We start from the raw sequence: 72,089 nt of genomic DNA on the forward strand, positions 1-72,089 counted from the left end.
TCCTATCCTTACATTCAATCTTCTGCATTCCTCGCCGTAACCATATTTTGAAACTTTTCATTACTTTTCTTCTCACTTTTTCAGTGTCCACGTTTTGCATCAACACAACAAGATTATCTATACGAAGCATTTTGCAAATTTCTTCCTAATATCCATCTCCATGTTCCTTGCAGTAAATCTTGCTAAATTCTGTTATTTCTTGCCCAAATATGCTTTTAATTTTTTCTGTACAACTGCCATTATAGGCAATTATACTTCCAATGTACAATGCATTATGTTCGTCATAATTAAAGGGCCTGGGCTAATATGTATCGCCGTTTGTAATTGAAGAGTGAGAAGTTAGTAAGAAAATGGAAATATAGTGGTTTCAATTTTGCAATCATCAAAAATTGAGACGTGTTTATTAATCCGTTTTTAGTTTCCATATTTAGGGATTGTGGGAGAAGAAAGTGGTTAATAACTCCTCTTAAAGTCGCTTCTAGCGAATTTGATTTCGCATGTTAATATAGACCGGACAGAGACCATGAGGGATGATATTTTGTTTAAAAAGTATTTCCGGCTTCATCTTCTTTTAAGCTAAGGAATATTTCATTCTAGGCATTGGTGGTTCATTGATTACATAAGGGCTCAAGATGACGATTTGTTGCCTTTGAAAATACTTAAACCACATTCATAAAAAGAATATTCCTACCTGAATGTTATCCACTCCGCTATAAATGCCTTAAATCCTCACTTAAAGTACTCATTTATACATATCTGGCTGCGTTACTTAAGATTTATTACAGTCAATGATTATGCTTACGTCATTAATGTTAATTTACCTATTTATAAATTTAAGAATTCATACTGCGTTGATTTTCATGTTTTGAACACCCACATATTTTATACTGGCCACGAGTTTTTACTAGGTAAATGTCCGAGAATAAATGAAGAATTCATATTAAAAAGACCATTAAAACCCAAGCATATAAATAGCAATGCACTTCCAAATTCTTCCTGAAATAGCATGGAAACACTCAAATATGCGAAATTAACAATTGTTATTTTTAATTTCTAACCAGTGGACACCCTTTATTTTCGGAAAAGTGTTATGCTAGAAAAAAAACAATACTTTTTGGTAGATATGCAAACCATATTAAGTAGCGATGGTGACAAATGAGTTAACCCGAATTTTGCTTAACCTTTCTTTATGGTAGACCGATATGACGTGTCGCAGATTGTGTTCGGTTAGGCAAACCACGTGATGTTCAGAAAACACTATGTTTAGCCGAATTTCACCTAGCCTTTATTTATCGTAAGTAGAGATGATGAGCTTATTCTTCGTTTCAGAGGAGAAAATTTGCTGAAGACCGCAGTTGTCTCTCCCTGCCCAGGGCGCCCTGATCCGTGTCGCCACCTAGCGTAGCCATATGAAAATAGGATCGTCGTCAGCGAGCACGGGACAACACGTTCGTTCCCATCTTTTCGCCACCTCCCTTAAAGCAGTGTTGCTCATGAATGCATCGTTTGAAATGAATGACTCAATCAAGTGAACTAAATGAAATAAATCATAATTATCTGGTGAAGCTGTTCAATATCCGTTAGATATTCATACTGAACGATGAATCCATACCCAGTTGCGTTGGCTTTGATTGACTGCGAGTAAAGGAGCTGCTAGCTGAGTTTGCTAAGGTATATTCAATGGATTCAAATTGCAACTGATTTGTTTGTCATAAAAATTGTAAACAAAAATTACCTGGGGAAGTAAAAGTTTTTCATCTTTGAAAGGAAAGGTGAATTATGGTATAGTAGGTTGTTTGCCAAAGGGAACCAATTTTCATCGCCGTGAACTGATTCTGACTAAGTGCGGTGTATATTTGACTTTGACTGAAGCACAATATAGTGCTTTCCTTGAACTCTAATCTAATGCGAAATTAAAAAAAAATCATTAGGGTGCACTGCGCATGAGTCATGCATTTGGTTCGATCTAAAGAATAATAATATACTTCCATGATTTCGTTAATTGAGTAGAATATAATCAAAGTCATGAATCGAATCACCTGAACCGAATCCTTAAAATGAACCGAAACACCAACCTCCAGACTTCTTTCGCCTTGACTAACCCTTCCTTCTCTCTCCTTCGTGTTCCGTCTCCCTCCCTGTCCAACTCATTACCCCTACCTCCTCAATCTCCCGCCTACTCTTTACGGGGGAACGTCCTTAAAACTTTGAGGCCGACATGCCGGAGGTGCAGCCTTGCATCCAGCGCCCAATTCTAATCTTCCATTCATATGCAAATTCGTTTTATTGGCAGCTGACTTTATTATTTCCCTCCTTCCGAGCGGCGCGTCTTGCGTGTTCTCTTCGTTCCATTGTCCGCCTTCCCTCGTTACGCTCATCCTCGCCATCTTTCGAGCGCCCCCCTTTATCCCCTGCTCATCCGCCCGCACCAAAAAGCGTTCACTCTCCCGGCTCTGCTCGTTCTTTAGCTTGAAATGCACCATAATTTTTTTTTACTTGCAAGTTCAAGGATGGCGAAAATGACATTCCGAATAATGACTGTCGGACGTCATCATTTTCAAGGATGGCATGTATAATAAAGTCTGAATCACACGTTCGCTTTTTAATGATACCCTCCATGATTACAGTGAAATAAAATTGTGTACTATCTTATAGCATTACTATAAAAGTTTGAAAATATTATTTAAAATAATTAAAATTTAAACAACGATCGCTCAATACTTTCCAATGGCAGAGAAAAAGATTGCCTAAGCCTTCATTTTCTGAATTACAAGACATTTTAGGCGTGATTTTTACGGTTTGTTACCGTAAAACTCATTGGCGTCCCCGTATTGTGTCGTAACTTCTGTCTCATTATTGGCTGATTAATGCTGGTGTTTTTCATGCACGTATTCGGAGACGGAAAATACGATGGTGAAAAATGATGGAAATAAGAAAGGTGATCCCTATCATTGCTGCCATCTCTGAAAATGATGATGTCTGAGAGTTATCATTTGAGCCGTAATCGCAAAATATCCCTAAAGTTATGCGTGAAAAATGATGTGAGTCAGGCTTAAGGATCACAATGTTTTCGTTTCCGAGTTTTCCATCGCTGAACACGTGCGTAAAATACAGTAGCAGCCAATCAACGTACGAGACCAAACGCAAAATGTAGAGATCCCATTGAACCCCATGGTAAGAAACACAGTACATATCAAGGATGCCTCAGTTGACCGTGTGGCAATAGAAAATGACGGCTTAAGGTTTGATTTTCCTTCCCGTTGAAAAATATAGCTAAAATGATCGCTGGATCTGAGCGTGAAATATGATTGTGTGATTCAGACTGTAAGCTTTGCCTCACTTCTCTTTCTTCTTTAGCCTTCCGTTGTACCCCTTTTCCCCCACAACATCTCTCGTTGCCAGCCCTGCGTCTCAGGGCCTCGGTAATTGAAAACGTTACCCCGTGAAAATGCGGAAAACTCTTCTTATGCAACCCCGGCATAAACACCAACTCGCGTGGCTATAATTTTATTTTTCATACAACGCTGCTCCGAACGGAATTTAAATATTCTTCCTCTTTTATAACGTCGGGGAGGAGCAAAAATGTTGCGAGATGGAGGGCGTGGATAAAATGATGTCGGGTTTTTTTCTCGATGCTCAAGTTTTTTTTTCTTTTTTCCATCGAGTAAAATTTGCCCCGTGGTCTTTGACATCCTCAAGGCCCGCTTAAAAAACACTTAATCCTTAAGCGTGGTGGAAAGCAGCAATATTTTGTGTAATGTATGTACATTAACTCTCGTAAGTAGATATTTTAGAATGTGCATTTACGGCAAGAAGTTGCTCCCGTTTTTGAGCATGAAATATTAGATTATATTTTTGCTAAGCGCTTCAGCTTCATTCAACTAGGCCTCAGATGCACTTTTCAGTTTAAGATTATTTGCGTCTTGATGAGGGGTTCGAAATGAGAGTAAGAGCCCGTTAAAGGCAATTACCAAATTTGTTTTAAGATATACCGACTGAAGTATTTACGTTTGTGTGAGGTAAACTGACACTAAGACCTAAATGATATGCCTGATAAACTGGAGATAATATACCATTGGACTTTAATTTATCAGCATGGCGAACTCCATTGACTATTCCCAACTTGCCAGTCATTTATTCATTTACTTTCATCTATTCTTATTCTTCCATTGCAAAAGACTATCCTTCACTTGATCTATGCAGTTCAGGATTAGATTTTTGCATCATTGAAATGCCACATCAATTGGTCAAATAATACTCAAATTGTATTTGCGGGGCTTATAGATATTCTTGTTCTTCCGAGTCTATTCTCAGTTAGTGTTAGTTATTCATATGATGAAATGTACTTAATGGACCTCGTTTTATTTTGATACTCTCTTGCTGAAATAAAAATAAAAATACTTTGTTTGAAGTATAATAATCAAAGTTTTTTAAATCAATGAAAATTTTAATTCAAAATAATTAAATCTTATATTTCGCTAGAGATTTTGGGATTCTTTTTATTTCGTTATTTCCCATCGTAATTACTTCTAATCACACTTAAACGTAAGATCCTAAAATTTCCTTTTTTACGAAAACATAATTTTTAAACGAGAGTTACGTGAATCGAAAATAATGGGAGTAATATGAAAGCCACGCAATTTGAATATTCCACCAGCAGGTTTTAAAACGTTCATTTCTTCAGCTTTTTATCGTATCCATCATGAAACGCGAACGCCGGAAGACTCCAAAACCTTATCAAGTCTGTTAACTTATTGGTAGATCTAGGTCAGCAGTTTAATGATGGAGGAGCCTGAAGAGGTAGGCTGTTTTTACTCAAAGTTAATTTAAATGCATATAATTTTATACTAACCCGTGCTAAAACCTTTTTCTGGGGATTTTTTACCATTAGCAATATAATCCACCGTATTTTAAGCAGTGGAAATTATCTATTGCATTTCAATTTAATGAAAAATATCCTCGTAGTAAATAGTAGCAAAAAATTGTTTCAGATACTTCATCCCTATTACTAAGACAATCACTGTTGGTATTGCAATTCCTAGTACCCTTGAGTATCTAAAATGAAGTGTTCTTCTGCAAAGCTTAAATTGCCATCACCGGTCTCTATTTCCTATATTTTTCACCGTATATTCCAAGCGGGAATAGAGTTAATATCTTCAATACCTATTGCCAGCCAATTTATAGAGTGCATTATTGACTGTAGATCAGTAAATGTATAAAATAAACTAAATTAGCATAATGTTAATTCGTAGGTGATGTGGTTGGGTTGTTGTGGTGGCCTGGCTCTGGTTCAAATACCGGCAGTGGCCGAGAATTTTCAGAGGCTACTCGATTTCTGCTTGAATGTTGTACGTAGGACATTCCAAGGGCAACATTCCGTCCGTCAGATTGGACGTTTAGGGTTGGTTGCCTTGGAGCTTTTCATTTAGAGCAGGCTAATGCCGACGCCGGGTTTTTCTCTACCCTTCCTTCTATACCCTACCTCAGCTGTCGGTCGCTTCCTTAAAATACCATACTGTAACGTAGCTAATAGGTTCGCGCCGTGATTAGCCAACCTAAATGTGCAATCATATTGAAACCTAAGATTCTTTCACTGGCACGTGGGCATGCCCTTCCCCATAATCATTTTATAATTCACCCTTCCATTATACATCATATACTTACTTCCATTCTGGTAACATGGGCTTATTACTTCCTTCTTTGAATTGCAGTCTTTTTTTCCCTGAAGTCTCACGCATGGAAATTCGCTTCGAATCCATCAGTACGCCTAAGTGCACATACATGGGATGTATAAAAAGGTTTTTTTTTCTACCAAGCTCATCCCTACGGCTAAATCTTTTCCCTGAAATTCATAGCATGCCTTTTCCCTTTCACCTTCAAATCTTTTCCCCCAACCAAAGAAATGAACTCGAACGCTGTCCATGTTCCCTCTTCCTGCATTCTGATACTCCCGTATTTTACTGTATTTACGAATGATTTCTTCTCTCTATTTAAGTGTTGGTCAGCGACTATTAGCAGCAACTTGAATTGTACAACTTTTAGTATATTTTTTACGAATTTCGGAAATAATTTGATCAAATTTATAAATTATAATAACAATGTCTAAAATTTTGGATTTTTTAACTTGCTATGTACCCATATAATTTCCCGAATTGCATTGTTGATGTATCCAAAACATATCCATATTTACCATTATTTAAAAATATTTATCGCTTGATTGGTAAAATTTTCCTTTTCGAAATCCATGTGTAGGATTGAAAAATTAAAATTAACGCTGAAACGCCGTATGAATTGGGCTGTTGGCTAAATTTTCTTCTTTAATTATGAAATTTTCATCTTTTCAAGATTTTTCCATAAATTTATATTTTCAGAATTCCGGCTCCGGAATTATTCCAAGAGTATTTCAGATTAATTTGAAATTCAACATTTGAGGTACCGTGAAAGCATTACTTTGGTGATTTTGAATACAAAATTATTACTCTTTTGCTGTTCTTCACTAAGAAATAAATCGCAACATTTTAATATTGAATTTATTTCGTACGACGAAAACATTGGTGTTTGAAATACTAACCTGGATTTGAAGGAAAATCTGCTTTTCTTCTATTAGCCTCTCCAAATACTTTTCCGTATGTCCCCTATTTTCATTTTGAGAGCATTAAATGACTGTGACAATAGGGTCTTGAGCGTCACGCGGCGATTGGCGTTAAGATGAAGTTAAAAATCCTTTGTAATTCACAATATGCTGAATAATGGAAAAAATAATAATGCTTAGCGCGCACAGTCTCCGCCTCTTTCCTTCACATCGGGTCCTCGGGGCGTTTCTCGTCTCGTTAGCCACACGATGGTCTTTGAAATATTAAACCATGCGGCATCACACTATCCTTTTAACCGTCTCATGCCACCCCGTCACACTTTTTTCACGTCACTTCCCTTCTTCTTTTACAACCCTTTCCTACATACCTTTATTTCGAAAGTATATTTTCAAACGCTACCGGTCGCACGTTCCGGGAAAATTTGAGAAATAGGATATTCTACAGAATTGGAGAGAAATAATTTAGAAAAATCCGTGGAGAGGAACTTCAGCTACCTCTATTTTGATTCATTGCAACTTATGCCAGAAACTATCATTATTATTGGTTTTTTAATGTAACAAAGTGCTTTTCATTGCTAATATTATGACTGTTGCCAAAGATTACATATTTTATGGATGGAACTGTAAACCCATACCCCAGGTTAAAAAATACCTACTCCTAATGCAGAAATCTCCATCGTGACTGTGGGTAGAAAAATCGTCTGGGAGTGCCAACCCTGGAACGTTATATTGCCTGGTGCGTTGGTGAAGCTCTAGTTATAGCAGTAAAACAATTGTAGTTTTATAAAAGTTATTAAAACTTTCGCGGTCCATGCTTGTCATATTGATGGATTTTGGGGATACACCGCGTCAAGACTTAAACCCTTTCCAACCCAGAGCTGCTTCTGGGGAAAAAATTTAATATTTCTCATTTTGAAAAATCTAAAATATTGCACTCAATCATAAATATTGTGGCAGCAAAATATTTCATCATTAAATTTGACACCACAAAATAATACGTTGTTTAGATATTTCTTATGAAGAGCTGAAAATATATACTTTTTTTAATGGTGCGTGGAAGCAATATTGGTTTATAATGGATATTTATAACAAAAATGGCTATTTTAAAGTCTTCACACGGGTTAGTCGTATAATCCATTTCATTTGACTGTAGTTTTGTTGAACATAATTTTTTTTAGCTGTCCCGATTTTTAATGTTTTCATCATCATCATCATCGTGACTTAACAATCCTTAGATTGGTTTGGCGCAGCTATCCATTTCTCCCTATCCGATAACCGTTTTACAGCGACGTATTTCTTCTCTTTTAGATCCTTTATACCTTGTCCTGTCTATAACCTGTTATTCAAATGTTTTACCATTCTAAATAAACTGTTTCTATTCTAATCATGAAAGTAGTCGGTTCAATCATTTCCCAAAATTTCTCATGAGATAGCATTACACCAAACCCGTGCCACTCCCAGCATTCATTTTTTGCCTATACTCTTTTCATCGCTTTGCCACGCCTTGTTTGCCACCTTCAAAGCGTTCCGTTTTTGCCTCAATGAGACACGTTTCATCCGCCCTCTCGAAATATATTTTCGTAACCCGAACCGCCTAACTCCCGCACTCCAATCTTAACCCTCATCTCCTATAAAGCTCTCCTAACTTCCACGCTGCCTCGAAAAATAAAAACCTTTTCCTCATTCCTCGACTTTGCCCTCCCGTTTGCAGAGCCGCGTGGGTGACTACCGCGCCTTTCACCTGCTCTTGCCTCCCCTCCGCCGATTTCCAGAGTCACCCTCGCCACAGGAACCCTTAACTAACTCTTCATGCTCTTTTTTTTTCGCAGAAAAAGCCTCCCTCTCAACCTCCCCAGTCTCCGACTGCCGGAGGATTATTCAGCGCATTAAATTTCTGTCCTTTGTCCCTTTTTCACCACTTCCGTATTTATTTCAGCGAAAATTTTCCCCGACGACACTTCAGTCCTTCTCTCTCGTTCTCTCTCGCAAGTGGAGAATTAAAAAATAAGAAAAGAGTGGATTGAAACGTTGTCCTTTTTTTTCTCTCCTCGCATCTCGACTTTCCTCGGCTCGAAACTGTTTCTCTTTTTGCCGCTCCAACCCTTTCCTTCCCCTCTCACCCTCACCTCCCAAACTCTCTGACTTTTCTCCACCGTGGTATATTCAAGCTGCTTTCTTCATCCGCAGTTTTCTCGCCCTGGTGATTTGCTAATCACGGTAGGGAAGGGTGATGTAGGTCTGATGGAGAGATAGAATTCAATATCAGAATTTGATAATTGTTAAATATGAACATTGTGGGCCACAATCGGATCCGATGGAGTGTATCACGATAAAATGTCATATCGGGGTGTATCCCCCGATTAAAAATCACATTTCTATAAAATATTGCAATATTACTGAGTGAAATGATGAATCTCTGTGTTTGAAGATCACTTTTATGGATTGAGCATTATATCCATATTATAACTCTGTTTTTACATACTCACCTTAACGTACTTTCGCATTACTCCCACTTTCATTCTAACTATCATATTCGCGCATAATTTTTAACCTCAAAATCTTATTTGCTCCGCGAAAAACGCAGTTTCAATTTCTATAAACTCTTCTCGGGATTCCACACGGGTAAGATTTTGTAAGAGCGCCGACGTTAGAGTAGCCGTGGTAAGGGGTAACGAGTCGGTCCCCGAAACGTCGCGATGTTTCGGGTACCGACTCGTTACCCATCGCCATTACGTCAGCACTCTTACAAAATCTTACCCGCGTGGAATCCCCGGAAGAGTTTATACATATTGTTCGCCGGGAAAGTGTAAAATCTTGTAGTGTCAATTCTTAGGACTCTTTTTTTGGAAGTCAAGTTTCTTAGTAAATGCATGCCTTTTATCTCTCAACGTGTGGTTACTTAGTTACAACATCGTCTGTAAGGTGCATTTGGTTAACATCTATTGGTTTTTAGCAGTTGCTGTTTTGCCTTCGGGTGTCCATGATGAGTATCAAGTTGACTGCTCCATTCCGCTTTTCGGAAAGTTGAAATTTCTATAGTCGGTCAAAAAAGATTTTTATTCTCTACTTTTGGAGTTCTGCTGGGAGATGTTGACGAAAGCCATATCCAAATCTCTACAAGTGCTATAAAAACTCGCCTTAGAATAAATTTATAAAAATGATGCCCACTAGTAGAGGATTGAAAATCTATGAAATGAATTGGAATTGAAAACTCTGAAAAAGGAATTTCATCTATGAATATAAACGTTCCAGGTGAGCACCATAGGGATGAGAGTGAGAGACGGGTGTTTGAAATCGCATGGAGCATGAGTAAGAAGGGAAGGGACGAGAAAGACCGCGGTGTTCTCGGCAGATATTCTACAGCGTTGTTGGGTCTTCGGACCACTAGAAGAGCAGCGAGTGAGGAGCAAGAAGGAAGGAATCAGCAGGGAACATACTATCCTAATTTCTGAGAACTTCTTTGCATAAATGACCACTACGTGGAATCAGTAACACTAGGATGCTTATGGGTTCGCAGAATATTTAGGGATTTTTTTGGTTAGCATGTAAATGATATTGCATTATTTCTTGAAATTTTCTTATTGGTCGCCATAGTTTGGATATTTGTAATTTTGGTATACTGTTGAAGAAGAAAACGCTAGTGATGGGATAATTGTTGAAACCACTCTTGTGGCTATATGATGAAAGGGGAAGTGAGACAGAAGCACTCTCTCGCTGATATTTTGAGAGAATTTTTGAGATTTTGATAAGTACAATGCTCAGCTCGTGATAGGAGATGGAAGTGGGTATAGAAATTTTATTTCTTGGACTTGCAAATGACTCACCAATGGTTTGGCTACTGAAAATCTCAGTGTAGGAGAGGTTGTGGGGTTGAAAGATAAATTGATGCTGGGAACTGACAAAACCCTTCTTTTGTTGGGCTGAAAATAGAGGGACTGATATGGAAACACGTCCACTTTCGCCATGAGAAAAACATTTTTTAGACGTACCGGTGTTAAACTAAAATCAATTTCCTAACGTTTGAATGTGGAATTAAGTTTTTTGAAGTGTATGGAATCGAATCGTTTGCTTGAATATAATGTTTTTATATTTTAATAGAATCGCATTTACTTTGCAAGAGCGGGCTTTGAGTTGTCGCTTATCATTGGAAAGCCTCACTCGGTTGGCTACCTGAGGACAATTTGCCCTGAGAAACACGTTTATAAAAGATGTTTGGGAGCAAAAGATGGTTCAAAAGAGTTGAATTTTAATGTTTTTAATACTGGCGAGGAGCATACCAATTTTATGTTGCTCTTAAAAGAATAGGAGTCCAAATTTTTTAAATAATCGTGTTATTTAAGGACTCATGAATTGTTAATAGTTGAAGAGGAAAGAGAAATATTAATTTTTCTTATCAGCAACTTATAAATTTATGACAGTAAAAAGTAAAAAATGTGCTCGCTCTAATCATTTTTAGTATAGTTAATATGTAAAATTGTGTTCCAAAAATGGTCGCGAACCGTCCATCATACGCCAAGAATGAAAAAATGATTTTTTTTAAACTCGCTGTAGTTTCAAGATATAAAAACGCGTCAGCAAATATATCAATATCATAATATAATAAGATATACGGAATTTCAACTGTCCAAGTATAAAAACTTGAAGTGGAGAAAAAAAAGAAAACTTCCTGTTGTCAAAAAGACGTCATGCGACTAACGTAGGATTAACACGTAGCGTGGTAACTGAAGGCTGTTTGGTCTTGGAGCCGTGTCAAAGAAAGAGTACAGCTAGTCGCTTCTTTGATCAATCATATGCGAGGAGCTTTTAACAAAATTGTTAAAGCTAAGTATTTATTTATTGGACAGAGAGTTCTGTACTTGATGCTTGCTCGCGTCCTTTTCGGGACGGACATATATAAAAATTATTATCTAGAAATCTTTCTTCTTCTGCTGAGGAGGACATTTATGGCATAAAGGGGTAAAATCTACTTGGAGACGACTATTGAATCGACAAATCTGTAGGAGTTAGCGGTGGGAGTGGTTGTAATCAGGAGAGATTGAGACTCCGGCTGCCCAATCCCTTAGCTCTTCACTCTCAATTCGAAGGAGACTGAAGCGAAGAAGGGTTACCTCAAGAGGAGAAGGGACTTGGAGCACGGGCAGAGGGATATGGACGGTTAAAAAGGACAACGAGGAGCTGGATTCTCCTCGGGGATACGTGTCTCGAATATTTGTAAGGTATTCCATCTTCGATGAAAGACCTCGGATATTCCTTGGGTTAAGGGATCTGCACTGGTTCAACTTGTAGGAAATGGAATTAGATGCCCTTTGTATTCCGATCCTTAGGAGGTCATCACACAACTTTGCGGGCAAAAAAATGACGTATTCTTTCCCGCTCACCGGCCATTTAAGCGACTCCCAGAATCTTCGTCGCGCCTCCAGTACTTTTTCCCGCCGTTTCGCTCGCTGACACGGGAGACATCTATACTCGGAGGGCATAAACTTTGCGCCCTTGTGGTATAGGTCATGAGGCGGGCGATCACGACGCGGGAAGTCGTCTGTTTCTGCGAGATTACCGTCTATCAGATTTGCATAGGCGAGGGTTTTGGGAGAGGAGCGGCTGTAGCGGACGAGGAAGTGAAGGAATACGGTGGCTGAATTCCAAATTAACCGCGGAGCTCGCTCGCTGTGTACCGAGTTTGAATCTAGAGTGGTTTTCCGGATTGCGGGCAAGACGGAAAAGAACTGCCGAAGAGTCGAGATAACAGACGGGGAATCAACAATCGATTGTTTTGACCATATTGTCTTCCCTTATTTCCTGGATATTGTCTTCGTCGATTATTGCATTCGGAAAAAAATCGATTTTTGCCTTAAGATTTGGGAATCGAGACACATGAATGGCCTTTGCGGTGGATTCTGCTATATCATTACCTACTTCATTTGATTTTTCCATCATATCGGCAAAATATTGAATTAAAGCCATGCTATAAACGGACTAAATTGATTTTTAAGCGTAGTTAAAATGTAGCCGAATTGATCTCGGTAATATTGTAATGATACCGAGCGAAACTGATGAATTTAGATTATATTAGTTTACTGACACTATTGATAGATGTTATGCAAAGAAAAAGGTAACATTATAAAAACATTTAAGGTATTTTTCATTTCCTTGAATTAGTACAAATATTTAAATTAAGTGAGTGACAGAATGTTGCTTTAGAAAGTATTTACATGAATGAAAAAAATGCCTCTACCCTGTGTCACCCAATTTGATTGAGCATAGGAAAAATATTTTCCTGCGCGAACAAGGAAATAGGAAGCAATCTGCGCACGACTCTAGGTAGGAAATTGCTGCAAGGAGAATTTGTCGCTGTAATATGTTGAATAGGGGAAATGTATTCTATGCCGAAGTTATTCAATCATATTTCAGAATTGATGTGGCAATCCCTAAAACTATTCAAATGAAGGGACGGAGGCGACGTCGTTCCTGACCATACTTAACATCTTTACACACATGTTAGCCTGTAAGCCGCTTTAATTAGAGTGTGGTTGGTGGATTTAGGACAACAACCGTTGATCTGTGCGAGAATACAATGTAAGGTTCTTGATGAGGGAAACTTGATTGCCTGAGTTCCACCAGGCATTTATTGAAGTCCTTTCTTGCTCGGGGGAAAACAGATTCCCATACATATTCGTTTGGAAAAATATCTCTTCTATTATAATTTTTATTTTATTTGGTCTGTAAATATATTCCAGATCTGACACGATGTTCACTGATTCACTATGAAATAAATCTGTTCTTCATTGTTAAAAACAAACTAATCCTTACACACAGCCTCCGAGCGTCTAACGATTCCCTGCCTAACTCCGTCAAAAACCTAACATGGTATTCTACGATTCACTATGAAAGAAACCTATTTTTCAGTGTTAATTAATTCTTATCTTAGCACGAAGCCTCCGAGCCTCAAGAGGCTCCCAGCTTAAGAAAAAAACGTATTTGAAAAGGGGGTTTGTTAAACCCGCCATTTATTTTTTGATCATCTCTGTAATCTTAGTAATTTTAGTTTAGTCAATACCGTATTTCACTAACTAATATCCATCCTGGTAGAAAAAGATAATTTGCATTATGAAGAGTACCCTCTCAATGGTAAAATTTTGCAGTTGATTGAATCCTGATAGCGGAGCTCAGAAGAAGTCTCTTGAAACGTTGTGGTCGTTAAGGATTCCGTGGAAATGATTTTGCAGACGCCATCGGAACAAATCCAGACGGAGTTATGCGGGTTAGGAGAGCGGATTATGGGCTGGTCGAGAGGTTCAGGGTTGAGAGATTACAAGTATGGGAGGGTGGGGAGAACGAATGTGATTGACTCTTGTTAAGCGATAAGAATGAGACCCAGGGTTTCTCGAGTTTAATGAATTTGTATTTAGATTCCTTTAAAAGAATGATGCGGATGAATTGTTGAACAGAATGTGTTCAGGTACTTAGTTTCATGTGGTGGAGGCTTTCCAAGAGAATGTATGCTATGCTCCACTTTCTTTCATCGGAAAAAGCGTACTCACCCCCTAAATTAAGGGAAACCTAATTTTTCTCTGTGCAATAGAGCTGCGACAAATATTTTTGGAATAATATTCTATCATAGTGCATTTGGACGCATTTCTATTTATTTGTCAATCCACGAAAGAACTGTTGCTTGTAAATATTTTACTTGATAAACTCATTTTTTGAATTTATTATTGAATAAAATGTTATTATCCGATGTTTTAAAGTATTATATTGGTTATTAAAATGTAATTATGCACTTTTATTTAGCTATTTTTGAGACTTCTATTTTAAATACACGTCGATGCAGAAAGCCAAATATGATAAAGTGTGCTTATAGATTCTATGGTACAAAATCGGTCATCTATTTAGAATTGTATATGGGAAATTACATTTTATTTTACAGTAAATTTACAAAAAAAATTATCGAATATAATATTTCTTAGCGGTTGTTCCCATATGGCTTAACAGATTTACAAAATATCTGCAACTAAATACAACACTGAGGAGCAACTTGAAATGCGCTACAGGGGAAAAATCATCCCAAAAATATTTGTGCCTCAACTATCGAGAAGAGGAAAAATGGGTTTCCCTTGCCGAAGGTTTTTATTCTTTTTACGATGAGGGAAATTGAAGCTCGGGGGAAAATTTTCTATTTTTTGTGTGGTACAAATACGATACGGATTACTGTGAGTCCTTTCGTCCTGAGTACGCTTTACGATGGCTCACATTTCACATAATGCAGGCGCATGAGATGGCATCATGTACTCACCGGAAGACTCTTTCAATTTTCCTTCATCTATCTTAGCTAAAAAGCAATACCCAATGAAACTTCTCTTCATAATACCTTACGAAGTTATTAAGAAGTCTTCGGAGAGAAATATGACAGTCAACGAGAAGATGAGGATGGTTATGTACTTAAATGTGCGAAGTAAATTTAAAGGCACTTTTATCTACTATGAGGACTGGCAAGCTTATTGACAGGACACTTTTTCCAAGTAATGAGTAGGATATCCGTCTTTTCCTTGATTTACCGGAATCCAGAAAAGAGAGAAGTAGTTAGCTAAGTAAAATGAAAAATGTAAATGGTAGCTGCAATATCGCGGAAAATAAATTTAAATATAAACATCGTGTACCACTGCCTGAAGAGCTACGATGGAAAGTTATGAAGATGAAGGGTGATGGTTAAAACAAGGTAACAAATCGATGTATCGAATAGCAGACAGAGAAATTTCTTTGGCTAAAGCTTGATGCGTTACATTCAAAAGTAAATTTGACTTTAATAGCTCTAAATATAGAAAAGTTTTTGTTAATGACACGAGCTTCAATGTAAATAAATCTCTCTTCAAAATCGCTCTCCAAAGCGCTAGCTACGGATGAAGATTTATCATGTTGAATACCCAAATAGAGCTTGGTCCTGCAATAAGTCGGAAATATTTCAGAATTTATTTGCTTGTTATGATGCATTTGCATATTGCTCAGGCAACATATCAAAACTGCAACTCTTTAGCAAAAGGATTTCTACGATTAATACTAAACTGAAAAAAGTACGATTCCTAATCATTAATACTTGGTTTTTTTGTTTTGGCGGGTTTCCTTCTTTTTCCGGAAATGATGGAAAAGTTTCCTAATAATATTCAATTTACGATATATTTTGAGAATTCTACACTTTTATTGGGAAACAATTACTGACACCCTGTACAAATATATTTTAATGGGATACATATACTTTCAAGTAGAAAAGTTACCTAAAAACTTGTTAAGGCTGCATGCAAGAAAAATATTATATGCTTAATGTTTTTAGCTTTTTACTTAACTGTCGTAGCCTGGTTATTTTAAAATTCGTGGCTTAATAAATAAACTCTACTTTGGTGATACTTTTTTTCCATACTTAGAGTAATTCCTGATCCAATTTAGTGTTTGAAATCAGAGGTAGTCTGACCAGGTCGGCTGGCTGGCAATTGCTGAGAACCCCAAGGTTAGGAAGGTCACACAACGGTCACGTCTATCGTGAAACGTGTATGAAATTTGTCATGAAAAGTACGCAGATTACTTGAACCAAATGATTTTTGCGCCTTAAAATTCTACGTTTTCATTAGAGACTTTATTTACAACAACTCAGTGTAAAAAGATTATATAAAAACTATATTGATTAAAGATGTTGGAAGATAAAAGAGAGCCTGATGATTCCCGAAAGGGATATTCTAGAAGGTTACATATTTAGATGTTTTTATATTTCATTTTAGTTTCCAGGAAAAAATTCACTGAAATTATAATGGCACCAAAATGAATTAATAAATTTTATTAGCTGTCACTTTCATGGATTTTTTTCTCATAATATTGCTATTTTTTAACTTTTATATAGTTTATAAGAGCCAGGGTAGCGTCAAAAAACCATTTCCGGGCGTGCAGTTTCCTAAAATTTTCTGGGTGAAAATCCCCACATTCCCTGATAAGGGGAGGGGGGTCGAGTAGAGCGCTTCCAATCACCTCAGACCGCCTCTGTTTGAAGCAGCTCTTCGCCATCGCTGCTTCCCAGATTGCGTCTAAGGAATGGAACTGTATTCGAATTTTCATAAATAGGAGAGTTTGGCAGTGAGGATTGGCTTTGAGTGATTTCCAGGACTTGAATGAATAAGGCAAGAGATGAGGGAAACAAGGAGGGTGAAGGGAATATAGCGGGAAAAAGAAAGGCTCCAGATTTAAATTGGAAGTTTGTTTTGAAAGATATCAAATACATACTCATTCTGGTGAGTAGTAAGAGTAACGGTTGGGGCAAGCAAGCAGATTATAATCCGTTACAGCCTTGGTCGTTGGAAAAAAAACATATTGTAATCTCCCACGCCTCTTTCCTGAAAGTTATACGCAGTCAGAAAGGAAACCATATTTCTGTTCCAGCGATTTTGGCGATATAAACTTTGTTGGAATGCTTTTTCCCCCCATAGTCCATACCGAATGCTAATAGCTACACTCAATGCAACCAACTTACCGTTTTAAGTTCTTTTGGAAGGGTGCATGAATTATTTAAGTAACTGATCGAGCTGGAGTAAATTGAGGGACTTTGAAACGACATGATTTTGATTGCTACCCCCAATAATTTTTTTCTCATACAATTCATGACTTATGAATTATAGGTAATGGCCATTAGCTACTAGGTTAGCGCGACATTAAATAAATATTTTTCTCAAATCTGTTTCTTTTCCCTTTAATTTTGCCTCTCGTCCTTTCAGCGAGGTTGTTCATTCGACACAGCCGCTTCTAAACCGAGTTCTACCGATCGGAAAATTATCGTAACCATTAAATTTTTGGTGGAAAATCGATTTGATACATCGGCATCCATCGAAGCGCGAATTCACGTCGCTCAACGGTTGTTAATGAAAATATTAGGCCAGTTGAAAAAAAAGGCGGCTCCAGTCGTAATATCTAGGTAATTTTTGTGTTGCTAATCACTCACGATTTTCACGACTTTTTAAAAATACCTTTCATGGTGCGTTGAAATTTTCTATTTTGGAAGGTAGAGCAGTCATGCTTATTGATAACTTTCTATCATCTCATGCGTAATGCGCAAGCCTTTCAATAGCAAGGGAAAACATTCTTTCACATTAATAAACGGGATTCTCTTAAAATTTTAGCCGCCATTATGTAAAATAATGAATTTAACATATCATTCACTTATCATTACGCCCTCCTATCACTTATGATTGCGTATTTTAATTTGAAACTGTGGGAAAGGATTAACTCTTTTATAATTTATGCCATATTTCAATTCAGCCATAAGTGAGCCTTGCGTCCTGAAATTATTCAATATAATAAAAGAAAATATTGTGTTACGTAAACGCTACTTATATTCAGGGCAATTTATTTCCTGAATTTAATCATAAAACTCATTGGTTTATTCAAGGAAATGCAAATAGTGTTTAGAGCAAAACGTGCATATGAGTAACCTCTTGCTAACAATATAAAATTAGTCAATCGATCTTTTGAAAACTTTTCTGTTTTTTATAATGTAAATATTGAAGAAATTAAGACACTTAACTTTTGAAAAATATATAAAATCTTTGCACAAATGCGCAGCGTTTCTCCATCGGTGACCATGAGTGAAGCACAATTATTTAACTATTTAACTAACTCTAAATAAAAAACATTATTGAAAACTCATTATTGTAAACAATAGGGTAGTATGGTTCAGAAAAGTAATGACCGTCAAGATTGAATAATTAGAGGGAAGAACAAAAATTCCAAAAAAAAATGAACTTTTGAGAGGTATTTCCGTAAAAGGCACATTTTGCGCTTTGTTATGTTAGTTCCCCCTATTTTTATATACATACATTTTTTTAATCTGCTGCCACTCAGTCTGCGCAATTACGCGGAGGGAGCGCGTGAGACGTATGTTCAAAAACTCCCGAGAAATTGAAATAAAACAAAACACGACACGGCCGCGCGCTCTCGTACAAACACCGACACAACCCGTTCTTTTCTCTCCGCCATCCATATTCGCACGCGTACACGGGAATAAAGGAGAACATAGCACTCACACAAACGGGCACGGCGAGGGTACAGAGAGAAAGGGAACGAAAAAAAACGGAAAAACAACGGCGAAACGAGTAGCGAATGGTGGCAATTAGTCATTCACGTGAGCGCCCGATGTGGACTGGTGGCGCCATTCGGTGGTAAACTGTAGCACCCACTCCTATCCCCTCCATTCACAGTATATATCCCTCCTCTCTCCCGGTTTTACCCACCCAATATACATATATCCTCTCCGTCTCCTATCTTTTTCTCTTTGCCTCCGCTCCTCTCCCGGTGAAATTTGTTTTTCTCCCTCTCACTCGAAACCCATGGTTACTCACACAACGACTGATAAATCTCGCTGCTGAAGGCTATAAATCCACGTCTGCTCCTTCTGTTCTTCGAGGCTTGGCGGGTCGGAGAAGCCCTGCCTTTGCTGTGTCCTCCCCGCTAAAACCCACCCCCTCTTTCCGCGTGGTTCCGGTCTATTCGACGGATGACGGCGGCGGCGACGGTTGTCCCCCTGGGTGTCGGGCGGGGAAGCTAGCGGAGCGGGAAAAAGGCGATAAGGAGCCCTCGGCGGCGCAGTGCATAACTTAAAACTGGTCGCCCGAACTGCTAACTAACCACTCTGGCTGAGATCGGAAAAAAATCGCCTTATGGTGTTGATGGGCGTCGTGTCCAACTCTTTTGTCAGCCTTTGAAAGAGGGGAAGTGGCTCCATTTCTTAAATAAAATGCGAGTCGTGTGCTACCTCAAAATCGTATTATTTTAATATTTCGCGTACCTACGTACCTATCATCTCTTAGGTCTTGGGAATGAATGTAGACGTTCTTGCGCAGGTTTTTACTGCGATGTAAATAGCTTTTTTACGGTCACGGCGAATGATTTATTCTCTGTGGCTTTTTCTTACATTTTCCTATTAATATGTTACGATTATGGGGGATTAATTTACTCCGGTGTATAAGTTGTAAGTTTTGGCTTCGTACTCCTTGGGCCCGTGTTCAAATCCCGGCAGTGGCAGAGATTATCGATAGACTATCCAATCCAAGATTTGGTTTTGTCCGGGAGATTCCTCAAATGAAGAACTCCAATGGGATGTTAATTCTTTTTCCATTGGCGCCTTTCGTTTTTTTAATGCCGAACCCGATTTCAAATTGCGTTCCGCGTGCTGTCCGAGAAAGGGTGGCTTTTTTGGATATAGGGAATGAGGGTTGATGGACGGAAGCAGCGTTGGCAAACCTTCCTCCCATACGAATGCAATCACTCTCTCCTTTGCCGTGTCTTCTGCACCCCTTCCTCTCTCTGCTCCCCTTACGAAAGTGCAAATACGTCGCATTCCTGAATTGATTGGTCAATTTTTCATCTCACCCGAGAGACAGCCGTTGCACGAGCGTTCAAATATTTTTTTGCTCAGCCGGAGAAACCTGCGACGGGTAGAGCTAATCTTTTGACCGACTCATTTGACGAAGGAATAAACCTCAAACCTCTGTCTTAACTGAGGGTAAACAAATTACGGTAGAATCGTTAACTGGCTGAATTGAAGATTAGAAGCGCATACCCTTTAACCCAGTGAAGTAGGTGTCTAAGTCACCGAAATTGTTTTTCAGGTTGCCTTAGCAGCCATAATCGAGGAGATGAATTTGTCATAATACATTCAAAGACGGAATAAAAGTCCACAGACTCTTACCACGTCGTAAGACAAGTTAATACTCCATATCTTCCATGATGATTTCTAATAATTTCTAAACGATTTAATAAAATGAAAGTTACTTTCTTTTGAGGCTGCAACTTGAGGTAGAAATATTAGAGCCATCTTCATTAATTTAAAACGGGGGTGCTACGGGGTACACAGGGCAACAAGCTGATCTGTCTAAGGAGAGTGATGACGTCAGAAAGCTGTTAAGGGTCATTGCGTGGCCTTGTGATCTGCGCTTGACACTGCCGTTAGCTTCGTTAGTTTTTTCAGCACACTGTGGTGAAAATGAAAACTGGTCTTGAATCAATGAAGGACGTGAAAGAAAATTGTCTGCTAGCTCTAGCCACTGCCTATTAACATCAGATGATACGAACACTAGCACAGAATATCTGCTGTGTGCACCTATATTGCTTCTTAAAATTAGAAGAAATTGTACTACTTGATCTAGTGTAGGTACTTTTTTAAGTTAAGATTAAAATATTATTATTATATGATAAGCTATAACTTTAATAAATAAGAACAGGATTGGGAGTCATATTTTTACGGGAGTTATCCAGGTAAAAGAAATCAAGAGTAGTTGACGAAATTATTTGCATGAGTATTTAGCTGTTTGTCATGAGGAAGAATAGAGGGAAATCATAAAACTAATAGTTTGGAGTATTGAATGGAGACCTGCACGTCGAATTGGCGATATGGGCAGAAAAATTAAAAAGGGTACGATTAAATTCAGGCGGGAATATATTCAAAGGCTAGACGAGAGAGACGTAACAGAAGACTCCGTCGGTTATAGGATACTCCCAAAAGACAATATCACTTGTAGGAAGAAGTAGATGGGTGATTACGGAGTAGTCTGGCCCAGTGGCTCACCTGTGATATCGTCAGCACAATTGTATCGTGCGAGTTGTGAGACTTAAATGATTATGTATCTTTTTTGTATGCATCGCGGCACGGAATTAAGTGGAAGTCTGTTTTTGTTTCTATGCCTGAGGTTGAAGAACCGAGTGAATTCTTATTTAGAAATCATGTTGAGTGGTCATTGGAAACATATTTTCCGTGAATTTCAATGAATATAAAACTTTATAGACTGTTTATCTCTGATTTGATATCCTACGACTTTCATAAATATTTTTCTGTCTACTCGATTTGGGTCTCCTCATTTAAAAATATCGAAGAAGGCTTAAATTTACGGAATGTCGTAAGTAAGGAATATCTGGCTATTACGGAAGTTCAAATAAACATTGGCTGGAAAAATAGGCGTTACTCCTGAAATTAGACTTAATTATGTAAATAATTTATTACCATTGTCTAATGTGGTTGTCTTACGTAGATAATTTATGTATGTATGATAAAATATACAAGTATTCACACACTTGAAAGCAAATGTGGTCCACAATTTCAGCTTCATACCTAGTCGCTGAATGTAAATATAAACTCATTATTCCTACCTTGGTATAACTTATCATCTACGCATCACCATCAAGTTAAATATAGTCCAAACGTTATGCCTCACTTATCTGTAACCCATTTTTGTTTTCTTTGCAAAATTGATTCAATGAAAACCTTTTACCAACATTGTCATTGACTAATTTGCTTCGTTTTAATGGAACAAAATGCAGATTGATTATAATAAATTTCAACAGTTTGCTGCATTGATTCGCATTTTTCTAGTCGACTAATTTTTATTTATATTTAACTTTTTAATTCCTTATGTAAGAGCTATATGAAGATATGAATGGAAAAATTTCCAGTTCTGCACCTACAAACTACTGCTAAACACTACGTACCTACTAATCTCAACCCAATTCCACGAGCCCTGATTACTGAGGGAATAGAAGCCATATTCATTAAATTAGATGAAAGAAGAAGATAATTGAGAGTTTCATTGCATCAGTTGGCCTAATTACATTAGTTTAAGACGCTCATGCGCTTTACTCCTGCGTTCAGTAACCCAGATAAGGGGATTAGGTGTAGTGCTTAGCATATGCATGCCGTCTCGAACACAGGGGTTATCTTCTCCACTTGGAGGCAAAGTAGGGATCAATGGCGACAAATGGAGGGGAGATGATCTCTTTTGTCGGGGCTGTGTCGTCAGCCATAACCTAGTTCTGTGCATGAAATCCTTATTCTGCAACGAATTAGAACTCCTTAAGATTTCCTCAGCATTTTTGATCTTGGAAAGACAGAAGCTCTTACATGCCTCCTTAATATTCACCTCTGGAATCGTTATTACAATTATTCGTGACTGCACTTATTGATTTTACCATATATTGAATGACTTTGAATCTGCCTTGTCCCCTTTGTGCATTATAATCAATGTCAGAGCTAAATTAAAGGCATTTTCAATTTTTTCAGCTGAAGTGATTTATTTATTTGTATATTCTACCTTAGTTGCGATTATAAATCTACAGTACTCCTCCTTTTAAAACAATAACACAATTAACCTTATGTTATTTTTAATTCTAAATTCCAACGTAAAAAATTCTAATATATATATTTCGTGGTTCCGTCTTTAATGATTTATTCTCCTCTATTTAATGAGGATTGTAACTTGGCAGTGTTTTCCCTTTCATTTATACTCACGTGCCTTTATTCCAAAGCTGATCGGGGTTGTGCTCAGCCATATCTGAACTACATTTAAAAATGATATTATAGCTTATGAAACCGATTACGGAATATAAATAAAATGATCTAAATTATTAAATTGCTCGTTATATCTGATGAATATATTTTAATGGTGAATTGTGATTTTGCTTTTAAAATCTTTGCGAATTTGCATAGTAAAATTTGCTTTTGGTAGGGAACGGAAGTATGTTAATGCGTCGTTTAATTGAGTTATTGTGTTAATGATGAGGTGATAAGAGCAACAATTCTCTGATTCTATCGCCAAATTATGAATTTTTATGAGATTTAAATTTTTTCACACGCAATAGCTACATCGTTGTACGATAAATAACGCCTTTTGTTTCTTGTCTTCGGCCTATCAATCATTTGCATTTTCACCTTTTTGGTCTTTCGACTCAATGGGTAATCAATTATTTTTACTGAGAGAAGATCATGGATTTTACATCAACCTTTAAGTCGGAGAGCAGTATAAATAAGTCATTTCTTCTGAAAACATTCCTTAATATCTATCTCAATATTCCAATATCTTAGTATCCCTTATCCCATATCTCGAAAAACAGTTTTCTCTGAAAACGTTTTTAATATTTACATTTTGAATATTAAAACCGTTGAAATGTCAAATTCTGGGAAGAAGGTGAAAATATCTTATCGTGTACGGCCAATTTCTTCTCTTTTTCGCCTTAACATCATGCGTCTGATTTCTCAAAAGTCTCTTTTATCGATCATATTTTAGCATCTCTGCACCTGGAACCATCACAGATAGCTTTCCCGATGTACGTAGTTATTCTGAATAAAAACCCTCATGTAAGTTTTCTTTTTGAAGTAAACTCCCGGCTTGAGATATCATTCGCTGCGATGTTAGGAAATTGCTATGAAATGAAGTCCTGTAATAGATAGGCATAGTTTAGTCACGGTAATAGGGAGACATTTTCGGAGATAATGCTAATGAGAGCTCAGATTTGAAAAATGAAACTGCAGCTTTTTGGGGCGAGGTAGAGATATGAAAGAAAATGTTATAGGCCGTTTGTATAGCGCTTGTCTTCTTATGGAAGGGTTGCAGGTTCAAAGCCCGGATGAAGCCTTCGATTCAACTAATGCGGAGTGGCCCAGAAAAAGTAACATCCCACTATGCCATGGATAACATGGTAACTGTCGTACTAGTAGTAGCGGTGAGCTCTAACCTCCATTTCACAGGCCAACAAAAAAATTTGTTTGAAAACTTTTTTATTTTAATGGGTGATCTTTATAGATTTTGATGTTCCGAATCCAAACCTGGCCTTAGTTTTTTGTATCACCCATAGTTTCTTGGCAATATGTATTTAATATTTAGTGTAGTAGGTACCCCTATACGGTATACAGGGAAATCAATGAAACACTGTGTTACATCATAAAATTGTTTGTGCTTACTGTTCACTACATCGTGATAAAATTGTTTGTATTTACTACAGCGTGATAATACAGGGTTCACTTGTCAACTGGAATTGATCTACATTTTCTTTCCCTTTTTTCCTTGAAGCATCTTGTGTAGCGTTTTCTGCGATGAATCGCTTGCTGAACTTCTCGGTGAAGTACCAACAGTAATTCCCATTATCTTCGTTCATTAGACCTACTTTTTCAATTTTATTATAGCTATAAAAAAGCTGTTAAATTCTAGAAATGTTGCTTGATTTCATAAATTTAACTGTAAAATGTGAATAAATAGTAGGTGATACAACTTTAAAACCATCATATTTGGATTAAGCAACTTTAAAAACATACGAATAAGGTATTTTCAGTAAAAAAGTTTTTTCATTGTTGGCCTGTGTTATCTATACCAACTAATAAATTCAATCTCTGAGTGCGTGAGAAAATGAATACTCGACTCTTTTTTCACGTCCATAGGAATGCATGAACTAATAAAAACATACCTCCGTGTGATGCATGGTAAATTTCACATTTTGTTGAAAAAAGACTTTATTTAATCCAAAAATAAATGTTATTCGCTTCTTAAAATAACGTTGCAATACTACGATGATTTCTGTAAACTAAACGAGCGGCTGGAAGCTGAGCGGTTACCGACCACGGTTTCAAAATTCTATGTGATTCAATGCCTGGGGTCTCCAAACTATTGCCCGTGGGACACATCCGGCCCATCACATAATTTCATCCGGCTCTCCTAGCAAATCCATGTGTGTTTAATAACAATACTTACAATTTGCTCATCAAATCTGGAATCTGATTTTTATGAAATTTTGAAGTCAATGCGACAGTATTATGCGTCTTACTAATTTTGCTGTGTGAAACTAAGGGCAGGAATCTATTTGGTTTGGCCAGATTTTTTCCAATATTTTTTTTAATTCCCCATTTTTATTGTTTTATTTATTGATGAAATCAAATTACACCTAATTGATTTTTTATTTTTTCGGCCCGCATAAATGTGAAAAATATGTAATGTGGCCCTTACATTGAAAAGTTTGAAGAACCCTCTTTTAAATATCATTTCACCATGAAAATAACTTGGAAACTCAAAACCAAGGTTAGTGTTATATTATAATATGGAAATTACCATTTGTAGTTTATATTTTATCATGGATATATATCGTATTTCCACTAGCTAAAGCCTGAAACGGTTTCATGAGTAAGGTTTGGTTTAGTTGTGGCAAAAGGAAGGTGCGCAAGAGGGCAGGGTAGGGAGGCTGGGGTCTGGGGCGTTTACATGACGGACGAGTGCAGAAGAAGGAGAAGAATTTCAGTGGAAGAAGAAAACTGGGAGAGGGAATGAGGGTTACCTTCGCAAAATATACCACTTGCTCATTCCAGGGCGCCAACTACCTTCTCTCTAACCTTTCCTTCCCAGTCCACCCTCCTCCTCCCACTCAATGGCCTCGTTTTCCCAGAGTTCCTCGCGCCCCAGTGGGCAACGGCGCCCTCCACCTATCTCTCCGCGAAGCAACGACGTGAAAAATTCCTAAAGCCGCACGCCTGCTCGCCTCTCCGTCGTCAAAGCGAATTATCTGCAGAAGCGGTGTGAGAGGGTGGGGACGGGAGGTCGACAGCCGTGACGTAGTAATCCCGATTGTGACCCCCACCCTCCCCACCACCTTCCCCGACGATCAAGAAAAAATGCAAGACTCTTGGTCCTTTAAAGTATCATCTTCTCTTGCAATCTCTTCTTCCTCTTCTTAACCTTATAATATTAAAAAAATTTATATCTCATCCTTTAAAATAATCTAGGATTTTGGTGATTTGGTCTTACTCTGTAAGAGTGTTATTTATTTTATGAGTACACACCACCTGAGCCGCAGTATTGGTCGTTACTTGTATGCATCGCTGGGTTGTCGGTAGTCAGTTTGGCATATGATAATCATGAAGAAAATGGCTCTGCTTTAGCCCACAGTAATTTATTTCACCAACCGACACGTGCTCAAGACTTATTGTCATCTCATGAAAATGCTACTACTATGATTTTGATACCCGTGTCGGTGCATGCAATATATATTTGTGGGCTAACAGAAAGTTATTCTCAAAATAAATATTGCAAAATTCTAAAAATTGAAGCCTGAATTACATACTTCTGCTGGTGCGTCATAATTTTCGAGCACCTTCGAACCGGTGAGCGTATGAATTTGTCGTATACAATGTATATTTTTCGTTAAGAGCATTTAAAGGGATTGTTATTCATTTGCAAAAAAAATAATAATTTTTAAATAATTATTATAATGAATGATTTAAATTTTATAAAGCATGTCTGTAAACACTTACGCCGCCCTGTGTTTTGCCTGATGACGAATTTGGCGTATAGACACAGAACCATTTTTCATCATACTTCCATTCTAACCTGGATATTCTGGCGACATTACCAGCGAAACCGTTTCACTAAAAGTTCAAGAACTCATAATGGTACGAAATATATTGAAACAGTTTTTAAAATAACATTTTTGAAACATTGACTGTCGGCTTCATTTATTCAATTTCTTGGCCTTATACGAACTTGAGTTTTTTTTACCGTTGCCACTTTCCATCCGATATATTCTTTCAACCCTGTCAAGATAGTCTCTCTCTCCACAAACCAGTCCCCTAAATATCTTCTCCTTACGTTTCTCATCCACCCTACTCCCATTGAAGGAATCCTTTACAGCCTCCGCTTCTTCAAACCGTTAAACCTCTAACCCGTAGCAATGGAAGTCGTTTCCATTGTCACCATCGGTTTAGTGATGAAATTTTCATACACATAACCCGACTCTCTCCCGTTTTTTTCTCTCTCTCTCGTAATATCCAGATGTTACACTCATGCAATTTTAACCCGGGAGAGAAATGAACTTTATGTGGCGTTAACATTGCAATTCATTCTTTTCTGATAATCTCCCTCGCTTCTCGGAGGTACTTTCCAGCTGAAAGAATAAAGTGGTGCTCGCGCTTGAACGAGAATAATACGATCATTTCTAGTTTTTATGTTTTTGCTTTAAAATTTTACCGCATTGCTTCCATTACAAAGCATGTCTTTATTGTGCTAGCATGCTAAAATATGTTACAGGAGCTTAAATATGATTATTATTTTATATTAGTTGTATGATTAGCTCCAATAATTTATTCGACTGTTCTTAAGACCCTATGTATCGATGTTCTTTCACTATTAACTACCTATTCATTTGAACTGCTGCCCACGGAATAAATTATATCGTGATGTGCAACTCTATGCGTTGGTTTATACAGACAAAATATCCTCGTAATTCTTTCATACTAGACACATCGCTTCCAGTGACTTATATTAATTACTTTACTCTTTGCTTGTCTTGACTTATTTACACTTAAATATATTAATGAAAGAGTAAAGAATCGGAATAATGAAACGGGTATCTACCCATCGCGGCTTTTGAATTTGGAAATATATGTGGCATCAAAGAAATTTATAGATGAAATAAACTTATTTTGCAAATAATAATAATAATAACAATAATAATAATAATAAAAACTTTCGACTGAATTCCAAAATAGAATCAAGAAACTTGTTCGCACGGAATTGAACAGCAGAAACCTCACTAATTCAATTAATACCTTTGCCATCCCTCTTCTGACATACTCCTTTGGTATAATCAAATGGTCACAAACAGATCTAGACGACCTACAAAGAAAAATTCGATCCCAAATGACGGAGAAAAATATGCTCCATAAAAGCTCAAATATAGAGAGGAGCACGTTGCCCAGAAAATTTGGTGGAAGGGGTATCGTAGACATCAAGAATCAGCACAACTCACAACTTTCTCAGTTACGGAAATATTTTTTCAGCAAGAAATCTACCTCGGATCTCCTGAGAACTATCTGTGACGCAGACAATAAATACACACCGTTAAACCTATCTGACGAAAGTATGCAAGTTAGTGAAACCACTGTTACTATAGACAGTAAAATGTCAATATGGAAAGCTAAATCCCTTCACGGAAGACACCCTCATGCCCTGGAGGCCCCTGAAATCGATAAAGATGCATCGCACGCATGGCTCAGGCATGGGCAACTCTTCCCAGAAACAGAAGGATTTATGATCGCAATACAAGACCAGGTGGTGAAAACAAAAAATTATGAAAAATATATAATTAAAAACCCAAATTTATTGGATGACAGATGCAGAAAATGTGATAATGCCTCTGAGACGATACAGCACATCACAAGTGGATGCACTAACTTATCTCAAAAAGACTACCTGCACCGTCACAATCAAATATGCAACATCATACACCAGAAATTAGCTCTGAAGTATAAACTCATAGAAAATGGAGTTCCTTATTATAAGTACACACCTAAAACCATCCTTGAAAACGACCACTGTAAGATTTATTATGACCGTTCAATTATTACCGATAAAACAGTCCATAGCAATAGACCTGATCTAGTAGTACAAGATAAAACTCACAATGAAACGTACTTGATAGACATTACCGTACCTAATTCGCATAATATCACTACAGCCTACACCAGCAAAATGGAAAAGTATGAAGAACTTAAAAATGAAATCAAGAGATTGTGGAAATCAGATAAAGTACACATAATACCCATCATTATCTCCGCCACAGGAGTAGTGCCTCATTCACTCCATCAAGGTCTTCAAACTATTGGACTGCCGAAAAACTTGTTTATTACCATACAAAAAGCAGCAATTTTAAATACTTGCCGGATTGTCAGAAAATTTTTCAAAACAGAGTAAAGAGACGAGAGTACTTGGTGATACCCGTACCTCGCCTAAAACCAGCAAAAATGCTGTGAAAACATAAAAAAATATAAAATAATAATAAATAATTTTATGACTCCACACACAAATTACATGACAATAGCAAAATTGAGTAATTTGAGGCAGCCGCGAAGGATAACCTGTTTGAGGCTACCATCCAGAATAATAATACATTCTGCTTTACATATAGTGTAGCTCATTTTGTGTCACCTTGATAATCTATACTAACAAAGCTTAAGTGCGTAAATGAAAGAAAAAAACAAGTAAAGTAGTATTTATAATTCATTTAAATCAATATTATATAACAATATTTGTTCCACACTTTCTTTAGTGAGAAGCCATGAATGTGCATTTTGCAAAAACTTTTTCAAAAACTTTGAAATAAAGCAGGACTGGGGTAATAAAATTAAAAACCTTTGGTCCTACTTACAAAAAACATCTTTTAAACAAAGTCAAATTTGGTTGTGGTAAGGGCACACTTATTTCACGCAGGGTAAAGGGAGAAGGCAGGGACTGAAATATTTTAGAGTTGCCACATCTAGCATAAAAACATCGTAGGAACTTATGAATATATAAATGCCTCAACGGAAGCAAAAAAAAGCTGAAATAAAAATAGCAACACATCTATAGTAGTTGTGACTTTTAGAAAATTTTGAGGGAGCGTGGTGGCTTAGTGGGTAGAAGACTTGGCTGCTGATTGAGGAGCTCCGGGTTCAAATCCCGAGAGAATTCTTTGGGAAAAACCCCCAAAGTGAAAAATTCCTCGAAATGTGAAGTGATCCTGGGGAAGGAACTACCCGACTAACCATAAATGTTTAAAAAGCATGCGCCGGCGACTTAGTTCGAGGTGAGATCATTTCTCACCGATATAAAACGAACTATCGCGGTGAATCGGCTAATAAGTAAGTCATTATAAAAAGTTTTAGTAGAAATTTGTGCTTAAATATTTTTTTAAATCTTAATTGTTTTTGTACCGTTTAAGAAAACAATTCTTTTTACAAAAGGATAGAGGCCTAAATGCAACACAGTGTAATTATGAATCACTTTGAGGATAATTCAAATAAAGCGAAATATTCCAAGCATGGATATATATTTCATCTACAATTAAACTTTCTATTTTAAATAAGTTGCTTCTATCTGTGAAAAATTGAAGCGATTGATGCAGCAGGTTTTATAAAAAATACCCCTATTTAATTTGGAAAAGCATAGGTACTTATATAAATCACGTTTGAACTTATTCCATACAACACCAGTAAAAAATTGCCATATAAATACAGGAAGCTTCTCTTCAAATGCTTGGGTATTAGGCAGATCCATATTGGCGTACCTGTACACGCAGCAGATCGGTAGAATTGCTCGAGTTTTTCACATCATGAAAAATTACCCCCGGAAATGAAACTCCTCCGACGATTAAACGTGGCTGACTGTAGACATTTTTCCTCCAGACGGTTGTGCAACGAGATGACGAGAGGAGGTAAGAATAAAATTGGAAACGCGAGACGGCCGTCCAGGAATATTTTTTAAAGGAAAATAAAGAAAATGTGGAGACAAGAGTAAAAAACCTGGAATGGCAACGGAAGTGGAGAGGCTCCGGAGAGATTTTGGTGATTTGGGGAAGCACCCATATTCGAGATCGGTTCTCTTCCCTTTGAAGAAACGAGGTAGGAATTGGCAGTGGGGTAGTGGGGTCGGGCGGGGGAGGTGGGTCAAGGAGCAGGCAAGGGTAGGGGGGAGAAGGGTAAGGATTCGCAGACCCAACTGATTAATGAGAAAAGGGTGAGAGCGGGGGGAGACTTGTCTGAATTGGTAGTCGGGCCTCCAGAATGCACCCAAGCATTCGGAGATGAGTTATCGGCCTGAGAGTGTAAAGCCACCCAGTCGAGACTTTCCCCTCAATCCCCCCGACTCCTCCCAACCCCCCGCCCCCCAAATATTCACTCAGACCCCCACCATCCCAGCATGCACCTCAAACCACCCCTTCCTTTTCATTCGGAGACTTATAGCTCACCCTCCAACCCCCTACCCCTCTTCTCTCTCTTAATATGCTGGCGAGCTCATACGATGGGGGAGTGGGTCCTGGTTTTAGGGTAAGGAGCCCGTAGTAGAAGCCAAGTGGGAAATGAAAGGGTGGAAAAAAAGGTTCCAATCCCATAGTTCTCCATCCATCCGCGAGAGGGTGGGGGGGGGCGGGCGTGTACGGAGGGGTCAGTTTGAGCATCCAATCACACGCAAATTGGTTCCCTTTATCCGCGGTGGTGATTTGGTGGGCGGTTTCTGAGTTAATGAGAGGAAGTCGATAGGGGAATCCGCATGGACAAATGATAAACGCAATCCGCCAGAGGCAGACGTGTTTTATTGCCGGCTGGAGGTATCTGGGCGATATGCTAAGCTCAGTGCTGCCTCTCTTTGGCTCGAAAGGGCATTCCGGGGAAGGGAAACAATTCCATGGAGGCTGGAGATGAACCCATTTGGAATGATGAATGTGTGAGATTTAGTAAAATAGACGAATGTTGTTTATATGTTAAGGTATTGAAATGTGTTAATTTATTGTGATGGATAGCAACTGTGAGATTGTTTTCTCATTATATAGGACATAATTTTGATTTTTTATAATTTTTATTCTTGTGATAAATTTAGAGAGCATAATCGAAAAAGTCACAATTTCAAATATACTGACCAAAAATGCTGCCATATGAAAAGTGTGTATTCATGTGCATTAAAAATCACGAGGGCAGTTTGCATTCCATTTAAATTACATTTAGATCGAACCTAGGAATCATTCAAAACTCGGATTATAATATCTTCGCTATCAAAACAAAACTATAAGTCATGTTATTAGTATTCTTGTACACTCTTTGGAATTTTAATGACATGTGTTTAAAATATCCTTTCTATTTTTCAGGTAAATACTGATGGTTGAATTGACCACTAAATAGCCTCATCACTTTGTGGATGGCTTAAAGTTGTAAGGTAAGACCCTCTGTATCTCAGTTGCTGTGAATATTTCTATACTTCTAAATTTTAAGCCACTGAATTTGTGGTCAATTTCTGATATAGTTCATGATCCCTTATGGAGAAGTAACTCAGTTCAACATCGTGCTTGATTGTCCAAAAATATAATGATACTGGTATGAATTGATTAAAAGGTGAACGTCTTAGCTGGAAAATGGATTAAATATGGTCAATTTTCATAAGAAGGGAGAATTCGTAATGTCATACTAAGATAAGAACACAATCAATGCATCTACTAAGAACCAAATAAATGTATATTCTGTATCTTATCCGACATTGGCTTTCAATGTCCTCGGTTTTCACATTTTTATCCGCTGAACCAAGCACGCCGTTACTTTTACATATCTGATTTGATCAGTAACTCATGGCTAGAGCTTATAATCTATCTGTAAACATAGTTAGGAGTTATTAAACATATTCTAATGCTACAGACTGATTGCTTTTCAGACCTTATACCTATTTATATCTGTCATTTGACGCTCGCTTTAGTTCGGGTGCTGAATCCTATATTTTACCACGTTTTATTACACTTTCTTGTTTGTCTTTCCGGGGAAAATCTTGCTACTCAAATTTCGACCTTTTCCTGATTAACTAGAGAGCTGAAATTTTAAGTATAGCTCATAACTGGATGACAATGCAATACTCCAGCTCTTTTACCTCGATTGGAATAGTACCTCGAGTAATATTTAGGAGTAAAAATTGCATATGGAGTTCTAAAAATGGCCACTTAATTCCCATGGAGGCGCTGCAATCACAGTAGGTGAAATAAAGTATCTGTTTGTAAAGCGTGAAGTACCCGTATATTTTTTATGTCGTTTATCTTCAACAAGAGCCTGCGATTTACCATTCATTTTATGACTTGCTCTGAAAATTGGATAATGGCACGGGGAATTTTCGACTTCGCACATATCTTCTGCCGTCTCTATGTCCCAAACAGCAATGGAATAAACAAACATGTTCCACAAAACCATTTCAAATTGAAGGATGGCTTTAATTCCCTTCAGCTTGTTCTTATTCTCCCACACTATCCAAATTGAGGCAGCTTTAATTAATTTTCTTGTAAATAATTTTCTAAATTCTATATTTATGCACTATTTTCAGTGTTCAAAGTATCTCATTGAAAAAATAAACCTTCAACTTTTCCATATCAAATTTTACTACCCAACTGGTTTCAGGACTTCTGTGCAATTCTATGAAACCCATTGAATGTCGCACAGAATTGCTGAAACCGATTGTTTTATTAAATGCTATCGCGGACAAGAAAAGTCTATTCTTTTGTGCTAAATGCTCTCACAAAGTAACGGCCAAACTTTTCTATATATTTGAAATATTCTCTTAGTCTTCAATGCATGCTCTGCTAATTTAATCCGTTTCTCACTCTCATTGGGGATCTATTTCCTCGGTGGTCACTGCACCGGTTAATTTATGAAAAAGAATGTTAACTAATTGTAAGTGAAGCAATAGGCACCTAGATTTCTATAAACCTAGAGTGGCACGTGAAAGGTCGACACTGCGGTCGCAGTGCTTTGATTTGGGGGATGATGGGATCGGGATAGGACAGATTGAATATAATAATAAAGTTATTGTCCGAAGCACTGCAGGAACAAGTGACTTTATACGCAGAAACGCGCACGGGTGCAAAGTTAAATGCACCAAAAGATGAAGTTCGCCATAAATACACCTGACCGGCAATCGGGAGATGTTGATATGTTAAGTCAAATATTTTTTCATGGCGTACTTCCTTTATTTGGTGTGTTATTGTCCTAAGATGATATCCTTTGGAATATACTATTATTCTGATTCCACAATATGACAATATAGAGTAATGTAATTAACCCATTAGTGCCCGTCGGCAACTTTAGTTGCCATGCTACATTTTGTCTCATACAACGTTTACTAAGTAGTCAATTCATATGATTCTTCGTGTGTGCTTTTACTAGACCTTACATTGTTGGCCAGCGCTGCTCGTTCCTCGTCAGTTCGATTGTGTTTCGCGTACTGGTCGGATTACTGCAGCTCCTCCAGGTGTTCAGCCGACGACTGGTGACTATCTTCTTTATCATGTTAGCTGAGGACTTTTTCCGTATTATATTCACTAATATTTATTTTTCAACTTATAGTGAAAGCTTTAATGAATTACTATCCAAATTATTACGTAGAAATATGGTTTTGTTTTTTTTCTATGCCAATGTAAAAAGTGATGGCAACTTAAGTTGCCGACGGGCACTAGCGTAGTCAAAAATTGCAAATATTCGTATTTTTTTGATTTAATTCAGTTTCAAAGTAGTATAAGTACTTAAACAGTAGCTATTAAAACTTTATTGAGTACTTTTGAACTTTTCATGCATTATTCGGTGTTTTGTTCTTCTAATCTTCCTAAAATATCGATATATTTTTGATTAAATAGCAGGTTGCCCATTTTTTTGGCATTGGGAAAAAGCACTATTATTTGCAAATTCTATCGAAATAAGGTCGGTTTCATTTGCTATGTTACACACCATTGTTTATTAATTCGCTTTTAGGGCCCATAGGAATTGTATTAAACGAGGCTTGCGCCTGAATGAAATTCTAGATGCCCTATTGGAGGACGATGTTTCCCCGGAAAGCATTGCCATTTGCCCTCCCGTTGAAGAGAAGGGAATGATAAGCGATCAGGATTCCGATCTTTCTGACGAGGAGGTGGAAGGAGACTTCAGCCATCTTCCGGCTCGTATTCTGCAGTCAGAGGTTCATGCTGACTTCTCCGAGGAGGCTGAGGAGAGATTGGTCCAGAATGGACGGGGTAATTTCAGTGAAATGTGTGAAACCTCGGCAACGCTAACCGTGAAGAAGCCCAAGAAGCGAAAGCGTTGTTACCCCGTGCGATGTTGGGAGGAAAACTGTCAGGACTTTGCTTCCAAAATTGAAAATGTATCGCCAAAATATCTCCCCAATGCGGAAGACCATTTGCGCGAAACTGTGAACTCCCCATTTGATGCCTTCAAAGCAATTTTTTCGGAATGTTTAGTGAATCGTATAGTCATAGAAAGCAACCGGTATGCCGCCCAACATCTTGTTCATGGTTTAGAGGCAACAAGTGACGAAATACATTCATTAATAGGGGTAATGCTTTTGTCAGGATACCACCGCCTCTCTCAAAAGAGAATGTATTGGAAGGTGGACCCGGATTGCCACGTGAAAATAGTTGCGGATGCAATAAGGCGAAACAAGTTTGAAAATTTACTTCGCTACCTTCACCTGGCAGATAATGATGCTAACAATGGGAGTGACCGAATGTACAAGGTACGTCCTTTGTTTGATTTCCTCAACCAGGCATTCAAACAAATAGAACCGGGGAACAGTTTGAGCATCGATGAGAGCATGATTCTCTATTACGGCCGGCATGGGAGCAAACAGTTTATTAGAGGAAAACCCATTCGCTTTGGATTCAAGCTGTGGGTTGCTGCTGATCCAACAGGCTACATACATCATGCTGAGCCTTACTGCGGTTCATCCACTCGTCTTCCTGACACTGGGTTGGGCCAAGGGGGGGGACGTTGTGTTAGGTTTAGCAGAGGATTTCGACAACCTATTTACGTCAGTTGAACTTTTAACTGAGTTGACCAAAAAGAGATTGGGAGGAACAGGGACATTGCGAGAAAACAGAGTCGGATCAAATATGAAGCTACCTGACAAGAGGGCTTGGAAAAAGACGAACAGGGGTTCTACCGGTTTTTCCGCTTCTTCTTATCTAATTGCGGTACGGTGGAATGATAACGCCGTTGTCACCGTTCTCTCAAATTGTGAACCCATGGAGCCTATGAAAAAATCAACTCGGTATTCCAGGGCAGAAAAAAAGATTCAGTTTGTTGATGTTCCAGGTACAATCGCTAGGTACAATGCAAATATGGGCGGGGTGGATATTTGCGACCAATTTGTTGCAACCTATCGCACAGCAATTAGGACAAAGAAATGGTGGTGGCCATTCTTTGCCTGGGCGGTAGACATTTCAGTGGTCCAAGGATGGCTTCTTTATAGAAGATTATTTGGTAATGAAATGCCCCAACTTGAATTCAGGCGCCAGTGTGCAATTTTTCTCCTTAAATCTTTTGCTGCTGCCCCGTTGTCACCAGGAGTGCGGTCACCATTTTCGTCTTCTCCGAGAAATAATTTTCGCCGAGATCACAAAGATCACATAATTGGGAGGGGGAATTCAAAGTATCGGCGATGTCGTGTTTGTAAAAAAAGAACACAGCATCTTTGCACAAAATGTGATGCACCACTGCATGCTAACAAATGTTTCGGAGATTTTCATTCGTAGTGTGTAAAATGTGTTTCTTTAATTTCCTATTGTTCCTTTGGGCGCATTGTTGTGAAAGAAATGAAAGTAATACATTTTGTTCAAATTTTCAATATATTCATTCTATAATCTATTGCACAAACTACATCTTAAAATTACTGTGCTTCATTTTTTTTCTGAAAATGTATATGATCTTGAGTTTTTTCTGCCAGTCCGTGTTAATAAGTTTTATTTGTTTGTAAAAATGAAACATATCAAGTGTTGTCATTTTTGTAAATGCGATTTATTTGAAAAATATATGTGCAATATTAACAATTGTTTTAAGCTAATAAAGTTCAAAAGAACATTTTAAAAGTGTCGCGATAGGTTATCGAATTCACAGAAAATCATTACCCATCTTGCCAGAATAACATCCCATTCTTGTGTGAGGAAATGGTAAGAATATTATAAAATAGCAGTGCCCGAATGCAAATATTTCATAATCTCCTCTATTGCATTGCAATAGGAGCACAGCATTTATTTTGAAGAAGTTAACCTCAAAAAACCACTGGTAAACTGAAAAATAGCGAAGATGGAATGAAGTTTGCATATTTTGACTATGCTAGTGCCCGTCGGCAACTAAAGTTGCCACTTCAGAAAACAATGAAAAAATTATTATTGAGTGCTAAATTTAATATATGTTGTTTCAAAAACTCCTAAGACCATTTTTTGAAGATATTGTTCAAATATAACAACTAGGGAATTATGGGCACTAATGGGTTAATAAAATGAGAAAAAATGCTTTATGCCTTATAAAGCAAAAGTCATCAAAACGATAAAAAACTTGTGAATTCAGTATAAACTTAAGAATATATAGAATTTTAGCCTGGCTTACACATTAGTAATGTTGCTCCATTGAAAAATGCGCATAACATAGGCATCATTGATTGAAATATCTAGGTAAATGTATATAAATAATACAGGTTATACATCGAATAACAAGAAGCCTATAGTTGGTGAGAGAATATTTCCGGAAAGGCAACATGATAAAATATATTTACGTAAACGCAATGAGCAGGTAATACACAAATCCACCACATCGAACAGTATCACATCACACGATGAAATCATGTGAAATTTTCCTTCATTTAGAAAAACTTGAATTCGTTAATATTTTGTACAGAAAGCTACAAGTCTTTTATTTTTTCACAGTATTGAAGGTGTAGTATCATAAAAGAGAGGCGTGATGAGAGTTCTGGGGAGGTGTTCTCTTCCTCTTATGCCCCCTCTATTTTCGCCACTGCTAGGTAAATTTCGTAATTCTTCGGATCACATGCTTATGCATTGCTAAAGCTTCCGCAATGAGTTGGTCAATGAAGGGAGGTCGAGACGTAGCTGAATGCGGAACGGCGACCCAAAACCTCCACCGAGTGACCTACGGTAAATACACATGAATATACAGATGCTAATCTCCATTTCCGCAAGCCGCTTTTGTCTCGGTTTTTCCCGCATCCGAATAATATTGTAACTGTAGTCAGCTTCTCAATGAGGTTTGTGGCGCCGCATTCACTTATCGCAGGTCCTAGCGTTTTCATTGCATTCCTCAATGCCTCGTAACCGTGTCTTCTCACTCTCTAACCACCTCTTGAACGTGGGAAAAATACATTGTGACTCCACTGATCTCACATTTTGAGGGCTGGGAATACACCAGCAAGCTCTTAACTTCGCTTTCCATTCATTGATCCCTAGCTAAATGAAGTGTCTTTCCTTACTGGTTACAGTATTTTTCCCTTTATTCCCATATTTTTCATTTATTCGATTGCTTTATTGTAGAATAATTTATACCTTATTTAATATGGAAAATAGGGATTATACGCCATGATGATAACTTTAGACATAAACTCTACTTCAACTGTTTTAGAAATGAATTGAAAGAGAGATAATCATCTTCCTAACGATGCCTTCTTCCTGACGATCTAGTCTTATGCAATGATGATATTGCTTATCCCATTGAAATAAACATAACCACTCATCCATCCATCCATCAGATCCATCCCTCTTGCCCACACTTTGCATGTGAAAATTATTTATGCGTCTGAACTTTATTCTATAAAAGTAAATTATAAAAGTATGGTTGAATCGTTAAAAAGTTTAAGTAGTTAAGTAAGTTAAATCTCTAGGGCTTTTCTTTCCTGTTTTTTGTCTTGGTGCTTTTTTCTAAATATTGGAAAGCAAATTAGTAGTCACATGTTCGTAATAGATACATTTTATGTTCTTGGAAAATATATGGTCTCTGATAGATGGACATGTACTGCAAAATACAACTGGAATCGAGTGCTGTGTCAATCATTCCCTGGGAACTTAATATAGTGGTGAAAGCATAGCTGTTTATGAACACTGTTAACTACCTATTTAGAATACACTCTGAAACTTAGTTTTAAACGATTTTCTTCTGAACTAATCTCATATCTAATCCCTTTCTATAAGATTTATTTTCTTTTATATGCCAATACATTTTCTACGCATACTTTGCTATTTTCATTGCTTGAAGCTTTTATATACGTATTATGACATAACTTGTACGAAAGGAGTTTTGACGCAGCTGCGTGTTTCACCAGTTTCTAAATTTATTTTATGTTCTTCAATAAAGCCCATTATTTTTAAAATTATTATTTTTCACTGTTAAGCATATCTCATCTTCATAATTTATGCATTTTTTCCTTCATTAGTTCTGGCATCCTTATGAGCCTTTTTAATATCTCTGACTAAAATCCTTAAAAGGTAAACTCGTACCATGGCCTATCCATCAAAGCAACTTATAATTCATCAGATCTTACAAAAGTCTGATGTTAGTTGGAGGCATCGCAAAAGATTTCCTTGTTTCAAATCTTAAATTCCTTTTTTAGTTTAGACGAGTCGATAGATGAGGTGTCATTAAAGTATGAATGGAAATAAGAGTCACCCTGCTTTTGCAATAGATGTTTCCCCAGTTTTTACTTATTCTTCTAAAACACACTGCGGTTGTACTTGAAGGACTTATCAGAATAATGTGGCTTTAGCCACAGTTTCCATCCTCAGTAGCAGCTCAACATAGGAGGGGGAATAACTGCCCACATCCCTGAATAGCATTTGGATATTTCTCTGCACCCCACTGCGATCTTAATAAGCCTCATACACCTGCATTAAACCGACCATTTCTGAAGCCCTGCGGCTGCTTCTCTGATGCAAGGTGGGAAGATGCTTTTTCAGTGTTCACAAGAGGAAAAGAAAAAAGTAGAAACAATGAAAATATGGCGTGGAAGTGAGATTTGTTTCAATTATATATCCTCTGCAGCGCTGCGCACAATGAGTAATGCGGGCCCTCACTCATCTTCCATTGTAGTTGCTCTTATCTGCTTTTGTTCTGTGGCTTAAACTGCTGTTCATTGTCTCCTTTACCCACCTTTTCTCCCTCGGGCAGATGGCTGGCCGTCCCTTTGAGTAAACCACTCATTCCCCATCCCAATCCACGAACATCTTTTTCTTGCAACTTCTGAGGCCGTTTTTTTTATCACTTCGTGGATTTTTATTTTCCGTCTCTCACCTGAGCAGCAAAGAAATTACTACTTCTACTTGAAAAATTTCAGATGCTCAAAAAGTAAGTCTGTTTACGTTGTGATTAAAGCGTGAATCATTAAGACGGAAACGCAGTTTTATCGCCAACGGGACAATATTTTTTTATAATGTTTCAAAACCTTTACATTTTTCTTCTCCTTTGTCGTCTCTTGAAACAATTTCTCCGGCAAATTCTTGTGAACTGAAGTGATTGAGAATTTTTTTCTCTTAGAGTTTTGGAGATTTACTTGAACTTGGATCCTCTGCATTATTATCGGTGAACTATCTCGTTTAGAATGATCACTGATTTCTTAAGGTGGGCTACAAGCAGCAACTCCAGTATTAAAATAGCGGTCAAAACCGTTCTCCCTTATTACTAAAATACGAGTATTTTACCAATAACCTTATCGTGTATCAGAAATTGGAACGCGTCTTCTGCCACAGCTATATCGATGCTCATATTTATTGAATCACAATTTGTTCATGAAGTCGGCTTTTTCCGTAGCTATACAGCGTGTGTGTAATGGCAGCTGATAATGATTGCAAGCCAACCGAAACATGTGTAGTAGAGTTTGATAAATTAATATTAAGTGGACAGTACAATATCTATGTGAGCACTTGTTTACTATTTATTGGCACTCTTACTTTCGGCCACGCATTACCAGTCTACTTGGGTGCAAATCTAATGAAATGCCTCATTCGTTTACGGAGTGGCAAGAATTTATTTTTCCCCACGTTGCCTACAAGAACAGTATGTACGCTTTGGAGATATTGCCTTAGTATCACTTAAATATGACGCAAAGGCATATTAACCGCTATAATTTTAGATAATTACATAAAAGTAGAAAATGTCCCATGCTTGTATTTCATTTTTTTCAAAGGTATTGCTTCAAAAGTAATTGAAAGGTATTTAATATGATTCAACATATGATCCGTTTGAATACTGTTGAATTTTTAAAGCACATAACAATTGATGAACTGACTTTATCCTGTGGATAGCACACGCAAAAAACGAATGTGAATGCCAGTAGTGACTCATTGCCACTCAGTCGTACGGAAATTTATTCTTATGTAATATGGGAGTGCCATGATTGAAGTTAGTTTAAAGTTTCTATAAATAATTTGTAACACGTTAAAATTTAAGACTCTCATTAGGAACGGTAACAATTATCACCGAAATTTGTTTTTGTGACAGATACCCGAAGCTTTTTCCGAGAAAGGATTCAAATTCTTTTTTACGTTCGCTACTTTTATTAAGGCTTAATAGAAGTTCACGAGTTTTATTCATTGAATTTAAATAGTAAGAGTTAAATACGGGGTTCACTTGTTGTATTGTATAAATGTACATTTTATACATTCCCTTTCCTCTCAAATGAAAATATGTTTCATCGGTGAGAGTGAGAATTCATGGATAGATAAATCAGGGTGGACCGGAGGGGATGAGTGGCTGATAGGTTTAGTAGGAAGGGGGTGTTTAGAGCTGATGGGAAAATGTATGTCAAGACGATAGGGCTGGATTAGGGGGTAAGTGCCACCGCCTCGGTAGACCGATGGCTTACTGAGGACCGGTCGGAGTATTGCGGTATATAGCATACTATCTATGTCGGATACTGAGTTTCGGTTTTGGCAAGCGTCCCAATGGCAAAAGGGCAATTAGGCATTCAAGAAAGAACTTTGATGTTGGGGTACATTATTCTCATTATCAAATAGTTCACTTGCAAATTGGTTATCAAACAGTGTCCACATAAGTATGCTAAATTAATGAAGGTATCCTATTTTCGATCATCCAAATAAATATTTTCAGGCCTTTTTTTCGTTTTGCAGTAAATATGGAACTAACTTAACTCTTTAATCAACGTATGATAAGCATTTATGTGAATAATTCATCCATACATCTATCGTTTCGAAAGTGACATATTCATTCACTAATAATGTGCGAATTATTAAATTTTATTTGAACAATTTGGTCCGTCTTCACCGAGTTGTCTTCTGTTAGCGCTGAAGCGTTTTATGCGAATTTTATGCATCTACATAATATTAGAACGAGCCACATCTTTGGTGTTTGGCAGGGGGGACCAATCATTAATATGCAGCATGTTAGAGGACCGCCACATGCACACCGCACGGTCATAGAAGTATTACGCATACTAGCAAAATATACATGCATATTTCTGAGACAACACTTGCCAATGGTTAGTAATTCCCATAGCAAATACATGAAAGTCTAGAACTATGGAAAGAAAATCACATGCCATGTGTCATTCTAGCAAGTGACGCCTTTATTCCTATTAATTGAGACAACAATGCTATCCTTAATAGTACGTGGGAAGAATGGCATTTTATATTTCTTTGTTTTGCAATCTATTTCTTTTATTTACTTCTCATGATCACGTCTACTGTATTACGATGGTACACGAAGGATATGTTTCACGTCCTCGATGAAAATATCTTTTTCAAATTTACTAAGTGATTTTAACCTATGCTTCAATCTGCGCTCCTGTAAAGATTCCCATCCTAATAATCCCAATATTACCTTTAGCTACGTCGCGTTGCGTTGATCACTCTACTCCAAAGTTCCGAAAATCGGCGAAATCTTAATATATCATTTACATCAAGCACAAATTGAGAACTTCCTAGATTTACGATGGAATTGTTTATTTTTGATCTTACATCATCCTAAAGCTATTTAATTTGTTCAGTTACAATCCTTGAATAATTGTATCTGTAATCTGTGTACCCAGTTAATATCTGAGCGGGTATTTAATGGTTATATCGTGCCGTGATTCTAGACTTTCGCTATGTAAAGTCCTGGCTTTGCTTTCCCAGGATGCGACGTTAGTTACACTGGATAAACGTGAGGCTCATCGTGTCTTGAGATAACATTTTCGGCCACGCCTGCATTACTATCCGGGAGTAATCGATAAGTAGGTTGTTTGCCCGCCATTTGGTTCGAGCGAGCACGCTCAGCCACGTCGAAACATCACACGATAGCGTGAGAGAACCAACATCCTCTTCGTAGTTGCCGGTAATCGACGCAAAAAGGGTCGCCCAGGATAGCGGCTGGAGGCGATTTGGTGAAGATAGGTCAAGGAAGCGAAAAGTACTCCTGCCTGCATGCACCGAGAGGAATCTTGGAATCAATCCCATTCGCAATTGGCGTTCCGAGCATAAGCCAAACTTTAACCATGATTATGCTGTGGATTTTATTAACATAAAGGCAACAGACGAAGTGAAGTACTTGGGAGTAACGATAACCTCAAACCTCTCGTGGGGAACAAATATAAGGAATATTTGCGGCATATCCCTGAAGAAATTAAGATTCGTCAAGCGTATTGTGGGAAGATTTTCGGATGAGAAAGTAAAAGAAAGGTGCTATTTCGCACTCGTCCGACCGCACCTTGAATATGCAGCGAGAGTATGGGATCCAGTGCAGGAAAACTTAATCCGCGAACTTAATATAATACAAAGGGAGGCTTCGCGTTTCGTCGAAACCTGCTACGGGCGTACAAACAGCGTTACACAGATGTTAAGCGTATTAGGCTGGGAGCCGTTGGAGACTCGGAGGCTGCGCGCTAGGCTTAGATTGCTTGAACAATTGAGAATGCATAACTTTAAGAGCGACACGGAGAAAATAATATTAGAGCCACATTATATTTCCAGGTCCGATAGAAGCGATAAATTATGAGAGATGTTTTGCCGAACGGATAGATATGGGAATTCGTTTTTTTTCCCGAACCATAAAGGACTTTAATAAACGCTAGTCCCAGCTTCGTTAGAGCACTTCATTTAATGTGTAAAGGGCTGGTATCCTAACACCCCCTGCCGCACACCTTTAAGGCGGCTTGCGGGGTATTATGTAGATGTAGATATGCTATACGATCCTGAGAAGTGGTCTAACGGTGAAAGCGTCATAAGGTTAATTTTGTTTTTAGATATTTGCTGTTTTTCAATGAGCTATGCAGTAACTTAGCAAAAGAAATCAGTTTTTGCTTTCTTATTATATTTTGGCTTTCTAATGTATAATAGCTGCGCGAAAGATGTAAACGTTAACGGTGGTCGTCAAATCCATGAGCATTTCTTTCCTTTGAATTTGCGCGGTTGTAGGAATCCCCTCTCCCTACAACTCCTACTTTATCCAAACTCTGTCTTCTTCTTATCTCCTCTACCATATTACTCTTCTTTCCTACCATGTCTGCCTAGGGTTAGTGCTGTTTCCACACCAAAATTTCACCTTTGACACTCTCCTTAATACCTTCATTTTAAAGAACTCCATTCCATTTTTTTCCTCCTTTCTCAGCGTCCATATGCCTACTCTGTCAAGTGAATAAGCTCGTCATGAATGTTTTTTTCATTTTCAGGCTTGTGGAGTTTAAATAAAATTTTATCACAGATTTTGTGAACATGAAATTATAACAGGGCCATAACGAAATGACAGGATTACCTGTGTGATAAATATAATACGCAGGATGTGTCTCATTTTAATTGCGTGATTGGCAGTTGCATGATAAGTAGTAGATTTTAAAATTCGTCCCCAGCTTTGACACTAAAAGTAGTTGTGACATAATGAAGTAAACTAGTCATTTTCAAAACGCAATTGCGTTGACATTTTTAGTTTTGGTCTTCATTGTCAAGTTTTTGCTGTTCTTTGTCCCGAAATTGTTTCAGTCGAGAATAGTCGGAAAAACTAATAACACATTGATTATTATGTTAACTGAAAATAGTAAAGAAAGGAATTAATAATAGATTGACGCATTCGTGAGTCATATAAGTAAACGTGTTCATATAGATGAACTTAGTTTTTGCGTATTCTCCGCGCAGTTATGTGTACTTTTCAACCCATCTTCATTAGAGTGCAACGATCAATTCGTGGAACGTAGGTGGAAGTGACATTAAATTTGTGAAAAACACCCACAAACGAAATTTATTTGTAAGGCACTAATTAATTGTTTAGGCTAATATTTTAATTCAATTTGAATTATAGATACTCAGTCATCTACGTGGTTGAGGATATATTCATTAACATTTAAAAAATCAGCGTTCATAATTTATTCTTACAAATATCAATGAATGCTTAAATTTTCAAAAGATTTCTTTCACCAAACCCTTAACCACCGAATTTTCTGTTCGAATTTTGCTGAAACACTAATCCTTTCCAATCTATTGGGATATTAAGATATTATAAAAAAAGTAAATTCTCATTGTCAAGGAGGAATACACTATGAATGAGGTGTTTATAAATGCGTGGCAACACTAGGTTCATCAATAACTAATCGTTATTGAATGAAATAAAATAACTTTGTTTTATTCCACTCTTTATTTTGAATGGCACGACCCGGGTTTCAACATCTAGTGTTATCACCTGGTCGACTGTCGAGTAGACTGTCGATTTTAATAGAGTATTAATCAAATATATTTTGTTTAAACTTTAAATAAAAGTATGTTATGAGATCTAAGTTTGCGTATAAAATTTTAGATGAATATATTTGCTGTCAAACATGTTTTAGGGTATTTGTGTCGGCGATTAATGCGACCAAAACTGATAATAATGGCAGGAAAAAGAGCAATGGGAATGAGATATGGTAACGGTACGGAATCTCATCGATCCCTTTTACCTTTACAAGTTGTCAGCAAATGCACAATAATTAACGCGTTGACGTCGAATGAACGTTCTGCAGGAGGATTTAAGGGCAGATTAGTTGGCAGGTAGTGACAATGGGTGCAATGCTTTTTGCTGGATAAATGGAGATCACAATGGAAAGATAACATAAAAGATAATAAGATGAATGTCCGCCACTTCCGTACCCCATAATTATCAGATTGCTGAGTCGGGAGGTTTCTTGATTGGCCTCGTTGTCAGCGACATGGATAATACGCTTTCATCGAATATCCCTGCTGCGGGATTAATTTATCCCCATGCTCCCATACATCTCCAACCAATCACCACCACGGATTCGTCCACGTTTCGTTCATATTGTTACGGGCACGCGCAATTTTTCCGGTAGAATTTTTACACAGTGTTTCGTGGTGTTGGGAGCAGACAAATTCAAATTCAAATGATAAAAATCAAATGGATTGTGTTTGATCATTTTTTTATGAATGCCTATCATCAGAAAATCAAGAGTATAATTTTTTGATGCACAACTTAATATTTTCAGATATAATTAAACGATAATTGGGCCTTAATTGGTACCTATACTTTAGAAGGCTACAATATTTTATCCACCATCTGAATTACAACTACACAGTTCATTTATTTTTTTTCAAAAATTTTTAATGCATTGCTCCTGATAGAGTCCAATTGCTGCCTTCAATTTCACAGTATCGTATATTACCAATTATTTTTAGTCTTTTTCTATGATGTTGCCCATTAAAATATATTTTAGATTGGATCGCTATATGATGCAAGAGGTACAATTCTATATTCCGATTCAATTCCCTATTTGTGCTTATCATTAGGCAGAATCACGTTGATTAGAGATCGAATTTTGTTCGGAAATGTGGTAATGTAATTACTAGAACATAACCTATTTTTTGTACATTAATTTTGAAATTTTCTTGGCTTCAGTTCCTAAATGTAAGCCAAAAAACAAATAAACATAATGTTAATGCATTATCTTATTGTACCCCATATGGTGGAATATCATGCTTCCATTGGTTGACAAGGATAACTTTTTGCTTAATCTATTCATTGTAAGGGGGTCGCTCGCCGTCTCGTGCCCGACAGCTTTTGGCCCAGTGACCTTCCTTCCCGCAATTAAAACACTGCATTCTGCCCCGCTGTTTACAGTCCCTTGCAAAATGCCCAAGGCGGCCACACGCGTGACAAGCTCCATCACGGACCGCGAAAACGCTCCTCTCCTCTCGCCCCTCCTTCACCGGTCGGATCCTCCGCTCAGCTTCCCGCACGCGCACGGCTGCGGATATAGCAGCGTCGAAAGTCTCTGGCATAGAGAGGCGCGTGTGCTCCCCCACCCTACCAGGAAGGCCATTTAGGAAGGCGTCTAAAGCTCTCTCATCAGCCTCCGCACGACGAGCTGCCGCTGCGGCGGAATCTTCCTCTTCCTTCCATGTATGACTATTTATTTCGCGGATACGATCCGCGAACTCCTCTATCTGCTCCGCCGGGCCCATTTGTATGTTCGCCAACATCTCCCTGTAGAATCTCCTATTCTTCACCCCCTGGTACCTCTCCAAAAGCACCTTCTTTGCTTCGGGGTAGGTCAAGGCATCCCCCGCTCTTCCCTTCGCCCTCAGGAGATCCGCGGCCCCACCGCGCGCGCGAAGTGTGACCGCGCTTAGCCTGTCTTCATCATCCCACCCACCCAGCCTTCCCACCTGTTCTACTTGCGAGAGAAACGCTTCAATGTTTTCACCCGTGGCTCCCGAAAAACTGTCTATTGCTAATAGCATCGAGTACGACTTCCTCGAGTTTTCCCCTGTCCCGGTCACATCAGTTGTACGGGCTCTATAACTCGCGTTTTCTTCTTTGAGGGCCCGCAGCTGCGCACAAAGCTCATCCACGGCCTGTTGGAGTTCCATTTCACGACCCGATAAACTAACACGACTCGACATTGTCAATCACCTTTTCACGAAGGGTATTACTGCCCTTCGGGATATCCCACTTCTCAACACCAAATGTAAGCGCTAAGCTTATAGGAAGGGCCAGGTTCGTAGAAGACAGAATGATATGACAAGTCTGGTTCCACACGTTTAATTTTCACTAGCACAGATACCAACTCCTCCTCCGAGATACAGCGTAAGACTCCCCGTGTCTATTCCCTCCAAGAGGCTTCCTCCCGTGTCGCGTCCGTCTCGTGACCCTCTCGGCGTCTTCCTATTGGCCGGAAAAGGCCGCATGAGCATGCACATCATACGCCTTCCCACGCCGAGATACTGCAACGTGTTACGGCATAAAGTGTTGGAGGAATACGCGGAGACCAATTCCCACGAGAGAGCAAGTTGTTAATCGGAGTAAGGTGTCAGAGTCATGCACGAGGATGGATCCCACGCGAGAGGTTGCAACGTGTTATGAGTTTCAGATACTGGACCCATCACTCGAACGTGACTCTGCGATTCTTCCATTACACCGAGAGCGGAACCGAGGTGGCACGAGACGGCGAGCGACACCCTTACATCATTATAAATAATCGTACCAATTGGTACTGATTATTGAAATCGAATAAGTTCTTTATCATTATTTTCACACTTTATATTACACTGAAGTAATCACTGCGATGTTTTATGTGAAATTGCATTGTATAGTGCGTCCTAGGATCGTTTAAAAAATGTCATCAATATTATCCGTCATTAAACCGGATATTGGTTGAAGGTGCTCTCTTGTAATTTCTGATTTCAACTTAATTTTCCAATCACTCAATCCTTCAATACCTGTATGATTATCATGCTTTACATGTTACCTCACCTGCTCATATGCTCAATGCATCTAATCCACTGCTATCCTCTACCGTTCCTCCTTCCTACCAGTTCTTTAACGATAATTTTCATCAGAAATTAATGTGTCAACACGTATTACATTAATCATCATTCCAACATAAGTATGTTTGAGGATTAAGACTGCCAGGTTGCCGATTCCATCCACCCGTATAATTAGTATTAATATTATTTGCCACTAAATTATTATCACTTCCTTTATCTCTAGTGTAATATCTTGCTGGTAGAATTAGGAAATAAGTAGTGTGAAGATGGAATGTTACGAAAGCTGGGATATCTGTGCTGTTGAACGATTTTCGACAAAAAATGAATGATGCTAATATCGACGTGGCTTCGTGTCATCTGACTTCACCCCCGTCGTTGATTTTTTAATGGTGAGAACACGCGAAGGTGGCCGGACGCTTTGTTTCCGATTTTTTTGGCAGTTTCCACGTGCACCGAGTGTAGCGCCGCATTTAAAAAATATCGTACTTTGGCCGTAAGATAGCTATCAGCTATCCCTTTTACTCTATCTCTCTCTTGCATGCATGCATAAACACGCATACTCTTTCCTTGACCCCTTTTTTCCCTGAATTTCTCCCAATATCTTCTCTTTTAAACCTAAAAAAATGGTTGTATGACGGGTGTGGGGAAAAGAATTTCCTAATTTAAATGAATGAATAAGCGGAATATTAGAGACTTGAAAAATCTCACATACCTATTTCACAAAATTCTAAATTAATTTTATTTTGCACTAAATATCAGCATATAAGTCATTCTATATCCAATCAAAGACAAAAAATAGGTAAAGAATATGTTTAAACTTTGCATGAAAGGGTTATTCGATAAGTTAACTAAAAGAATAATAGTGCACAAGAGCTCCGATAAAATAAGAGAGAGCCGGGATCACGTAAGGATGGGTCGGGATTAAATAGGGATGAAGTGGAAAATGCTCTGGTGCTTTACCGGCGAATCACCCGGATGAGTGCTTTTGGGTTTCCAATCGGGTGAGAGTTCATTTTGTCCGACATTTCAAGGTACTAATGGCCACGTTCCTCGTATATTACTATCATTCCCCAAAGACGAATAACGAAAATTAGCACATATACTTGAATTGGTATGAGAAAAAAGACGTTAATCGTCATGAGTAAATTTCCGTGTACAGGGAATCGAACTATGGACCGAGTTACCTGGCCACTCCGCAGACCATTACGACATCTATTTCGAATAGATTTATATTTATAAAAAATACAAATATATTCAGAGTTCATTCATTATCAAAGTAGTCTACCGATCAAGGTATCCTCAGTTCTTAAATTGGCAGCAGGTCTGCGTACGTTGCTTCCCATGTATCTCCCCTTGGCATCGTCACGGTAGGTTCATGGATTTCCATGGCAATTGTACCGAGGCTCTTGGTACTAGATGTTAGGCCCTCGCGGTCCATCAGGGGTGGCAACACGAGGAAGAAAGGGCTTCAATGAAGCCATAATCGATTGAGCCTGTGTTATAGATGTGCATGGCGGTACTTATGTGTAGGATTCGTCGTAGAAACGTCGGAGAAAATGAAATTTCCTACCCGGCTGGACACCCGAGAGGGCTTAATTTATGAAGAGAGCACTTAAACTGAGCAACCGACCGACCAGACCAAACCTTTCGGAAGGCAAACTAAATTACCCGCACGTACGATAAATTGACCGCCTCCACCCCTCCAGGACCGCCATGCGATTAGTTTCCGCGGTCGCGCGATCAAAATAGCGGGGCCGCAGTTGTATCTGACCGCTCCCCATCCACCTTCTTCCGCGCGATATTCCCCGCGTCTCCCATAACCCACACTCTCAAACCTCCAACCGCTCCCAGGTGATTTGTTAAAGGACAAGGGCTGCGGAGTGTGTGATAGCGTCGCCGGTCGGTCCCGGTTCTCCGGACGAAGGATGACCGACCCCTTGTGCGACCCCGTAGTGGTGGCCATGTAGGAAGCTAACGAGAGAGCCCGACTCACTTTTCCCCCTCTCATCCTGTGCCCGCCACAACTCTTATCGTGACTCCGCAGTTGTGCGACTCACCCTCCACATCCTCGCTAACTCTTTGCCAAACACTTTGATGAATGAACTCGCTCGAAACGGTGCTAAATGAGAGTTTTAAGTCATTTTGCGGTCACGCGTTGAACCTATGGGTCAGTTTCTCAACAAAAAAATAATAAGCCCATAAAAGTTACTTTAAGTCCAATCAATCCTATGTTTGATGGAGAGCAAATTTCAAACCATTGACCTAACGTCGATTAATAATTATTGAGACCATTTTTATCAACTGAAAAGTATTGAAGGAAGAGAGAAAAATGTGTGGTAGATGACGGAAAAAAATCGTCCACAAAAAATGCTTACAGTATTTCGCCATCTTCGTCACCCATATAATTCTCATCTTTATAGTCATATGCTACCTCTACCCTTAGTATATCTAACTGTACTAATTGCAATTTTAGTCAGTGGCATAAAAATGTATTTTTTTAAATTTAGGGCTACAATTGTAGCCAACAATAATGCTAATCCTTGAAACTTGCTTATCCTGTAGGTAACACTTAACAGAAGCTCCTCCGGCCAAAAAAGTTATAAAATTTTAAAGCATCCTCTAAGATTGGATTGGTTGATTGGCTAACATACGGTAAGATTTAGGAATTAACATCTTTTATTCGAAGGAATTTCCTCCTTCGTTAAATAGCTATCTAACTTTGTTCCATATCCTAGAAAAAAATTGGTTAAAAATTACGGTATGTGATTATGTGATAATTTATTTTACCAATTTTAAGTTTAATCAATCATTCCATTTTAATAAATAGGCATTGAACCCATTAGTACAGGGTAGGTAAGGATTAAATTACTTTCCTCATTCCAATTAAAAATATTTACTCTACTGTGGAATTATTTTTCCATTGTATATGCATTAAACCAGCTAAAAACTTATTCTTTTGAAAAGAGAAATTAAAGTTAAAATCCTTATATCAGGGAAAAATTGTCTTCTACCTAACCGGAAATTCAAAACATAGACTCCGGAGTCACTTGACAAAAAATGGGCTGAAAGGGAAGCTTAACACACCCGAGTGTTACGTCTCGCGGAAATAAACTCTGCCCGTATCTGCGTCTCGGTCCATCGGAATATACACACAGAGGCATTCCGTGCAGCAGTTGGGGCGTCGCGTCCCAGAGATGAGTCATGTAGGAGTGCGTACGGCGGGACTGAATAATTCACGGGCGAAGACGCGAGCACCTGAGGCACACAGGAGGGCATGGGGTTGGGGGTGAAGCAGCTGGTCGCGAACGGGAAGTGAAAGGGAGGGCTGATCAATCTCGGGAGAGTCAGAGCGCAGACGACGGAAGACGGGAGAGGAAGTGCGACCGCCCGCTCAAGATATGCGGACGAGCGAGGAAAGCCGAGAGCGCCGGAAATACTTATCTGCGCGGATGGCAGTCCATCTCCCGATGTACTGGAGAACCTAAAAGTTTTTTTTTCCCCCTTTTGAAATATTGTCGCGTCTCTGACATTCCGTTTTTCCTTCAGCAAATGTTGGCAACCTTATTTGCAAACACCCGCCTACCAACTCATTTTTCGGCAAATTCTTGGATTTCATTCTAGGTCTCTTTTTGAACTCCGAAGCGCAGCATAATTAAAAACTCATATATAAATATAGTAATTTTTCTTGATTTCTATTTTCGAGTCCCAGATATTCCGTTTTTCTTTTGGTAAATATTTTGCAACGTTACTCCCTATCACCTGCCAACCAACCCACTTTTTTCAATAATTCTTAGCTTTTATTCTAGGTCCCTAATAACTGTGAAGCGTGATTGCATACTTATATAATAAATATGCAGCAATATAACATAATATATATTTTCCTGTTGAAATACTGTCACGTCCCTGATATTCTGTTTTTCTTACTGTAAAACTTGGCAACTTTACTCACTAACAGCCGCCAATCAACCAATTTTTTCTCTCAACTGCGGTGCGAAGCGTAATCACGTACTAATTAAATGTGAAAAGTCCCAGCCGCTCAAAACTACGTATTTTCACGTAGACATCGAAACCTGGATCACACAGACGGAAGTGGAGATTTTATCGCGAATGAGGCAAAGATTCTGAGGGCGAATTCATTAATTTGTTACTTGCATGAAAAAAATTTTACGGTAGCCTTCCCGGAGTAATAATACCTAAAATATTTATAATACTTTTAAGTGATCAAAAGAACTTTTCAAACGAGGACATTTATAAGAAGAAATGTGGGACCATGCATTTGTTGAATCCTTTTCTAAGGAAGTGATGCAAGAACAATGGTAGCGACACAAAAACCAAGGATAGAGGCATGAGGTGCCTCAGAAGAATGATGAGGATGAAATGGATCGACCGATTAAGTAATGATGAAGCTTTAAGAAGCCCTTTGAAAAAGAGGATGCTCGTGAAAACCTTGATAAAGAGACGAAACAACACTATTGGCCGTATCTTGAGACATGATGACCCGATTCAGGCAATCGCTGAGTGAAAAATGGAAAGCAAGAACGAAAAAGGAAGGCCTTGAATAAAAAATATGAAAAAGGTAAAGAAGGATATTGAAGAGAGGAATAAAATTGGTATGGAAAGATTATCTGACTAGATATTTTAGAGGAAATTTGCGTCGAGCCAATCTTAGGATTAATTAGTCGTGATAACGATAAAGTTGTCTAATAGAATAAACACCTTTCACGCTATCCTTTTACATTTTTATGCAATTATTTACGTTGTGTAACTTTGATGGGGTACCGAATGGCTAATCATGCGTTCACACTTATAAAAATAGTTTGATTTTAGTAAGTTATACTCGAGTTCCTCATCTCGCGTTAACCATCAGTAAGAGTTGGAAACTACTCCCTAACAGCTGTTACTCAACCTATTTCATCCGCAATTTCTTGGAATATAATTAGAGGCTCTATCTCCTGGGAGGGATTCAATCGCCGACTAATTACTATGACACTTAGCAATTACGCCAGTTTAAGTTTTAATTATATCATTTTAGGATTTAAACATTTTCTTCTTCACTATCATTTTATGAAACAATTTATACGGGAGTCCAAATGAAAAGAATACTTAGCATTATGAAACCTAGGACCCGTTGAGTGCACCCTTCATTTTTGCACTCTGTATTTTGCTGATGGAAGTGGTTGAATAAGAATTTTTGGAAACCCTGAAACCCTAAAGTGCACAATTATGTTTGCGCCTGACATGGTGTTGCATTTGCATTCAATTCCTTGGTAATGTTATCGCTGTTTTTGCGAGGAATAACGCAATTAAGAGCATGAATCTTGAACGGAGTGATCAAATACATCCGAGGACCCGCTGTTCTGATCGCGCAACCACGAAAACTAATGGGTTAGAGGTCCTGGAAGGGAGAGAGGATGGTCAATTTATCGGCTGACGTATGTGTGGGTGGGAAATTGGACAGGGTTGCGGAAAGGTTTTGGTCTGGGGGTTGGTTGCTCAGTTAAAAGGTCCAGGCTTCTCCTCCTCCTCCCCTTTCCTCCACAACACCCGTCAACCAGCCCTTGCCCATTGTTTCAAGTCCAATTCCATAAATTGAACGGCCATGTGAGAGTAGCCGGACGGCAAAAAAATAATGGAAGAGCTCGATGATCTAATCGCTCAATTGTGGAGATCCCATATGCGTGTATGTCCACGCACAGTGAAGGGCGGTGGGAGATGAATTGGATTTATATTCGATTATATTATGGCTATGCGGAAAAATGGTTTTCACGTTTCTCAAAAAATTAAAATAAGGTCTCTTCAGTATGGAATTTATGATTTAATCGTATGGCCGTTGTTGCACGATCAAATGGCGGCTGTTATAAAATTTTACCCGATTATTAGCAGACACTTGTTTAAAGATGAGCTCAGATTGTCCAATCATGTTTAAACAGAGACACTTAAACCATTTTCCGAAGTCAACTATGAAACTGAAATTCAGTCAAGACATAGGTTCTCGCAAGAATTCAGTCGACTTTGCATTTGCTTTCAAATTACTTTCTCTGCTGGTCAGCAAATCTGAGAATGCTGCATTTGACATCGGAGAGATATTATAAAGTGTTAAAAAGTAATTATATTTATTCCTAGTTAAAAAACTTGAGATTGATTTGAGGTAGCTTACACTTCCACTCCCTGATAGCCTTTTTATAGTTACGTGTTTCATCTCTCCTTCAACGAATGTAAAATTCACCGAATCGAAATAATCAGTAAATTACTCATCAAATTAGATTGCATTCAATTTTATCATACACAAAAGTGAAGCACCCTAGTGGAATTTCTACTTATGAAGGAAAAGTAGGATTTCTTTCAGATCGGATACACCAGCAAAGTATCCTCTGGAGGCATTTTGGATAATTACCTGAATTAGTAGTTTTGGTATTTTATTCCCCACGCTTAAGATTTTATCATTCTGCTTTTCTTCTATCGTGATCAACGCGGTATTTTTCATACTTTCGTGGAAAAACACTGATAAAATTAAGGCACATGTTATGGCGTCCGTGTAATTGCTGCAGCAATTACGCCGTCATGCTTTGAGAAATGGTAAGGGTCATTTTCCGGCTCAGTGTCGCCTCCAAATTATCGCCGTAATTTTCGAAACGATAAATAAGAGGTAATTCCTTCCAAGAGGACTTAAAAATGATTTGAGGGGTCAAGTAATATCCAGGCCTGCTCGGTGTTCTGGCCTTAGATAGTCTTCCCTTTACCTCGTTTCTCAGAGAGTTAAACTCATTTGTAAGGTCCCTCGAGATAACATTTATTAAGGACCAAGGCACAGTTGGTCTCTCGAATGAATTTTAATGCAAAAAAAATTGAGAGAGCAGCGTTTCCGTTGCTGCACACTTGTATATGTGTCATTCTCTCTTTCTTAATGGTAACTGGTTCATGTGCCCAAATATCTCCAATTTTGACGGCTATAAGTTCAATTTTCAAATCTTATAGAATGCCAAATAATTTTACAAATGCAGAGTAATTCGATCGCACTAATTTTAAAAACAATAATTTCCGAATTTTAGCGATAAATTCTTCTATAAACTTCAGCAGTAATTTCCTTTTATATTTTTTCCACCCTTTTTCATTCGTTTAGTATTTGTAATCTTTACTCATAATATCTACTTAGTGTTTGTATACCCTAATTATTTCATCGCTCAAATGACTGAAACTTGAAGTTTTTCATGGTTCAGAGTTGTTATTTCGTGTTATTCCTTCCTTCCAGTATGATATCGATTCCTGCCCATTACTTTTGATTGAAGAGTACTATGCTCAAATCTAGATGAAGCATCTGAAAATCGTATAATAAAAATCAAAAAAATAGCAAAAAAATATAGGATAATAAGAGTGTTAAGGGAAGAAACTGGTCCTCTCAATCTGTGATTAACTAGTCTGTGGCTTAATCTGCGGTTAGGCCTATCCTCACCATATCGATTGCATTGAAGCATTGAGTTGGTGAGTGGAGGATGAGGAAGTATTTGGTACCTCAGTTTATAATACTTTACCCAAGAAATTCACTGCATTAAAAATCATTAGGGCCAGCGCGTTTCCAACCAAGTTTTCAAAATTGCCAACTCAAATCCTGCAATCCGCGGATTCCTGTTTCGGCAGTTGGTAGACCCGGGTTTGAATCCTGTTAAAAACAAAGAATGTTTCCAATAACTTTCTTTCTTGGTTGATTGTCGGTTCCCAGTTGAACCTCAGATCCTTCTCAGCGCCCTCCCTGCTACTTCCATATTTGCTCCATTCCTCTTGCTCATTTGTGATCGGAAATATTATTCTTTCTAATAGAGTGAGACAGTACCAATTTACATCATCGAATACAAGTAGCCATCCAGTCTGATTCAATTAATTCATATTTTAATCTTGTCACTGAATAGATGTTTTCACCATTAAAATGTGGATTTTGAGGAAGATACTACTAATTTTAAGTGTGGAAAGTTGAAATATACGACGCGGAGAGAAATCTCCTTTCCAATAAATTTATTTTTTTTATAAAGACAGTTTTTTTCTATCGAACGTTGTCATTTCATCGCATCTTGCCATATAAAAATGAGTAGTTTGTATTTATAATAGTTCATAAAGATGAAAACATTATATTAGGCTGATTCGATTCCGTATAAAGCAGTGATTGCCCATTGTTTTCATGATGGTTGAAATAAGTTCATTTAATTCCATTATCAGTCTTTTTTCTATAATGTTACCGCCCAAAGCAGTAATTTTTAAGCAAGGGTATTCATGGTATTCTATTTAACTTCTATTTTATCCTAAACCGTAAGCTTGGAGAGCTAACAAAAAGAATTTATGTAGAATTCCAAACTGGGTTTTAGCGGTAAACTATTACGCTGTCGAAATCTGGAGTTGATAATCTTGCCTTACCACTTTTAGTCCGTCCTGAATAGTCGTTCGAAACGCTCATTTGAGCAGCGAAGTAATTGAAGATGTTTTTTTTTGTACCTTGATCTTCGGGTACCGTTTATGCGGCTCTACACCTGAAGTCGAAAGGGTCATATAAATGGGTCAGAATCGACAGGATAGAACAATATTCTTTTGAAATGATCAAATGGAGGTTGAAAGGCAATTAAATAAAATCAGTATTCCATTGAAGCAATATCGAATGGAAAGTAGTTTTGAATTTATAGTTTCTTATCTTATTCGTAATTCCTAAAATGTGGCATCCTATTCTATTGAATATGATTATTTTTTAACATCAGGAATGACATGTTGGAGCCAATCAAATATACGGTCTTCTGCATACTGAAATTGCAAACTTATAATTCGCAATCCTCAGTTTAATTCTAATCCATGGCAATTAAGTCCTTTATTTCAGAGAATCCATCATATTGCATAAAAATTTTTGTCGAAAAAAAGTCAATGAGATAACTAATACCCATCGGAGCTAGTATTCTATGCCTTAAGTTCGCGCTATAGCTGTGAGCTTGTAGTGGGGGTGAAAAGATGGCACCCTTTTTTGTCGCGATTCCTAATTTAGCGCCTAATCCTTTTCCGTTATCTTTTCACTGAGCCAACACCCCCACTTTTAATTTTTATCCGATCCATTTATCTTTCGCGAGTTAGATAGTGAGCTCGTGGTGGTTGGTTTGTGGAGGAGTGGGAGGAGTTGTGGGTGGAGCGGTGGTTGGAGCAAGGATTTTTGGAGTGGGCGTTGAATCCTTTTCCCCCTCATCCCAATGACTCTTCCACCAGCCTCAGTAGTCCAAGCGACCGCCGCCGCGCTCCAGATGCGATGCTACACGAGGGTGTACCACGCTACGTGTCTTCGGACGGAAACCCCTCAAGTCACAGAGTTAAGTTGTTCAATAACAAAAATTATAAATATATCATTCCTACGGAGTACTTAGCAAGAGTGTCCAGTACTCCTATACTAATAGGAAAATTAACACGAATAGTAGCGTGGTGTCGATTTGGAGTAAACGGAAATTTTAGCGTGAAAATTAGGAACCCGCAGTGTAGTATTCATTTTTTCATTCAATCTTAACGGTGTTTTGCTAGTTATAAGCTTAAATCGTGAAAGAAGGCATAGTTTGTGGTCTTGATTCCATCAGTCTAAGCTTATAACAATGTTGAAGTAGTAGAGCTATGAATGCAATGAAAGGAATTGCTTTCAAAGCTTTACATCTCCATGGACTTATAGCAGAAAGAAAATGTTGATTCAAGTATGAAGGTAAATAATAAAGTTAAAAGTTCCTTTTTTCTATTACCTTAATTTCAATTAATCAATGGTAAGACCAAGTTTATTTTGATTTTATTTTAAAGAAGAGGAGAATAAATTATTTCCCCGCACCTGACACCTCTTTCGGTTTTCTACCTCTGCCATAGTAATGCATATTGGCACTCCTGAGACGCTTCTCTGTCGATAGTAGTAGCGAGATATCGCTTCGGAGCTACTGCTATAACAGTCCACAGTGATCTGTTAATCAGACTTTGTAGCTAAGCCTGTTGGCACATCGCGTCGCGAGATCCTTCTCGCTTCGCATCGCATCCGGAGTTTCGCTGGGCGTTAATCGCATCAGACCATCAATCTTCCTTACCTCAGGCTCTGCTTCCTCCGCCTCCTCAAATGCGAGGACGTGGTGTGAGGAGGACATCCAAAGGCGTCGCGTCACTTCCAGGGTCCCTCGGCCAATCAAAAGAAAGGGAGTGATGGGCGTACGAATGCTCTCCGACCCAGACATCCCCCGCAAAACTATTACTCAACTGCACAGTCATTCGAAGCACCGACTTCTTTTTTATAAATATTCATCGCCTGAATTTTTTATTCGATTTCTCTATACCACTATGCGAATTCGATTCCTCTATGCGAATTTTAGCCTCGTTCGCAACAACGTAACTTACCTTATTATCATTTAGATGTATTAATGAGATTTCAATCACAACACAGGCCGCGGAACAATCGTGAAACCGAATTTCTACATCAACTTTTTCAGAAAAAAGCGCTAACTCAATTTTACGACACGAAGTTGCGATGAAAAAACGTAATAGTGAGTAATTTAGGAGGTCGATTAACCGTAATTTCATTGAAAAACTCAAATGACGCACCATATTAATGTATTTTCAAATGCATGGGGTTTGTAAATAAATTTTCAGACAAACATTTGTTAAAAACATTCACTGTATTCTTCGGCACGGCTATTTTTTCCATTTGATAAATACTGATAAATGCTTTTTGCTAAAATTTCAAATTAATTGAAAGAAAAAGTTTGCGCGCATCTTTGGAATGAATTCAGAAAATAAAGGTTCCGATTATTGGTCAAAAAAATATATCCTGTGTAGAGGACTGTTGGCTTGTAATGAAACCTCACCGTAGGCTCACTCCAATGGACACATCATTAATGTCAGCAAATTAGCGGTGTCGTACAAATAAAATTAATTTACGAGTAAAATGCTTTACGTGGTAATGATTTTTGCGTCGTACAACCGGGAAAATGTTAAAATTGAAGGTTGTACAATAGGGTGGATTGGAAAAATCGATTTTTTTCAAATCCATCTGGCCCAATGAAAAAAAGTTGTGGGACCGATCAAAAATAAGGCCTGAAAAATTTGAGACCTCTAGGTGAACCCCTGACCCTCGCTCAAACGCGATTTAGGGGGGAAGGTCGAAATTCGAAAACTATAGTATTTCATGGCCATTCCCTATAGATTTTGCCGATTTACCGTCCTTTTAGAACAAAACTTTCGTGCATTTTGACGTATCTGCCACCGTTTAGCCACAAAATGCCTAATTTGAGTCCGCGTCCGTGAAGCAAATATTCCAACGCCCACGCAGCGTCCGGGATACTAGAGCCGCAGGCCGATCCCTTCCCCTCCTCGCTCGCTTCTACCCCTCCCACGCCTCCAATACAGCAAAATTCATCCCGCGCATTCTGCTAGGAGGTCGTTTATCTTTGATAATATAAATCGGAAGATGGCAGAAGGTAATAAAGGAAGCGTAGTGACACGACTTGTCCCTTATTAGGCGCCTCGTCGGTGTTAAACAAATCGATGTTACCAACTTTTAGAGAAGTGATGAAATATTTTTAGATTCGAGAACACAGGAAAGGAGTTTTAGAAAGGACAAAGTTTTACATTTAGGTAGAGTTTCAAATGGGTTTTCGGCAAAGTCACGCGAAGTAACTTATATGAGAGCATTTTTTGAAGATTTCTTGAGGTGTTTGTGCAGTTATCTTTGAAATAAGTTTGCGACGCCGGAAATTACATTGATTTTTCGATTGCGCGGCAGGGTTCGTCTCCTCTCTCTTTCGGTATAGCAATTCCATTTATACGTTCAAGTGGTGTATTTTACCCATTTTCCTGGAAAATTTTAAAATTTGGTGACATTCAAAGTGGCTCTCCAATAAATGCTGTTACATCATCAGCTCAAAAACCAATGTTTAGAAATTATTGATGAATATCGAAAAGACACATGTCTACGCATATCAGACCTCATATACATAATCGCTGACAGCTATTGAAAACCTCCAATGCACTACGGAAAGTAATGAAACCCCAACCTCTCCACCAAAACAACGACCTTTATCCGCCGCTGGTCTGAATGTATTTTAACGTGTTTGTGTGTGCGCAAGTAAATGATCGAAGCTAAAAATGGCAATTAGCTAAGTAACATTTTTTTACCTTCGGAATATTTAATTAATAACATACTCTTTTGCGTGCTGCATGGCAGTGTCTCAGGGGAGGCGGTTTTTCAACCATAGATTTATTACACCGGTCAATCGGAAATGTACCGATTAATACCTTATCATGGGAATAATTCTGCCACCACATAGCTATATACTTAATATTTGCGTGCATTATTTTATTTTATAACTCACTTGCAACTCCTCTTCCATTTATAACCGTTATCATCTAATAGTTTGATATCTTACTGCTATTTTTTATGTTTCCTGTGAAAACATTTTAAAAAGTCCCTCCCAAAAATTTCAAAGGCTCACATTTCGTTGGCGCTAATTTCTGAGTAACTCTGCCGCACACAACTGCTTACCTAACGTTTTTAACTATTTACCACTGCATTCAGCCATTTACTAATTTATGCTGGGAATTCATAAACGGGTGATGGTATAAAATGTTCTAGCTTCGTATTAGCGCTGATGTTTTTTATTCCATTTTTTGCAATGGAAAGACGATATAAGGGTAAATGCGATGTTAGGACGAGGGCCCCTCGTCACGACGGAATCAATTGGATTTTTAAGTTGATTTTACTCATTGCAATCAGTTACGCAATGAAAAATTAAAATCAAATGGCAGACGCCATCCTTTTTAAATTTCAAGCTTGACTAAAACTCATAGTATACGCATAAAATTTACTGTTTGAATTTGCAAATTTTTCTTGCCTATCATCGTCTTTAGAGTGAATTGCATTAAATGTGTTAAATCATATTTTCAGACAGTTTTAAGACTTATTTCTTGAAGTCTTGGAATTTACTCCAGTTAAGAGATTACTTTCATTGATTACCACTTTTTTCTGCTTGGTATTTTGTAGTAAATACTTGCATTATTTATCAGGGCTGTTCCCCTGGTGAGACATAATATGTGGGCTCAGTAACTAAAATCAGGAGCATGTATCATAAGCTTTCAACATACTCAGGATTTCAGGCATTGAGTTTTGTTGTGAAATTCTTCCTGCTGGCGACGTGATTAGTGACGTGAGCGGCTACAATTGTAAACCCATCAAATGGGCGGCGGTCGATAACATATTTGGTGTCTTATCGTGAATCCTCCACAATAATAATCACTAGAGCGCGGAAAAAAAGTCTTTCGACTTTTTGGAAAAGTGGGACTTTTGTGGTTTTAAATACAAATCTTTGCCAATCTCATTAAATAAAACCGTTTTTAATGATTTTCTTAGAGACTTTTTGGGACTTTTTTGATGTGGCGTGACTTTTCCGATTAAAAGAGACTTTTCTGGGACTTTTTATTGAAAATACTTGCCAAAGTTAATATTTGGCTGTTGTTACCTCACTTGTTCAACTTTGTGTCGGACAAATCTTGTTAATTATGCGGTGCATACTGCACGAAGCAGATATTTACCGTAAAATTTAAGCTACTAACAATTGCTGACGCGGAATTTTATTAATAGCTCCGGAAACTGCAATGAATTCTTTCGATTACTCCACCGTTCATGAAGTAAACCCATGCAGTGCTTCAATTCGAAGGTTGTTTGGTTATGTGAGGGTAGAGCTCACCACGTACTTATCCAATTGCATGTTAAATTCTCATATTGTTTCTTTCCCTGGGCCACCTCACCCTTTTTTTGCTAAGGGTGTCCAGAGACTTCACAAAGGGACATTATGAACCAACTTATTTGAACCCGGGTGGTCTGCTGACAAGGGGACAGCGCTACACTGTATGCTAGCTATCTACCTATGCATGCTTTCTACATATGTATACTATCTACACTCTACTTTTTTGCAGGAGATTAGTGAAATAATGAATAAAGTTAGTGGAAATACAAATATATGAAAGGTTATCAATATTTTCCAACGAAGTGAATGTCTCACGTTGAGTGTAGATGGTTACGAAATGAGCCTACATTGTAGAGAGGCAAACAATGCGCTCTTGGCACTCGGTCGAAGAGGAAAAATGAAGGCTCAATAAGGACTGGTGAATGCATACACATTGTATGAACACAATTCTATACGCACAAATTGTGCGAAAATCCACAGACGAAAAACCATTTAGCCAAAAAAAGTTATCACCGTGGCTTGTCCCGGTATACTTGAATAACAATTCTATATATTCGAGTAAGCCGCGTAAAGTTTCAGTCATTTGCTGAGGTCCCCAAGCGTCGCAAGACCATCGTCCGCTCGTTTGTGCAGCCCAGCCCAAGAAAATGTACAAGGTGAAAGGACAGACGTCTTCAGAAGCCAAGCAGATCGCGTATGCTTCACTATGCAAGTACCTGCAAGTAAGCTTCCTTGTTTGGAGATAATAATGCTAGAGAGAATTTACTACTTCTCCTAACCGGTGGAGCGGCGTACATGGTTAAAGCCGCCAATGTTTTGGTGTTTTTCTACCCTAAAGTGATTCACATCACTTGTAAAGTGCATGATCTTCACAGAGTATGCGAAGAAATTCGCAAAATATTTCCCACTGCAAATAAGTGGGTCTCTACCATTAAGAAGGTGGGTACTAGCTGTTAAAAAAATAAAATAAAATTTCCAATATATTACTGCAGAAATAATATTTAATATTTTCGTAGGTATTTTTGAAAGCACTATCTTGCGTGGAAATATACAAAACATTTTGCTGTGATCTGCCATTGCCTCCGAATCCAGTCATCACGAGATTTGGAACATGGCTGGAAGGTTGCGTGTTCAATGCACAACACTTCGAGAAAATTGAGAATGTAAGCAATTATTTGTAGTTATGATTGTGACTGATGAATCAATTTCATTATACGAAATAGAATTCCTGCAATTTGCTCAGTTAAAAATAACTACAACTACACGTTCTAAATAAGAAGAGGAAAACTGTCAATTTTTTACTTCAGTATATACAAAATATTGACCCTGAAGACGATGCAGAATGTATAGAAAATGCTCTAGAACTCTTTGAAGATAGAACACACCCATTGAGTATGATATGTATTTCAGCATCCTTTGGGTTGTTGGTAGAAAAAATCAAATATCTTGAATCTTTCATCCTGAGCCTCAGTGATTCGGTGTCAACAATAATGGATGAGAAGAAGAAACTTGCATGTGTAAAGGGTGAACAAGCCGTAAGTGTTTATGGCAAATTGTGCAATGTTTTGGATAAAAACGAAGGCTTCAAGTCAATGACTGGTATAGCTCAGATTCTCAACGGAGAGGTCAAGGGGCAGACATCTAATGATTTACAAAAACTCACCTTAAGTGAAGTGGCTACGCTGCAATATGCTCCTATTACAACATGTGAAGTAGAGAGATCGTTTTCGACGTAGGTATAAACTTATTTTCACCGAACGTCGCACAACATTTACCATGGAAAATATAGAAAAATACCTTATCTATCACTACTTCATTAAATAATATTTTGGTAATACAACTCAAAGTGAATGAAAATAAGTTTTTTTCCTTTATTTTATATCATGCAATTAATGAATAAAATCTGTTATCCATAGCCTTTAACTTGACTTTAATATCCCTATTTCAAAATGAAGATAGCTATTGATCAGCTAAATAATTACAGGGGTCAACTATATTCTTAAACAATTGCTGATCATAAAAGCAAGTGTTATTCAGAATTTAACAAAATATTTTGTAAATTATGGTGATCTCCTGTCTTAAAAGTCCATAATATAACACGTAAACCCACGAATCCGCATCTATACCCTCTTTTCTCGATTAATTCAGTTAAATTCAGCCACTTTCTCATGAAAATAACTCAGACTTTTCAAGAGACTTTTTTCAAAAATATTGACGACTTTTTAGGCGACTTTTTTTGAAAAATTGGAGACTTTTTTTCCGCGCTCTAATAATCACGGTCAAAACCTTGAAAACGAATACAGTCTTCGCCTAAGATTACGCCCATTAAATTCGGGGTCTGTGGTAGGAGTAAGCGAACGGAACGGAACAAATGAGAGCACGAGGTATGAGAGAATAATAGATTGAATTCCGATTCGTATTGTTCAATTTATCTCGTTGCAGAAAAGGAGGTGATACTCAGCCGAACCTTAAAACCCCTCCTTTGATGGAAGCTTGCAAGCAAGGCCACTTTTAAAATCGTTTCAGGCTTGATTTTGTGGAAGTTCGATATATCCATGAAATTTCTATTTGTGTTCTTTTATCATGAAAGTTCACTTTTATCTATATCCCATCATAATGATCGCTCAAAACAAAATGTGGGGTGCAGCAGTTGCATATTGGTCACGGTCCCCTCCTGAAAGTATTTCGGTGAATTTGGAGAGCTCTGTACTCCGAGGAGCAGTATACAAATTTGGATTTTATGGATAAAAAGTGTGCGAGATTCTGATAAAATCAACGGTGTCATAACTATTCTTTGCTTTGAAGTTAGAGGTGAAACTATATGTGACGTTATTTGGCGAGATAAGCTAGTAAGGTGCGATCAAAATCAAGATAGCCATTCTCATAGAAAACGTTTTTTAAGTAGGGAATGATTTTGTTTCTCTTAATTTTTACAGCATATTTTCAGGGTTTATTTGAGTGAAATAGTGTTTTAGACACTTTTAATTTTATTTAAAATGTACATAGTTCACAGTTTTCTTTCTCTGTGAGTGATAAATGGCTACCTGTCCATAGGTCTAGAGTTTTTCGTTTCCAATCCTGATTATCTTGCCGAAACTCACTTTCAATTCGAATTTCTTTGGCTTCGTCTCCAACTTGGGGATATCTTCGCCCATAATAGCTTGCTGGTCCTACTTCGTTTTTATTTATTTACACACACCAATGTGAACTGAACTCTAATTTATGCCATTGGGTACCATTTGAGGCTAATAGTAAGTAAAATCATATGGAAAAGGCTCATATCGTCATTCTCCTCACCCCCTTTATATGCGATAGTCAAGCTGTCCTAGCTCCTTGAAAACCATTCACCTCTCCTCTTCTTTGGGCTGTTCTTCAGAGCACTTTTCCCCTTATAATCCCGCCCCCCTCAGCCCTTCCCCGCACCTTCAAAGCTGAGGATATTTGCATGGCAAATATTTGGGCCTTTCGAAGAGGGGGAGGAGGCAGTGAGAAAATAGGTGTGGATTTGAAACAGCTCGGTGAGCGGTGGCTCTGTGAGGGTGGGGTGTTATTAGGGCTGCGGGTGAGAGGGTGGGAGTTTTTGAAAGAGCTATGGGATCTGTATTAAGGGTCTTGAGAATGGGTACATAAGGCAAGTGGCCAGATGGAAAGGAAGGAAAACATGGAGAAATATTGCATTGCTTGGTAGAGTGAACTCTGGGATGCCAAGTGGTTAAGTGAAAACCTGAGAGCCCATTTTTAGTGTGGGTGACAAAGAGTCTGGAAGAGGTTGGAGTGAGCGTTGGAATGTAAATCGGATGAAATGAATACAGGTAAGCCGAAAGGGAATAGGAATCGAAGTAGATTGTTTCTATAGGAAAGACGTGGAGACTGAAAACAGTCAAATTTTCAAGTAGATATAATTGTTTTAGCTGGTGAATTTTGTACGAGTTGATAGATCAAAAATAAAATCAGTAGATAAATTAAAAACTTTCGGTAAATTAAAATTTTCACCTCTTTATAATGACCTGAAGAGTTCTTAACTGGATAGATATTTTAATAAATAGTGTGAGGAATAGTGCCAAGGTCACTATTTAATCTATAATGACACGATTCCACAAAGGAAACTCGCAAACTATGGATTTCTTCAAACGAGTTGTTCAACGAGTCCCAAACTATGAGCGTTTTTGTTCTGGCCAACCTGGCGAAATTCCAGTGAAGTGTCATTCTGCTGTACTCTGGTTGATGAAATTAATAAAGAAAGCTCGCGTCCCATCGATCAAACGTTGTTAACTTACTTTACTACGTAATCCACCATGCATGCATGTAGAATCAATTTTGTATCCCCACAGTTAGCGTGAGCAACTACGGTATACGCTGGGAACGTACTATTACCATAAGTGAAAGAATATCGAAAATATTAGCTATACCATTTTTAAGTGCCCAACTATATCTCTCAACTTCCACCTGTATCTTTCAATGTGAATTTCAAGTTCCCATCCTGTTTATTTTCACTCGTACCAGTTTTCAGCTACCCCCTTGACTATGCCGAGTAATGTTTGGTGTGGCAATGTGTATTCAAGGTTGAGGCGAAGATCAGAAGTAGCTGAAAAATCATTGCTGAAGTTATCTACACTTAAATTATTTGTAATGTGGTCCGTACATGTCCAACAGTATATTCCTCGTGTGGTTTTGAGTCACTCACTTCTTCAAATTATTTTTACAATCTTCTTATAATAAGGTAGTTTCCTTCATGAAAGAAAACGAAAAGCATTGATTGCGATTCGTTACCTTCCATTAACCCATTTATGCCTAGTGTTCCATTTTTGGAACACCTGATGTGACTTTCTAATTTAATGACTACGACTCATTATATACAAATATGCCACGTTTTTTCTTTCTGTACCTCTTTATAAAGATATATTGTATTATAAGGCGCAAAGATTTAGTCAATTTTACCAACCCGTTGCAACCAGTGTGTTGAGAAATATCGGTCTTTTTTTTCAAGGAAGTTTTTCTGTGACCATCTCTAATGTTATATTAATAACTATTTGCCATTACGCCCAAATGTTGTAAATTTTTCCCTGCATGTTCAGTAATAGTTAACCTACAGTGTTTAATGAAGAAATGTTTGAAACAACGTATTTTGTTTTAGATATAAGCTTTTATTTAACAGTGTTCCATTTTTGGAACACTAGGCAATCCACTACTATTATGCGTGCATTCAGGCGCAACGAAATATTCACTTTAATTTTAAGTCAGTCATTAAATGTGGAACAATTAATAATCTTCCCGGTTTATTGCTGCGCGCTTCTGCTCATCTCATTCATGGTTCTTCTGACGAAAACCTTTACCTTTTTCTGATACCGGATGGTGATACTACTGAAACGGCGGTGCATCGGTTTCTGCTTCGCCTCAACCTCTTCTTGCTCAAAGAATAAAGGTAACCAAAGTTGTGCGCAAATGGAAGAAAGCCGATCTGACTGCCCTGACAGTAAAAGTTAGAGTATCAGAAGAACAAATCACGAAAATGAAAACCCCTATAGAATATTTAGAACTCTTTCTGGATATTGAAGTGAACCTTGAACTGACTGTCGATGTTTTTTTGGAATAATTTTCCTGAGTGGTTACGTCTCTGTTCCGAGACGACGTATGCTTTGGGAGCAAAGACCAGATTCATATAATTCTCTAGTTAGTAGTGCAATGAGACGTGACCGATTTGAAACAATATTTTCAAATTTGCATTTTGGTGACAAGTCTAACTTGAACCACACGGACAAGTTTTCCAATTGTGACCTCTAACTGAGCGTCTGAATGACAGATGTATGAAATTTGTGCCAAATGAAATATACTTCAGCTTTGATGAGGCCATGATTCACTATTTCGGTCGTGACGGGTGCAAACAGTTCATTCGGGGTAAGCCTATTTGGTTTTGGTATAAATTCTGGTGCGTCTAGGCTACATTTTCTGGTTTCAGCCTTATCAAGGAAAAAAACCCGAACACTCATTACCAATAATACTTTGTAGGTGCTTCAATTGTTTTGCAATTCACTGAGGCACTCACAACGCAGCATCCCGTAAAATACCATTTTATGTTCGACAACTTATTTACAAGCATTGCACTTCTTGATAAACTTCATTCAATGGGCCACCAAGCAACCGGCATAGCGAGAAAAGATCGCGTAGACAAACCTCCTTTACTATCTGATGCTACACTAAATAAAAAAGTTTGGGGCACTTTCGATTACGAAATTGATGGAAAAGGCGATATTGTTTGTTGATGAAATGATAAAAGTGCTATAACTGTTGCATCTTCTGGTGCCGGTGTCAATCCTTTGGAATAGTCAGTCGTTATTCTCAAAAGTAGAAAAAAAGATACAAGTTACTCTGCCAAATTCAATCAAGGTCTATAATCAGTATATGGGAGGAGTGGACCGAGCTGATGAAAATATTGACAAGTATCAAGCATCAACCCGTGGAAAGAAATGGTACCCGAGCCCTCCGGTTATTCTGCTTCGAGCTGGCTTTACAAAATTCTTGGCAATTGCATAAAATAAACGATGTGAAGCCAATGGATCTTCTTGAATTTCGTTGCCGTGTGACCTGTCACTATAATGAGCGTCGCATAATTCTTTACAAATAATATTTTTTAGAAAGGGAGACCATGAAATATATGAAACGTAAACTTGACTCACGTCATGACGGCATGAATCAGTAGAAAGTAAAGCAGGGAAAGCAAATTTGCTGTGTCAAATACCATAAATATACCTCTTTTCAAAGTAAAAACTACAATGTATCCTTGCATGTTAAGTGTTGACCTGGATATCATTCTTAATAGTGAGTTAATAATAGTCTGAATCAAATTTTTTGCATGCTATCAATGAGTACGTCATAGTAGTGGATTTGCCTAGTGTTCCATTTTTGGAACACCTCGTAATTAATAACTGGTAAGAGATACATTGTTTTTTCTTTCGGATATTGTTTTTATACGTATTTTTGTCGACAATATGTGAAAATTAAGGAAAAATTCGCATTTTTCAAACCTTCGGCATAAATGGGTTAATTTATTAATAATATACAAATTATTTGGTTTTAGAAATCCCAGTTTAGGCGAATGGCAATGGTCAATTTGAACCGCATTTGAAAAAGGCCAGATTGGCGCCCATGCGATGCCACTCCACGTGACGTCACAGGGACCTAGATGCTATACCAGTAGTCAGGAGTTTTACATCGTCTGAGATTACCAATTCATGAATGAGGCAGAGAGCTCAGGGAAACATCTCTTAATAATCACCTGTTAAAATTGCCTATGGTCGGAAATTTTCCTGCGCTTGATAAGGTATTAATAATCCTTATTTAAGCCAAGCGCTACCTGCTAGCAGGGTACTTAGCTACCTGCTAGGAGTTGCATAGCAGTTGCGCACATGTCCTCGCCCCAAGGTCACCTCAAACTGCGGCAGCCGGAACCAGAATGACGTCACACGGGTGTTTCCCAGCATTCATACTTAACTGTCGCGTTTCCGCGCGCTTGAAATTTTTCACTTTTTGTTAATCGCGAAAAATAGATATCGTCGTTTAAAAATCTAAAAGTGTAAAATGCGCACTCCAGGAGTAATAATCTTTCGATTTAGGCAATTAAAAAATAATAGGAAACCACCCTATTCATTGTCAAATATTTTAGGCTTTAGGGACACATTTTGAATTCAATACCCAGAGAGGGAAATTAATATGTTCTGTGGTCTAAAAAGATGTCGTTTTCCTCAACGAGCAACATTTTTTTTAATTCGTTGGTGAACGAATAAATAATAGCTCATGAGTAAAAATTGTGCTATTACTGACCTGAAAGCTAAACAATACGAGAGGCAATTTTTCCGGGTTATCTCATGAAAAATAGCCCTGAAATTTTTGTTGACATAGAGTATTAAATCAAAATTCTGCATTAGCATTTTTTACTAATCTTAGATACCAAAATTTACCATACAAAGATACAATTTAGTAATTGGAAAGTGCAGCTTAAAAACGTCCTAAAACGCCAGTTGAATATTAGCCGCGCTCCACTTAATACAACTGAAAATTGAGATTACATTCTTCTTCGCTGAAACAGTAGGCGCGAAGGCGAATGGTAACAGCCTTTTTATCAAGGACTGATATAATCATATTCAGGATTGTGAATATATTTACGTAATTTTCACTCGGGAATATAGAGTTCTGAATATATTGAATTAATATCTTCACGTAATACTGAAAAATGCTTACGCCTCATGTTTATGCGATTATATTTTATCAGCAACCTTAGGCTATCTTCCTTTCAGTATGTGGAACTCATAGCAAAATTCTAAATACTTCCAGTCATTGCTCGAAGGTGGGATGTTTTGGCTGAGGAGGTGGGCTTGTGGGGGCTCTCTACCTCTGAAATCATGCTATGATCGGTGTTTTGGCGAAAATAGTCGAGCTGTATGATTTGCCCAACCAGATAATGTCAAATAGACCCTCACTAGACATGAGACGCATTGATAACAGGCGAAGGCCGCTCTCCGGAAAATACGGAATCAGCTGCGCCGGTTTTGCTAACCGACTTTTGAAAGCGACTGTACCGGTCGGAAATTTAAAGATGACAGCGAAAGTTCAATTCCTTAATAAAAATCGTGGACTTTATAAACAGCTCCGTAATAATTTCAAGTCGAAGTTCTAAAGTTGTTTATTTCACGAGCAGACATTTACATAAAATTTGAAATAACATCAATAATAACAAAAACAATAGCTCGTGAAGCTGGCAGAGACTTGCGCCTCTTCAGCGTTACTGGGGATTAATCACTGGTACGGGAGTGGTATTGGCCCGGCATTTGCCCTAACGATGCTATTCACGAACTTATATTTCATGCGAACGTAGAAAGTAGCTGGGGATGAAACATGAAACCGTTGTTAGAGGCTCTAATTACAAAAAACTTATTGCCTGAACTTAGGGAACACTTGCTGCCATTTTATAATTCACAAGAGAGGTAGTGAGTACCTAATGATCGACGTAGTCATTGAGCATATATTGAGGAGTAATGATCCAATATGGCGCACTAACTGAATCTGCCTTCTCTCATTTATTAAAAAAAAACCAGTTTTCTGAATTCTCGAAAAACACATGCTTTCGTGGTCAGCTTCTGAACTGTATGTTAAACCGTTTGCCAGTTGTAGGAAATTGCACCCGTGATCTTTAGTGAAATCCATACTTAGTTAGTTGCCTAAAAATCACCTTTCTTTCTATAGAAAATTAACCATATGGTTATAATGCTACATTTGTCCGTGTGATATCGGTCAATATCCAGAGTTCTTGGCCATGGATAGGCGCAGAATTACTTGTTTAGAAATGAATTTTCATTGTGATATTGAGTAATTTTATAAATTTCCCATCGGAAGTAGAACTAATACCGAAATGAATTCGTTTCATGGCTGTAGATGAATATATTTTCCTGAATCCAGTTTCCCTTTGTGATGCCTCCGGTGCTACAATTTAATGGCCTAATTTCTTGAATTAATTGATCAATTTTTGGGAACCGTGGAAGAAATACCGGAGACAGGGGGTAATATATTTATGGGTAAGCAGGAATATCAGAAGCTAATTGTGAAAATAATTTTTAGCAGTTATCAAATGTCGTGGTATTTAATAATTACTATGTCATCCTTTTGATTCACAGGAATTTCATTCAAAACTTAAGCATTTTTATTTATGTTACCTTTATCTAAGCTTATGAATAGATTTTTCAAACCTTGGCTGTTTTCTTGGAAATGGATTAACATCTGCTTCTCCTTTTATAACATCTGAATAAATAAGTGGATACTGATAAATATGTAATTTTGAATGAGTAGAGTCTTAAGTATAAACACTGATTAATATTTTGCAAGGTACCTTTCCCTGGAATCATTTAAAAAGTAATTTCACATTAACTTTTTTT

The 72,089-nt window shown here is 38.0% G+C and overlaps 1 protein-coding gene across 1 annotated transcript; it reads left to right on the forward strand.

The window, feature by feature from the left end:
- The first annotated feature begins 30,709 nt into the window (after positions 1-30,709).
- On the forward strand, positions 30,710-35,739 carry LOC124162520 (piggyBac transposable element-derived protein 2-like). The gene is made up of 3 exons (XM_046539088.1): positions 30,710-30,803; positions 34,095-34,197; positions 34,677-35,739. The coding sequence occupies exons 1-3, from the start codon at positions 30,710-30,712 to the stop codon at positions 35,737-35,739; spliced, it is 1,260 nt and encodes a 419-aa protein (XP_046395044.1).
- The last annotated feature ends 36,350 nt before the right edge of the window (positions 35,740-72,089 follow it).

This window comes from Ischnura elegans, chromosome 7 (assembly GCF_921293095.1).
Source record: "Ischnura elegans chromosome 7, ioIscEleg1.1, whole genome shotgun sequence".
Lineage (NCBI taxonomy): Eukaryota > Metazoa > Arthropoda > Insecta > Odonata > Coenagrionidae > Ischnura > Ischnura elegans.

Bases quoted from the DNA above. Each gene is read 5' to 3' on its own strand.
- LOC124162520 (XM_046539088.1), top strand. From the start codon at position 30,710: ATGGCAACGGAAGTGGAGAGGCTCCGGAGAGATTTTGGTGATTTGGGG. The intron at 30,804-34,094 runs GTAGGAATTGGC...TGCTTTTACTAG, and splicing joins CTTCCCTTTGAAGAAACGAG to ACCTTACATTGTTGGCCAGC. The intron at 34,198-34,676 runs GTGACTATCTTC...ATTCGCTTTTAG, and splicing joins AGGTGTTCAGCCGACGACTG to GGCCCATAGGAATTGTATTA.